Raw genomic sequence first — 72089 nt, 5'->3', positions numbered from 1 at the left:
TAGAATAGAATACAGTATATACATATGAGATGAGTAAAGCAGTATGTAAACATTATTAAAGTGGTTAGTGTTCCATTATTAATGTGGCCAGTGATTCCATGTCTGTGTATATCGGGCGGCAGCCTCTAAGGTGCAGGGTTGAGGAACCGGCTGTAGTGTTCCATTATTAATGTGGCCAGTGATTCCATGTCTGTGTATATCGGGTGGCAGCCTCTAAGGTGCAGGGTTGAGGAACCGGGCTGGTAGTGTTCCATTATTAATGTGGCCAGTGATTCCATGTCTGTGTATATCGGGCGGCAGCCTCTAAGGTGCAGGGTTGAGGAACCGGGTGGTAGTGTTCCATTATTAATGTGGCCAGTGATTCCATGTCTGTGTATATCGGGCGGCAGCCTCTAAGGTGCAGGGTTGAGGAACCGGGTGGTAGTGTTCCATTATTAATGTGGCCAGTGATTCCATGTCTGTGTATATCGGGCGGCAGCCTCTAAGGTGCAGGGTTGAGGAACCGGGTGGTAGTGTTCCATTATTAATGTGGCCAGTGATTCCATGTCTGTGTATATCGGGCGGCAGCCTCTAAGGTGCAGGGGTTGAGGAACCGGCTGGTAGTGTTCCATTATTAATGTGGCCAGTGATTCCATGTCTGTGTATATCGGGCGGCAGCCTCTAAGGTGCAGGGTTGAGGAACCGGCTGGTAGTGTTCCATTATTAATGTGGCCAGTGATTCCATGTCTGTGTATATCGGGCGGCAGCCTCTAAGGTGCAGGGTTGAGGAACCGGGTGGTAGTGTTCCATTATTAATGTGGCCAGTGATTCCATGTCTGTGTATATCGGGCGGCAGCCTCTAAGGTGCAGGGTTGAGGAACCGGGTGGTAGTGTTCCATTATTAATGTGGCCAGTGATTCCATGTCTGTGTATATCGGGCGGCAGCCTCTAAGGTGCAGGGTTGAGGAACCGGGTGGTAGTGTTCCATTATTAATGTGGCCAGTGATTCCATGTCTGTGTATATCGGGCGGCAGCCTCTAAGGTGCAGGGTTGAGGAACCGGGTGGTAGTGTTCCATTATTAATGTGGCCAGTGATTCCATGTCTGTGTATATCGGGCGGCAGCCTCTAAGGTGCAGGGTTGAGGAACCGGGTGGTAGTGTTCCATTATTAATGTGGCCAGTGATTCCATGTCTGTGTATATCGGGCGGCAGCCTCTAAGGTGCAGGGTTGAGGAACCGGCTGGTAGTGTTCCATTATTAATGTGGCCAGTGATTCCATGTCTGTGTATATCGGGCGGCAGCCTCTAAGGTGCAGGGTTGAGGAACCGGCTGGTAGTGTTCCATTATTAATGTGGCCAGTGATTCCATGTCTGTGTATATCGGGCGGCAGCCTCTAAGGTGCAGGGTTGAGGAACCGGGTGGTAGTGTTCCATTATTAATGTGGCCAGTGATTCCATGTCTGTGTATATCGGGCGGCAGCCTCTAAGGTGCAGGGTTGAGGAACCGGCTGGTAGTGTTCCATTATTAATGTGGCCAGTGATTCCATGTCTGTGTATATCGGGCGGCAGCCTCTAAGGTGCAGGGTTGAGGAACCGGCTGGTAGTGTTCCATTATTAATGTGGCCAGTGATTCCATGTCTGTGTATATCGGGCGGCAGCCTCTAAGGTGCAGGGTTGAGGAACCGGCTGGTAGTGTTCCATTATTAATGTGGCCAGTGATTCCATGTCTGTGTATATCGGGCGGCAGCCTCTAAGGTGCAGGGTTGAGGAACCGGCTGGTAGTGTTCCATTATTAATGTGGCCAGTGATTCCATGTCTGTGTATATCGGGCGGCAGCCTCTAAGGTGCAGGGTTGAGGAACCGGCTGGTAGTGTTCCATTATTAATGTGGCCAGTGATTCCATGTCTGTGTATATCGGGCGGCAGCCTCTAAGGTGCAGGGTTGAGGAACCGGCTGGTAGTGTTCCATTATTAATGTGGCCAGTGATTCCATGTCTGTGTATATCGGGCAGCAGCCTCTAAGGTGCAGGGTTGAGGAACCGGGTGGTAGTGTTCCATTATTAATGTGGCCAGTGATTCCATGTCTGTGTATATCGGGCGGCAGCCTCTAAGGTGCAGGGTTGAGGAACCGGGCTGGTAGTGTTCCATTATTAATGTGGCCAGTGATTCCATGTCTGTGTATATCGGGCGGCAGCCTCTAAGGTGCAGGGTTGAGGAACCGGGTGGTAGTGTTCCATTATTAATGTGGCCAGTGATTCCATGTCTGTGTATATCGGGCGGCAGCCTCTAAGGTGCAGGGTTGAGGAACCGGCTGGTAGTGTTCCATTATTAATGTGGCCAGTGATTCCATGTCTGTGTATATCGGGCGGCAGCCTCTAAGGTGCAGGGTTGAGGAACCGGCTGGTAGTGTTCCATTATTAATGTGGCCAGTGATTCCATGTCTGTGTATATCGGGCGGCAGCCTCTAAGGTGCAGGGGTTGAGGAACCGGCTGGTAGTGTTCCATTATTAATGTGGCCAGTGATTCCATGTCTGTGTATATCGGGCGGCAGCCTCTAAGGTGCAGGGTTGAGGAACCGGCTGGTAGTGTTCCATTATTAATGTGGCCAGTGATTCCATGTCTGTGTATATCGGGCGGCAGCCTCTAAGGTGCAGGGTTGAGGAACCGGCTGGTAGTGTTCCATTATTAATGTGGCCAGTGATTCCATGTCTGTGTATATCGGGCGGCAGCCTCTAAGGTGCAGGGTTGAGGAACCGGCTGGTAGTGTTCCATTATTAATGTGGCCAGTGATTCCATGTCTGTGTATATCGGGCGGCAGCCTCTAAGGTGCAGGGTTGAGGAACCGGCTGGTAGTGTTCCATTATTAATGTGGCCAGTGATTCCATGTCTGTGTATATCGGGCGGCAGCCTCTAAGGTGCAGGGTTGAGGAACCGGCTGGTAGTGTTCCATTATTAATGTGGCCAGTGATTCCATGTCTGTGTATATCGGGCGGCAGCCTCTAAGGTGCAGGGTTGAGGAACCGGCTGGTAGTGTTCCATTATTAATGTGGCCAGTGATTCCATGTCTGTGTATATCGGGCGGCAGCCTCTAAGGTGCAGGGTTGAGGAACCGGCTGGTAGTGTTCCATTATTAATGTGGCCAGTGATTCCATGTCTGTGTATATCGGGCGGCAGCCTCTAAGGTGCAGGGTTGAGGAACCGGGTGGTAGTGTTCCATTATTAATGTGGCCAGTGATTCCATGTCTGTGTATATCGGGCGGCAGCCTCTAAGGTGCAGGGTTGAGGAACCGGCTGGTAGTGTTCCATTATTAATGTGGCCAGTGATTCCATGTCTGTGTATATCGGGCGGCAGCCTCTAAGGTGCAGGGTTGAGGAACCGGCTGGTAGTGTTCCATTATTAATGTGGCCAGTGATTCCATGTCTGTGTATATCGGGCGGCAGCCTCTAAGGTGCAGGGTTGAGGAACCGGGTGGTAGTGTTCCATTATTAATGTGGCCAGTGATTCCATGTCTGTGTATATCGGGCGGCAGCCTCTAAGGTGCAGGGTTGAGGAACCGGCTGGTAGTGTTCCATTATTAATGTGGCCAGTGATTCCATGTCTGTGTATATCGGGCGGCAGCCTCTAAGGTGCAGGGTTGAGGAACCGGTGGTAGTGTTCCATTATTAATGTGGCCAGTGATTCCATGTCTGTGTATATCGGGCGGCAGCCTCTAAGGTGCAGGGTTGAGGAACCGGCTGGTAGTGTTCCATTATTAATGTGGCCAGTGATTCCATGTCTGTGTATATCGGGCGGCAGCCTCTAAGGTGCAGGGTTGAGGAACCGGTGGTAGTGTTCCATTATTAATGTGGCCAGTGATTCCATGTCTGTGTATATCGGGCGGCAGCCTCTAAGGTGCAGGGTTGAGGAACCGGCTGGTAGTGTTCCATTATTAATGTGGCCAGTGATTCCATGTCTGTGTATATCGGGCGGCAGCCTCTAAGGTGCAGGGTTGAGGAACCGGCTGGTAGTGTTCCATTATTAATGTGGCCAGTGATTCCATGTCTGTGTATATCGGGCGGCAGCCTCTAAGGTGCAGGGTTGAGGAACCGGCTGGTAGTGTTCCATTATTAATGTGGCCAGTGATTCCATGTCTGTGTATATCGGGCGGCAGCCTCTAAGGTGCAGGGTTGAGGAACCGGCTGGTAGCCTCCTAGTCATGGCATGTAGCATTGGTCACATGCTGCATGCTGGCAGGAGCATTCAGCATTTCAACAACACATGAACAACAGCACTTCAACAACATGCCTATAAATTGAGCATTTAGGCTGTATAAAATGTATGCCTTATTAAGCTATACAGTGCCTTTGAATTTACTTTTAGAAACACGAGTTTGGCCAGTCTTTGGTTTGAGGATCATGTGGTGAGTTATAAATGCCTGGTTTGTTAATTTAGCCTAGCAGAGGCTAGTGTATTCCCATGCCCTAATCACAGTCAACACAAATCTATTTTGTAACAACAATATCATGGAATGAAATAGAATACATTAGAAAATGATAGTTTCCCCCAAAATAATTTACAAGTGCACATTTGCCCACCTGATGATTTGCGGCTGCTCTGTTGAAAAATGAATAACTTTTTCTCGAATTCATTGATGATCAGATACTTCAGTTGTAACTGGTTCTGTTTACATTTTAGTCATTTAGCAGACGCTCTTATCCAGAGCGACTTACAGTTAGTGAATGCATACATGTTTTTTGTGGGGGTTTTTCATACTGGCCCCCGGTGGGAAACATCCCACATCCCTGCCGGCCAAACCCTCCCCTACCTTGGATGACGCTGGGCCAATTGTGCGCCGCCCATGGGTCTCCCGGTCGCGGCCGGCTGCGACAGAGCCTGGACTCGAACCAGGATCTCTAGTGGCACAGCTAGCACTGCGATGCAGTGCCTTAGACCACTGCGCCACTGTTGCGCTCCATGTTTACAGTTGATGGACAGCTTTAGCACTGTTCCAAACTTAGAATATCCTCTTTTTTAACCACAGCCTGTATAGATATCAAGATGTATCAGGTGCTGCAGCATGAGCTCATTCGTTGTCATGCTCTGCTGTGGTATCAAAAAAGATTCTGCTTGTCACCAGTCATGTAAAATGACGTAGAATTGCATGAATTGCCTTAAAAGGCACATTTTTTCTCGGACCTCAAATAAGATGATAGACTCATGCAGTGTTTTTATTATAATGGAGATCTTTTCACCCCTACCCTTGTCCACGGTGGCCTGCGAATCCACAACCTTCTGGCTACTTTGCCATGTAATGCTTACAAAACGAACAACAGTTTGTAAAACTGCATATCTAAGGCTCTGGTCTGTCCTAGGAGTGGAGGGTAAATGCAGGGTTCGATACTGTGATCGTTTGACTTGGCAGTGCGACACACATTTTAAATTGATCACAAGTTAGCCAGTGAAAATGTTTTACCTGTTCACATTAGTTTTTTGGTTCACAATGAGCTTTTAATGTTTTATCATCCTGATTTATTCAAATAGTAATGTGCAATTGACCGAAAATAAGCCTACTTCCTGAAGAGGAAACAATGTCACGGAATGCCCCTGTCTGTGTGTGTGTGTGTGCAGTGTGTGTTGGGCCTATAGCCGAGGTCTACCACGGAATGCCCCTGTCTGTGTGTGTGTGGGTGCAGTGCGTGTAGGGCCTATAGCCTAGGTCTACCACGGAATGCCCCTGTCTGTGTGTGTGTGTGTGTGGGCAGTGTGTGTAGGGCCTATAGCCTAGGTCTACCACGGAATGCCCCTGTCTGTGTGTGTGGGCAGTGTGTGTAGGGCCTATAGCCTAGGTCTACCACGGAATGCCCCTGTCTGTGTGTGTGTGTGTGTGCAGTGCGTGTAGGGCCTATAGCCTAGGTCTACCACTTTGTGTAGGTGTTAGCGATGATGATGACAGCCTAACCGTCTTCGGCAAATGGAAATGCAATTAAAAGGAAACTACAAAGTAGGCTGTGCCTACCTGGCAGAATCATTACATTTTAGTCATTTAGCAGACGCTCTTATCCAGAGCGACTTACAGTTAGTGAATACATCTTTTTTTTTTATACTGGCCCCCCGAGGGAATTGAACCCACAACATTCCCTCCCCTACCCTGGACGACGCTGGGCCAATAGTGCGCCGCCCATGAGTCTCCCGGTCGCGGCCAGCTGCGACAGAGCCTGGATTCGAACTAGGATCTCTAGTGGCACAGTTAGCACTGCGATGCAGTGACTTAGACCACTGCGCCACTCAGGAGTCATGACTATTTGTATCAATCCAGGGGCCATTTGTTTTGAAAACTCCATCACAAGTGCTCTACAGACATAGGAGGCACGTCCATAAGCTAGCTTTCCCCTAAAGTCAATGCAATTAAATAGCCAAAATGTCCGTAGCTTTCCCCAGTATGCAATTAAATAGCCAAAATGATATCGCCTAATTAGCCTGCTCTTATCTATATGGAAATAAATACAATCATTCAAAATAGGCTACTACACAAGAAAGCATGATTTGGCCACAGAGGATCATTGGTTTCTTTAAAAAATAAATAAGCTGTGGATTGCCTACAGTCGAAAGAGCCCGCAGTTTGGGCAGCGCTCGCGGCAAATACCCTGGTTTTTAATGTCTATGCAAATACCACATAGATTGTTGAGTTGTGACTGTCAGCGACAAGCAGAGAGGCCCAGCCAGGCATATGGCAATATTTCATCATAGTTTGGAAAGCTAATGACTATTGCTGTAAAGCCTAATCTATACATCTGTCGTTTATAGTTATCAAAATTATCAACTGAATTGATTAGTATAGCCTATCTTATTGGCACCAGCAGAGAGCATCGCCATATTACATTTACATTTTAGTCATTTAACAGACGCTCTTATCCAGAGCGACTTACAGTTAGTGCATACATTTTTTTTTCTTCATACTGGTCCCCCGTGGGAATCGAACCCACAACCCTGGCGTTGCAAGCGCCATACTCTACCAACTGAGTTACACGGGACTAGTGTAGTAATAAAGGCCTAGTTCACGAAAATGTATCTCCCCCCAAAAATGTGGGGTTTATCAGGCAGCACCTTCAGCACCCCTACTTTCAGCGCCTCATGTGTCTCTAAATCTCTTAAGCTCAGTGTCTGTCTAGTTCAGTGCCAGCTCCTCACAGGCATGCCTGGTGCTAAAATACGTTGAAAATATGTCTTTTCCAGATGTTGAAATCAGGGTTGGGCTCAATTCCAATTCAATTCTTGAATTTGAATTTAATTTCAATGAAAGGAAATATAATTTAATACAGTGAAATTCAATTAATTTTAAAATGCCTCTTCAATTCCATTTTAGGTGTAGTCTATATAAACATGCATCTTGTAAATAAAACATCAAACATGTTGTTATAGACAGTACCAGTCAAAAGTTTGGCCACACCTACTCATTCAAGGGTTTTTCTTAATTTTTACTATTTTCTACATTGTACATTGTAGAATAATGGTGAAGACATCAAAACTATGAAATAACACATGGAATCATGTAGTAACCAAAAACATATTCAACAAATCAAAATATATTTCATATTTTAGCCACCCTTTGCCTTGATGACAGCTTTACACACTCTTGGCATTCTCTCAACCAGCTTCACCTGGAATGCTTTTCCAACAGTCTTGAAGCAGTTCTCACATATGCTGAGCACTTGTTGGCTGCTTTTCCTTCACTCTGCGGTCCAACTCATCCCAAACCATCTCAAATGGGTTGAGGTCGGGTGATTGTGGAGGCCAGGTCATCTGATGCAGCACTCAATCACTCTCCTTCTTGGTCAAATAGCCCTTACACAGCCTGGAGGTGTGTTGGGTCATTGTCCTGTTGAAAAACAAATGATAGTCCCACTAAGCCCAAACCAGATGGGAAGGCGTATCGCTGCAGAATGCTGTGGTAGCCATGCTGGTTAAGTGTGCCTTGAATTCTAAATAAATCACAGACAGTGTCATTAGCAAAGCACCCCCACACCATCAAACCTCCTCCTCCATGCTTCACGGTGGGAACCACACATGCGGAGATCATCTGTTCACCTACCCTGCATCTCACAAAGACACGGCGGTTGGAACCAATCCAACGAAAGGATAGGCGGGAGCTTTGTGGACAACAACATCCATTGTGAGGGCAGAGAGACGGATCTTGTCAATGTATCCATAATCTTTGATTGCACTGAATTAAATTTGACTTTCTGTTACTCAAATTCAAATTCCTGTGGGATGTGGCCAATTAGCAACGTTCTCTCCAACTTGATAGTTTTCCCGATTAGTTAAAACTATTAACATTTGCCTCTACTGTGGGAATTCTGATGGAATCAACACAATATTAGCCACTTTCAGTCCAACATACTGAAATAAAGCAAACCATGCAAGACTTAGTATACAAAACTAACTATGCAGTAGATTTAGTAGGCAGAGCGCATCAGAGAAGGATTCTGTAGCATTGCCAGGCACGACTCAGGCCTGTACTCTGAGCCATAGTACTCATGAATAAGAAAACAACAAAGGAAAGAAAAGTATTGCAAGTTTGAATTTTGCAAAGTTAGTGTGGGAGAGGTAGAATTGTTTTTGTTATCGATCAATAACGAAAAACCTCCTGGCATTGACAACTTAGATGGGAAGCTACTGAGGATGGTAGCTGACTCTATGGCCACTCCTATCTGTCATATCTTTAATCTGAGCCTAGAGGAAAGTCTTTGTCCTCAGGCCTGGAGGGAAGCCAAAGTCATTCCGCTATCCAAGAGTGGTAAAGCGACCTTTACTGGTTCTAACAGCAGACCTAGCAGCTTGCTGCCAGCTCTTAGCAAACTGTTGTGTTTGACCCAATACAATGCTATTTCTCTGTAAACAAATTAACAACAGACTTTCAGCATGCTTCTAGAGAAATGAATATACTTGGCCACTGTTAAAACTGTAACTTCCAGCTGGTACAGCCTCAGTGTTCACAGTAAACGGGTGCCGAAAGTTGTACAGAATTTTCACAACATTCAAGTTTGCGCTCAGCAGACCTGAAATTTGCTCAATGCCGATTAATCTTCCTCATGAGTTGAATGGGAGTCAATTCCAACATTCTGAATTGAGCCCAACCCTGATTGCTACAGATATTATGACCTGTGTCTTTATCTAAACCAAAGCAGTTTGACTTCTTAGCAATGAAGTTGCAACTGTGAGCTGCTGTAAACCTATGTGATTGGGTACAAAGGTTGAGTCTCTAGATTCCCTTGCTGCACTGGGGAAATAATGAAATGGTTGTCATGGTGATTTAAACTGGGCCTGGTTATCTCCCAACTCGGAGGCCATGTCATTTGTTACATTTCAGCCAATTGATAAAAGCAGCTACAAGGCTGAACCTAAAAGACAACTCTAAATAGATACTTATTTATATTATCCTAAAATCCTTTATCTCATTCTATTGAGTCTCTTTGTTCAACAGGTAGTCTATGATATTAATATTGTAGCAAACAGCGGGGCAGGGAAGTGAACCCGGGTCACTGGCGAGAAAGGCAAAACCCTACACATGGCAATAGGGTTAACCCACATGGTGGGAATTGTAATGTGGCTCACTACACAGCCCCCTCCAAAACAGGAAGGTATTGGGGATTTTTCAGTAGACTATAGTTCAATCCTTTTAGACTCAGTAGACTATAAGTTAAACAGTTAATCACAACATGACAAGCACGGAGCCAGGGTTAAACATAGTTACATCTCTGTTGCTAGGCAGGAACTTCATGGACGCTCCCCATCCAACTTGACAGATCTTAAGAGGATCTGCAGAGAAGAATGGGAGAAACTCCCTAAATACAGTGCCAAGCTTGTAGCGTCATACCCAAGAAGAACCGAGGCTGTAAACACTGCCAAAGGTGCTTCAACACTCACTTCTGTCATTATGAAGTCCTTTGAGAGGCTAGTCAAGGATCATATCACCTCTACCTTACCTGACACCCTAGACCCACTTCAATTTGCTTACCGCCCCAATAGGTCCACAGACGATGCAGTCTCCATCACACTGCACACTGCCCTATCCCATCTGGACAAGAGGAATACCTATGTAAGAATGCTGTTCATTGACTATAGCTCAGCATTCAACACCATAGTACCCTCCAAGCTCATCATTAAGCTTGAGGCCCTGGGTCTGAACCCCGTCCTGTGCAACTGGGTCCTGGACTTCCTGACGGGACGCCCGCAGGTTGTGAAGGTAGGAAACAACACCCTCCACTTCGCTGATCCCCACAAGGGAGCGTGCTCAACCCCCTCCTGTACTCCCTGTTCACCCATGACTGCGTGGCCAAACACGCCTCCAACACAATCATCAAGTTTGCAGACGACACAACAGTAGTAGGCTTGATTACCAACAATGACGAGACCGCCTACAGGGAGGAGGTGAGGGCCCTGGCGGAGTAGTACCAGGAAATTAACCTCTCCCTCAACGTCAAAAAAACGAAGGAGCTGATCATGGACTTCAGGAAACAGCAGAGGGAGCACCCCCCTATCCACATCAATGGGACCGCAGTGGAGAAGGTGGAAAGCTTCAAGTTCCTCAGCGTACGCATCACTGACGATCTGAAATTGTCCACCCACACAGACAGTGTGGTGAAGAAGGCGCAACAGCGAGGCTGAAGACATTTGTCTTGGCACCTAAAACCCTCACAAACTTTTACAGATGCACAATTGAGAGCATCCTGTTGGACTGTATCACCGCCTGGTACGGCAACTGCACCACCCACAACCGCAGGGCTCTCCAGAGGGTGGTGCGGTCTGCCCAACGCATTACCGGGGGCAAACTACCCGCCCTCCAAGACACATACAACACCCGATGTCGCAGGAAGGCCAAAAAGATCATCAAGGACATCAACCACCTGAGACACAGCCTGTTGACCCTGCTAGGTCAGTACAGGTGCATCAAAGCTGGGACCGAGAGACTGAAAAACAGCTTCTATCTCAAGGCCATCAGACTGATAAATAGCCATCACTAGCTGGCTACCACCCGGTTACTCAACCCTGCACCTTAGAGGCTGCTGCCCTATGTACATAGACATGGAATCACTGGTCACTTTAATAATGTAACACTAGTCACTTTAATAATGTGTACATACGCCGTTACTCATTTCATATGTATATACTGTATTCTATTCTACTGTATTTTAATCAATGCCACTCCGACATTTAGATGTATGTGTATTGTTGTGAAATGTTAGATATTACTGCACTGTTGGAGCATTTCGCTACACCCGCAATAACATCTGCTAAATATGTGTATGTGACCAATCAGATTTTTAATTTTAATTTTTAATTTTTATTCAGGCTGCAAGGTAAGGATCCTACCAGGGATTATTTATGTATGATGTTGGTAGAATGTTGAAATGGGGATAGTAGTAAGGATCCTACCAGGGATTATTTATGTATGATGTTGGTAGAATGTATACATTGGGATAGTAGTAAGGATCCTACCAGGGATTATTTATGTATGATGTTGGTAGAATGTATACATTGGGATAGTAGTAAGGATCCTACCAGGGATTATTTATGTATGATGTTGGTAGAATGTATACATTTGGGATAGTAGTAAGGATCCTACCAGGGATTATTTATGTATGATGTTGGTAGAATGTATACATTGGGATAGTAGTAAGGATCCTACCAGGGATTATTTATGTATGATGTTGGTAGAATGTATACATTGGGATAGTAGTAAGGATCCTACCAGGGATTATTGATGTATGATGTTGGTAGAATGTATACATTGGGATAGTAGTAAGGATCCTACCAGGGATTATTTATGTATGATGTTGGTAGAGTGTATAAATTGGGATAGTAGTAAGGATCCTACCAGGGATTATTCATGTATGATGTTGGTAGAATGTATACATTGGGATAGTAGTAAGGATCCTACCAGGGATTATTGATGTATGATGTTGGTAGAATGTATACATTGGGACAGTAGTAAGGATCCTACCAGGGATTATTTATGTATGATGTTGGTAGAATGTAAACATTGGGATAGTAGTAAGGATCCTACCAGGGATTATTTATGTACGATGTTGGTAGAATGTATACATTGGGATAGTAGTAAGGATCCTACCAGGGATTATTTATGTATGATGTTGGTAGAATGTACACATTGGGATAGTAGTAAGGATCCTACCAGGGATTATTTATGTATGATGTTGGTAGAATGTATACATTGGGATAGTAGTAAGGATCCTACCAGGGATTATGTATGTATGATGTTGGTAGAATGTATACATTGGGATAGTAGTAAGGATCCTACCAGGGATTATTTATGTATGATGTTGGTAGAATGTATACATTAGGATAGTAGTAAGGATCCTACCATGGTTTATTTATGTATGATGTTGGTAGAATGTATACATTGGGATAGTAGTAAGGATCCTACCAGGGATTATTTATGTATGATGTTGGTAGAATGTATACATTGGGATAGTAGTAAGGATCCTACCAGGGATTATTTATGTATGATGTTGGTAGAATGTATACATTGGGATAGTAGTAAGGATCCTACCAGGGATTATTTATGTATGATGTTGGTAGAATGTATACATTGGGATAGTAGTAAGGATCCTACCAGGGATTATTTATGTATGATGTTGGTAGAATGTATACATTGGGATAGTAGTAAGGATCCTACCAGGGATTATTTATGTATGATGTTGGTAGAATGTATACATTGGGATAGTAGTAAGAGGCCGGTGGGTAAATGACTAAGATTCAAGCCTCCCGTCAGTTAGGGAGATTTGTTTCTTTATTGTGTGTTTAGTTGTACCTTTACCTTCCTGTAGTTGGTCATTTGGAAGGATTCTGTATGGAGGAATGGTCTAAGATCACTCCAACTCAGAAAACATTTTAGAAAAAGGCTCAGTGCCGTTATCCTCGCAAGGGAGGTATTGAAAGGGAGAGCCAATTTTGACCCCTACCTTTTAGAGAAAAAAAGTATTACTTGTTAAACAAAATCTCTTTCTCTGAGCAATTGTATTAGTATAAAATCATCATTTAATTTAATAATTTGGGACCCCACTGTATACTTCAAAGTTAGAGATATGTTGAACCTCATAATGATTCTACATTTTATAGTATGCCATGGCCTTTACTGGCCAAAGGTTAAACTACTGTTATGGTAATGCTATACTATGGTGTTGAGTCAATAGACTTTGACTAGATATTATTGCATCCAAAGATCAACTGTACCTACAACATAGATACAGAGCCACTTGTCATCAGGAAGGTGCTCTCTCAGCACAACGGAAAATATCTCAATGACTTGACATGATCTGGTCGTGAATACAGGCTACAAGGTAAGAATCTTCCAAGGGATTATTGTAAAGTGTGTAGGGAAATTAAATATATGGTGTTATTATAGTATAGAGAATGACAGTAAAACACTCAGATCTAACAGTCCATTTCACCTGGGACAGGTACGTGACAGTTCAATCATACAAAATGGCGCTAACTGGGCGTAGGCAAGTCAGATTCAAAAACATATTGTTGTTCATATCTCGTATTATAGGATTCGTATATCGTGGTTATTTTACAATTTGTAAAAATGTTAATGTATCATAGTTCTAAATCATCTTTCAGAATATCAGAACTTTTGTTGTTTTCAAAATTACAATGAGCTCCTGCTTCCTGTGTAATTTGGTATGAAACCTGAACGTACTTTTCTTAACATTGATATTAAGAATTGAATTAAATAATATCATAATCATATCAGACCTGTTGAACAAAGCAACACACTAGAATGAGTGGAATTATTACAAGAGAAAGTGAGACATTATTATCATTTTTATTTTAGTTTATTTTAGTTTTAGTTTTAGATCAGCTTTAATATTTCATATTGTAACTTCCATCAATCCCCCATTATTATTACTATTATTATTATTAGTTCCACTACATGGAGAAAAGGTGAAAAATATCAGTCATGACTACATGTTGATGTGATTGCATTAAATCTCCTGAACGTTTGGACGTATCTGTTGGTAAATATTTTATTTCTAAGAGATAATGAATAAAATAGAACAATTGACCTTCAAGAATTAGTTGTCACTGTGTTCACCACAACCAACATGCTGCATCTCTGTTTAGGGGTCAGTGGTCTAAAATGAGTCTCTCTGGGGAGAGAGAGGAGGGGGTCCCTGCCTCTAAAATGAATCTCTCTGGGGAGAGAGAGGAGGGGGGCCCTGCCTCTAAAATGAGTCTCTCTGGGGAGAGAGAGGAGGGGGTCCCTGCCTCTAAAATGAGTCTGTCTGGGGAGAGAGAGGAGGGGGTCCCTCGCTCTAAAATGAATCTCTCTTGGGAACATGACACCAAAGCTAAGAGGTGAGATGACAATGTTGTTTAAGAATTTATAAGGAGTTTATTTCTAAAACGTTATATCTATATTTTCATGTTTGTTCTTTTCCATCAGAAATGATTGCTTATGGGTACCTTCATGTGTCTGTCAGATATTGTTGTTCTGAGATTTTAATTAATAGATTTCTGTGTATGAATTTTTGTTTTGCAAAACGCTATATAGCTGGAATGAAATGTTTGTATCCTGTATATTTGACTGTGATATGTGGTTGTCTCACCAGCACACACACACACACACACACACACACACACACACACACACACAAACAAACATCTTTACCAGCATACACACACATCTTTACCAGCATACACACACACATCTATAGAAGTTGTTCGTTGTTACAAGCGGAATTCTGACAATACTACCGTCAAATCAACACACTCTTCACTGCTGTTTAAACCAAAAAGGGTTCTATCACCTGCTTTATATATGGAACCACTAAAAGTTCTATATAGAAACCTTTTATAGGGTTCTTTGATCAGAACTCTAGAGGTTCTTCTTCCCTGAACCAAAATGGTTCCATATAGAACCCTGCATGGTGCCATTTATGAATTATGGCTACTACTATTAAATAGGAATATTTTTTGCTAAGAATATATAGGACAATATATGACAATAGGAATGGTTAAAAAAATCCCAATATTCATTTAAAATTATCCTTAGAAATAGCAGTGCTGGGGATTTGGAAAGCCATAGCCAGTCAATCAACAACAGAATAATACTCTTATGAAAAATATTGACCTTTAATTTAGTCTGTGGATACAATGTGACTAGAAAGGTTTAAAATGCATGTATGACATCACAGCACAGTTGAAAAAAATATGGCAGGTGGAAATCAAAAGAGGATGTTCTAAGGAGATAGGTGGGCGGGGCTGAGAGTAGCAGAGGGGTGGGATTAAAAAAGATCATGATCGGTAATAGTCATTACTGTAAACACTATAGATGTCTGAGTACTATCTATCCAAAATGTAATGTGTATAAGTAATTATTATTATTATTATTATTATTATTATTATTATTATTATATATAAAAAAAGTAATTACTGTGTATAAAAGTATTGTATGGGGGTAGAATTGATCTTGGTTATATGCAAACACACTGGTGGCCAGGGAGGCATCTCTTTGTTTGAACGATGGCCCACGTCAACTCTGGCTGACTTCTTTACAATACAATACATTACAATACAGTACAACTTTGTCCATTAGTTACAGCAAACAACAAAAACATGTATTCTGCTCCGTTCTTAACCCCCCAAACAGCAGACCTCACACATACAGTTGAGACCAGCACAGGTTCAAGCTGCAGTGCAGCGCCCCTGGATGGAGAGCATGTTGTGGGGTTAAGGGCCTTGCTCAAGGGCCCAACGAAAGGTGAATGTTTTGAGGATGTGAACCCATTAGCTCTCCAGGGGTCAGATCAATTCCGCCCGTTCTTTCCAGCACCCGGCCCGGGATTCAAACTGGACACTTTTCGGCCACAGGTCCAACGCCTGCCACAGCTCCAACTAATTTGCCGCTGGGCGAAAACCTGAGTTAATATTCAGAAATAAGCATGAGTTAATCTGCCAAAATGAAGACAAAATGTTATGCAGACATCATTATTATGATAACATACATGCAGTTGTCATCAGCAGCAGCCACAAGAGAGAGCCTCTGATAGTTCTGGGTAACTGCCAGACTGAGCAAAACATAGATAGTGTGTTAAAAGTCATGTAATGATTAACTAGGATATTGAATCACCAACACTTATTATACATTATTATTATACAGAAATCATTGTCAAATGCTGAAGAGAAACTGTTCCATGTAGGTCTATATTATTTATGGATTGATCATATAGAAAAATCTAAACATTATTTTAACAACTCCAAAGCAATTACATGTGGCGCAGGAACCACTGACTCACTGCATTATTCTATAGTATTATCAAGACACCTGCTGTTAATTCTTAACGGGTTAGTACAGCTCATGAGGTGTCCTAAATATCTGCCGACTAGAGACTTCATGCATAGCTTTAATTTATACCCATAAGAGTAGAATGGCTGATACAACACTTATACGACCAATTTTCTACTCTGAGACGCTTTTTTGGATATGGGCCCAGATCTCAAAATATTGTTATAAAAAAACTTTGAATGTTTGTTTTACATATAAAAAAATTAATAAATGGTTTTGTAAGACACTGTAAAGGCTGGGTTTAGTTTATTGTGTGGCTCTGCTCATGTCCGCGTTCTGGAACTGTCCGCGTCCCCGTACAGAACTGTCCGCGTCCACGTACGGTTTGGCGCCAAGCATATTGTCCAGTTACGCGCAGAGTGGTCTGAGGTGATCTTGGGGAACAACGACAGAGTTCGATACAGTGTTGAGATGCCGAAGTTTATTGTTCAATTTGCTTTTTGCTTTACGGTCAGGGACAGTATGAGTGTTAGAGCCGATTTGGGCATATTTTGTATAAAAGACCGAACATACTGAGCTCCATGTACATTTGTGTAAATATATTAAATATTAATGTATATGATGAAATATTAGGTACGTACCTTTATGATTTATTTACCGGATTGAGATATATTCATTTGTTATTAGTGTAACTCAGTTTTTGGCCCCCCTCTTGCCCATTCATTGTACTGTGTTAATTGTGTTAGTATAAAGGTAGGAAGTTGGGCCTTCGGGGGAGGAGTCCTTGCTAGATGCGGGAGCGGTATAGTTTTTGACCATATAGACATACAGAAATACAGACAGACAGGTCATATTATATTATGTATTTGCATTTCAAGTAATCTCTGCTTTAAGTTGATTGGAGAATACCTTTTTGTTAGATAAGAAGAATAAACATTTTTGTTGCACTATATCCCTGGATCTCATTGAATGTTTGGCCGTTTGGAAACGTTGAGTGTGGACTGTATGCGTCCGAAACAACCCCGCTTCAGGCTAGGGCAGTGGCTATGGTAAAGAGGAAAGGAAGCCACTACACTCAAGTCAAAAAACTCCGTGAAGGATTACTACCGGAAGGAAATCTCCGGTTCGGACACACGCTGGATTTTGTTCTATTTGTAATTGCATTCGGACCATAAGGACAGCTCGCTTGGAAGGATTTGAACTCCTAGATTTCGCCAGCCGTGAGTAACCACTGCGAATGAATGAGCTGCCCTGTTCAAGGCGATCGTTTGATCATGCATATTATGGAAGCGCAAATGTGCTTATAATTGGAATGTTTGATAAACTTGGGAATGGAATTCAAAATACAGCGCTGTGGAAACAATTAAGAAGTTTAAGTTTGGGAAACACAGATCCTATGCACAATGTAGCCTAATCATATATCTAATATTTGGCCTAACGTTGGAAATGCAATCCATCAACGCATACGAATGCAACTTAAGGATCTAAAGATACTGCGTGTTAAAACTTCATTAAAGGGACAAAACCTCAACGGGATGAAATGTTTAAAACGCATCTAAAATGCCAAACTTGCACATGTGCAATTCAAAATGGGTCAATATGCTGAAATGGATGACTGTGTTTTTAAAGATTAAAGGAGGTCTAAAGGGGCATTACGTTTAACAACCAAACCAACAACCGTGTCATTGTAAATTGAGTGAACTAAAAGTGAATGATGGAGGAGGAAATCCCAAATAAGACTCCACTGGAGAGGGCAGAGGAGCATCTAAATTCACTCTATGCAGCCCGGAGAGGCAAACTTGGAGTGTGTACACCAAAATGAATGAAATAAAAGTCCTTCTTGTTGATGGAGGAAACATTGCAACTGTGAATGAGAGTCTTGAAGCATTTGATGCTGTGCTCAATGACTTTAAGAAGGCTCATGAATCTGTGCTAGAGCTGGTCACAGAGGAGGAACAGGAACAGGAGAGCATTAACTATTATCAACCAAGAATGAGAACTTATGAACATTTCCTGAAAGAGGTGGAAATATGGAAAAAGGCTGAAGTTGAGCCACAAACGCTCATTGAACCACATGACAGCATTTCCAATGTGTCAAAAATATCAAGTAAAACTAAGTATTCTAAGACTGCTTCCTCAGTGTCCTCTGAACGCCTTAAAGCCGAGGCAGAACGAGCAGCTCTACTAGCTCGCCAAGCATCATTACAAGACAAGCATGCATTGGAACTGGAGAAAGCTCAACTGAATGTTAGGATGGAAAAAATGGCACTGGAAACGGACATAGCAGCATATAATGCCAAACTGAAGGTCCTGGAGAGTACCGAGTCAACTTCTCAATCCCATTCTGTGGCAGCCCATTTACTAAGCCAAGAAGATGGAATGAACTCTTATTTTGAGAAACAGGAACCAGAGGTCTATGTGGAACCTGAACCATCACCTGTTGAGTTTGCTGCATTAGGTGCAGTTCCAAAGACCCCACTACAAAGAGTTTTACAACAACCGACCACAAAGCCATCAAACCCTATTCCGAAAACAGTCGTAAACCACACTCTTCAGCAGCCAACAGCAAGGTCTAGCAATCGACACAGAATCAACACTGCGGGTATCAGCCATAATACCAGCCATGATAACCTCTCTACTGTCATGCAAAGGCAGAATGAAATTGCTGACCTCCTTGTACTACAGCACAAACAAGCCACACTCCCCTGTTAGGGAGATACCTATGTTTGACGGTGATCCTCTAAACTTTAGGCCATTCATGCGTGCATTTGAGCATGGTATAGAAGATAAGACAAGCAGTCACCAGGATAGGCTCTATTACCTGGAACAATACACCTCTGGTCAGCCCAAGGATCTGGTCCGTAGTTGTCTGCATATGGAAGCCAGAAGAGGCTATGCAGTAGCTAAGAGGTTGTTAAAGGAACACTTTGGCAATGAAATCAAAGTCACCACTGCTTACATGGAAAAGGCTTGGAACTGGACAAACATCAAACCCGATGATGGAAAGGGACTGGGTGGTTATGCACTCTATCTAAGAGGTTGCTGTAACGCTATGCAAGACCTACAGAACATGGAAGAGCTTAATCTTCCCTCCAACATAAAGCTGATCATGTCAAAACTTCCCCTACAAACTAAGGGAAAAATGGAGGTCTATGGCATGTGATATTTTAGAGAGAAGTCACCTGAGGGCCCAGTTCAGTGACCTGGTAACGTTCATGGAAAAACAGGCCAAAATACTGCAGGATCCGTTGTATGGAGATATTCAAGATCCCCCTGTACAACAAAAGGTTTTTAAAACCCAAAACAGAAGCTGACTTTAAACAGCAGTTCAAGTCCAAGAGTAGGGGAAGCAGCTTTGCCACTACAGTAGCTGTAGTGGCAGATTGTGACTCTGAAAAACCTTTAAAAGAACAAACATTCAAAGTAAAGAGACCAGGCACCTACCCTTCTGATGCTCCCAGTATCTCATGTATATTTTGTGCTGGTGCGCATTTATTGGTCGACTGCCAACAGGTGAAGGCACAGCCACATGAATTCAAGGTTGAGTTTCTGAGATCAAAAGGCCTTTGTTTTGGCTGTTTGATGAGAGGACACTTAAGCAGAGAATGTAAAAGAAGGATGACCTGTCAGAGCTGTCAAAGAAAGCACCCCACTATCCTGCACATTGAAGGAAGAGAGATTTAGATCTCAAAAGGCAGATATGAGTGGTGTAGCAGTAAAGCGGGAGGAGACTGTCAGCAGTGCTCTTGTTTCACTGGAAGCTGGTGAAGATACCGGGGCCGGTACAGATTGTGCACTTGCAATTGTGCCAGTTCAAGTAAAGGTGGCAAATGGAAGCAAGTCTGTGTTAACCTATGCGTTTCTCGATTCTGGTAGCTCAGCAACATTTTGTACGGAGAGACTCATGAGGCAGTTGCAAGCTAAAGGCAGTGCGACTGAAATTCTGCTACGCACAATGGGGCAGGAGAGTCCTACCAAGAGCTTTGAGATATCTGGATTAGAGATTGGCAATGTGGAAGGCGACACATTTCTTGCATTACCAAAGGTCTACACCCAACATAAGATCCCAGTGACAAGAGAGAACATTCCCACTCAGAAAGAGCTCAAAAGGTGGCCATACCTGAAAGAGGTTCAGTTGAAGGAGATTGATGCTGACGTCGAACTTCTGATTGGCGTAATGCTCCAAAGGCAATGGAACCCTGGCAAATCATAAATAGCCAAGGCAACGGACCGTATGCAGTGAAAACCCTCTTTGGATGGGTGATGAATGGTCCTCTCAACAGTTGTACCATGGCAGAAGAATCCGGGCGTCCCTACGGTGATGGCTAATCGTATCTCAATGGCCGACCTGGGGGTTCTTCTTGTAAATCAGTACAACCATGACTTCCCCTGAGAGAGAGTATGAAGAGAAAAGTGAGATGTCAGCTGAGGATCGTAGGTTTATGGAGATAGTATCAAGCTCCATAACCCTCAAAGACCATCACTACTACTTACCGTTGCCCTTTCGCAACAAAGATGTAGTCCTGCCAAACAACCGTGACATGGCAAAGCAGCGGGCTCTAAATATTATCAGGAAGTTCAAGAAGGACAAAGGTTACGCTGCAGAGTACAAAGGCTTCATGGAAGAGATGATAACAAAAGGTTACGCCGAGAAGGTACCACAAGAACAGCTCCTCAGAGAGAAAGGCAAGGTATGGTACATACCACACCATGGCGTTCACCATAAGCGCAAAGGAACGATCACGTGGTGTTTGACTGTTCATCATCCTATAAAGGTACATCTCTTAACAGTGAACTCCTTCAAGGCCCTGACCTGGCAAACACGCTTATAGGAGTCTTGCTAAGATTTCGGCAAGAGCACATTGCCATGATGGCAGACATCGAAGGAATGTTCCATCAAGTACGTGTCCATGAAGATGACTTAGACTTCCTGCGATTCCTATGGTGGCCGGATGGTGATACTAACAAAAGATTGGAGGAGTACAGAATGACAGTACATCTTTTCGGTGCTATATCCTCTCCAAGTTGTGCAAACTTTGCACTGCGAAAGACTGCAGAAGACAACTGTGAGGGGTACGATGAAGAGGTGATTCAAACAGTCAAGTCCAACTTCTATGTTGACGACTGCCTCAAGTCAGTGGCCACAGAAGACCAAGCCATAGCTCTCACAAGAAACCTCAGGGATGTGTGCTCTCAAGGTGGGTTCAAATTGACCAAGTGGGTCAGCAACAGCCGCACTGTACTAGCTTCTATCCCTGATGAACACAAAGCCAAGCAGATAAAAGAACTGAACCTGGACAGAGAAAAGCTGCCTGTTGAAAGAGCACTTGGAATCCGATGGAACATTGAAAGGGATGTGTTTACCTTCCAGGTCACTGTCAAGAACAGACCCCTTACAAGAAGAGGTATTCTCTCAACTGTCAGCTCTATTTATGATCCATTAGGTTTCCTCGCCCCATTCGTATTAAAGGCAAAGCAAATTCTTCAAGTGCTCTGCAAGCTAAAGTGTGGATGGGACGAAGTCATCCCTGAAGAACACTCTATTTCATGGAAGAGATGGCTCTCAGAGCTGGACCAGCTCTCCAGATTCCAGATCAACAGGTGTATGATGCCGGAGAACTTTGGTCAAATCAAGACCGCACAGCTGCATCACTTCGGTGATGCAAGTGAACAAGGTTATGGCACGGCAAGCTACCTTAGGTTCACAACGTTATGGAAAAGGTCCACATCGCATTCATACTGGGGAAATCAAGGGTGACTCCACTCAAGCAGATGACGATCCCCAGACTGGAACTTGCTGCAGCAACATTGGCAGTGCGAGTGGACAGGATGTTAAGGTTGGAGCTCCAGATTGAACTTGAGGAGTCAACTTTCTGGACAGACAGCCAGTCGGTGCTAAAATACATCCGCAACGATACCAAGAGATTCCATACTTTTGTGGCTAATAGGGTTGCTATGATCCGTGACCTATCGAAAGCAAAACAGTGGAGGTATTTGAACTCCAAACACAACCCAGCCGATGATGCCTCAAGAGGATTACATGTTGAAACTTTCCTGAACTCAAAGAGATGGCGCAAAGGACCAGAATTCCTGGAGAAAACAGAAACACAATGGCCAAAAGTCCCCGAGGAGCTTGGCTCCATCCCTCCAGATGATCCAGAGGTGAGAAAAGACGTCATCGTAAACAGTACATGTGTGGAAGAAAAGAGTCCGACCAGCAAACTGATTGAGTACTATTCAACATGGAACAGCTTGAAGAAAGCAGTTGCCTGGATGCTGAAACTGAAGAGACTTCTACTACAGTTAAGCCAGAAAAGGAAAGTTCTCACCCAAACTGATCCAGGATCAGATCAGAGTCTGACAAACTCACTGAAGGAACAAATTGACAAGTTCAAACTGACGTTTGGAAAAGAAAGTCTGTCTGTAGATGACCTAGATGAAGCAGAAAAGGTCATCATTCGATTTGAGCAACGACAGCACTTTAAACAAGAAATTGCACTAGTTGTAAAAGGAAAACAATGTGCCAAGAGAAGCGGCTCAATCTGTAAGCTTGATCCAATAGTTGACAATGGCATTCTGAGAGTAGGAGGAAGGTTAAGCAAAGCTGCTATGCCTACGGAACTAAAGAATCCTATGATCCTGCCCAAAGACTCCTACATCTCCAGACTGATCTTACTCCACATCCATGAGCAGGTTGGCCACTCTGGGAGAGGTCACATGCTTTCTAGACTTCGCCAGCGATATTGGATACCCTGTGCCAACTCCTTAGCAAGGAAGATCCTTAAGAGCTGTGTCTTCTGCAGGCGGATGCAAGCTAGAGCTGGGGAACAGAAGATGGCTGACCTTCCACAAGATCGGGTAGCACCTGATTTGCCGCCTTTCACCCATGTGGGCATAGATTACTTTGGCCCCATAGAGGTGAAGCGAGGCCGCGTTCATGTGAAGCGGTATGGTGTGATCTTTACTTGCCTTGTGAGTCGAGCTGTCCATCTAGAAGTTGCTAGTTATCTGGATACTGATTCCTGCATCAATGCCCTGCGCAGGTTCATCTGTCGAAGGGGCCCAGTAACAAGTATCAGAACAGACAATGGCACCAACTTTGTCGGAACACACAGAGAGCTAGGAGAAGCTCTGAAAGAGCTGGATCACAACAAGATTCAAAATAAATTACTGAAGGAAGGAGTGACATGGTCATTCAACCCTCCCTCTGGAGCCCACCATGGGGGGGTATGGGAGAGGTTGATCCGACTGGTGAAAAATATCCTCTATTCAGTCCTTAAAGAGCAAGTACTGGATGATGAGGCTTTGCAGACAGCCTTGTGTGAAGTTGAGGCGATTATGAACGACAGACCAATCACTACTGTAACAAATGACCCTAACGATCTAGAACCCCTGACTCCGAACCATCTGCTTCATCTGAAAGCAAAGCCAGTCCTGCCACCAGGACTATTCCAGAGAAGTGACCTATACTCAAGAAGGAGATGGAAGCAAGTACAATATATCACTGACCTCTTCTGGAAGAGATGGATCAGGGAGTATCTTCCACTTATGCAGGAGCGGAACAAGTGGAACAAAACTAAGAGAAACTTCAGTCCTGGTGACCTTGTGGTCATCGTCGATGACACCGCCCCAAGGAACTCTTGGCTAATGGGGCGTGTGGTGAAGGCTTTGCCAGGGGCCAAAGGTCTTGTCCGGAGCGTCATGGTTAAGACTAAGACCAATATCCTACAGAGACCTATCAATAAACTCTGTCTGCTCCTTGAGGCGACGAAGTGAGACACACACACACACACACAGTGCTCCATCTTTGAATCACGTGCACCTCTGATTCGTTGATGTCGTACTCTTACATTCTTTGATGTCATACATTTTGTGGACGTCAAACTCTTGACATTTTTGGAAGTTGAACACCTTTACACTTCAACTCAGACTGAGATCTATGGACTATTTTCCTATATGGCACCTTGTATATTTGTATATAGCTATGAACTGTAATGGTGCTCTGGTATAGAATGTTTTTGTATTGGCTCTACGTTTGAATATTAAGTAATTGTTGTGCATTCAGTGCAGTCAACAATTAGGGGCCGGTATGTTAGAGCCGATTTGGGCATATTTTGTATAAAAGACCGAACATACTGAGCTCCATGTACATTTGTGTAAATATATTAAATATTAATGTATATGATGAAATATTAGGTACGTACCTTTATGATTTATTTACCGGATTGAGATATATTCATTTGTTATTAGTGTAACTCAGTTTTTGGCCCCCTCTTGCCCATTCATTGTACTGTGTTAATTGTGTTAGTATAAAGGCAGGAAGTTGGGCCTTCGGGGGAGGAGTCCTTGCTAGATGCGGGAGCGGTATAGTTTTTTGACCATATAGACATACAGAAATACAGACAGACAGGTCATATTATATTATGTATTTGCATTTCAAGTAATCTCTGCTTTAAGTTGATTGGAGAATACCTTTTTGTTAGATAAGAAGAATAAACATTTTTGTTGCACTATATCCCTGGATCTCATTGAATGTTTGGCCGTTTGGAAACGTTGAGTGTGGACTGTATGCGTCCGAAACAACCCCGCTTCAGGCTAGGGCAGTGGCTATGGTAAAGAGGAAAGGAAGCCACTACAATGAGTGTAGCCAGATCCTTTTCACTCGCTGTTCTTGTTTAATTGTGTGGTTCACCGGATTCGTCATCATCCTCGAGACGAGGGACAGACGGACGACCTGCTAGTTAGCCAAGCTAGTCGGTACAGCTAGCTAAGCTATCTACTCTACCAGCAGCATCCTAGTTATCCTAGCTACCACTACATCATCACCGGCTGCCTGCATTTCTTGTGGACCGATGGAGCTCCCGGGTTGTTTCTTCCACCTGTTAAATACCGTGGAGGGCTTCTCCCTCTCTCGTTGACGGATGCTGGCTTCCTACCCTCCCTCTGTCCGGTTCTCCTCTCTTCACTAGATGGACGGTAACTTTAGTGTTTAACCCCTCTGTGTCCAAGGACCAAACTTTGGAATATTATTTTCGGGGCGCCTCAAGTAGGCAGGACACACGTCATTTTTAACATGGCTTTTTTTCTGATAAAAACGAGTTAATTGCATCCGCCATGGAGCCCAGTTTAATAATATTACCTTCTGTCTCTAGTTATAAAGTAATCGCGAAACAGCAGGCATTTTAGGTCATTTTTCACCCTACCAGCTCCTATTAGTTCTTTTGAGCTCCGTGACACCGACTCGCCTTCAGAACGTTCTATTCCCAGCCCATTGTTCTGCGTCACAATGCCAGCTTCACTATTGTTATTAATGAGACCTGCCTGCGTTAACCCTGTAGGTTTACCTCAGGTAACTTATTATTAACAAGGTTACTGCTACTTGGTGAGCGTTAACCCTGTAGGTTTACCTCAGGTAACTTATTATTACCAAGGTTACGGCTACTTGGTGAGCGTTAACCCTGTAGGTTTACCTCAGGTAACTTATTATTAACAAGGTTACGGCTACTTGGTGAGCGCGCACACTGTTCACCTGAGTAGATGTTGTGGTCACCAATAGTGAGGTGAGACACAGTTTAAGAGGCGATGGCTGGCGGATAGCCATCAAACATTAAACATTTTCTGGTCATGGTTAACCATATTTGTTTTAAGAAAAAAGTGTACAATCTAAACAAAACGCATGTCCCTGTCCTCTTTTTCAAGATGTGGCCGATTTTAAACAGCCAGAAGACATTTTTTAATTAAGAAATAACAATTTTTTTGACGACTTGTTGTTTCTAAATGGCTGCTGGGTAATTTGATATGCATCGAAATCTTCGTTAGTAGGCATCAAATTGAGCGAATGCTGCGCAGGTTCACTGAGTTGCAAACCAAATGGATATAATGGGGTGATTGTTGTTTAATCGGGTGGTCTAGCTCATTGATTTGTAGATTTGACGCAGTTGCTACCTCAGATTATGAGCCTAGCAAGTGTCATGAGTGAGTTATGTAGTACCCACATACGGCCACAAGGAGGAGCAAGAGTGCCATAAACCCATGCTGTTTTTTGCCATATAAACCCTAAACCTAACAATCAATCAAATGTATTTATAAAGCCCTTTTTACACCAGCAGATGTCACAAAGTGCTATACAGAAACTCTTACCCTACTTATAACCTAATTTATCCGTAACCCTAACCCCTAATTCTAGGGTAGGGTAGCCTAGAACACTTTTATAAACTATTTTAGTAATAATATTATCTTAGTAAATACAATTATAGTATTAAATTGCGTTTTGATTATTTTGTTGTTATTTTATTATATGTATAATAGCAAGACAGAACACTTGATAAATAAGACACATTTGTTTTATTTTTCAAATGTGGTTTGAATTGGGTGACCTAGTAACCTCTGTGTGAAAGTCCAGCAATTGGCGTGGGGCAGGTTTGAGACTGATCTAATACACTTTATTTCTCAGCTGCCTCACCAATGTCTGTATGTGAATTAATAACTTTTAATTGCTAAATATTTCCAATAGATGGCAGCATAAGACAACGAAGCATCAGTTATAGGCTACAAGCAGCAATATGATTGACATAAAATATTATGCAACCAAATACTATCTGTCCCATGATTTTCTAAGATGGTCACTCATTACTTTAGTTAGCTATATATCTCATATTAGGCCTGTGATGCTTTTGGAAGAGCAACAAAATAGTGACTATAGCAGGTGTTGAACCCCGGGTAAATAATCACTAGTCAGATGCACTAACCTCAACCCTAGTATACATGCATTATAGAAAATAATCGTAATATCTGATATTGGGAGTAAATAACCTCGGAATAGAAAAGACAAGAGTGCATCTTCCAGCCCGCCAATAAATTACATCAAATTAAATCAAAGTGTATTTGTCACATACACGTGTTTAGCAGATGTTATAGCGGGTTTAGCGAAATGCTTGTGCTTCTAGCTCCGACAGTGCAGTAATATCTAACAAGTAATATCTAACAATTTCACAACATATACCCAATACACACAAAACTAGTAAGGAATGAAATTTAAGAATATATACATATATGGACAAGCAATGACAGAGCGGCATGGACTAAGATACAGTAGTATATTATAGAATACAGTATATACATATGAGATGAGTAGTGCAAGATATGTAAACATTATTAAAGTGAACAGTGATTTCAATAGGCAGCAGCAGCCTCTAATGTGCTAGTGATGGCTATTTAACAGTCTGATGGCCTTGAGATAGAAGCTGTTTTTCATTCTCTCAGTCCCAGCTTTGATGCACCTGTACTGACCTCGCTATTGGATGATAGCGGGGTGAACAGGCAGTGGCTCGGGTGGTTGATGAATCTGACAATGAATGTACTAGGAAAATACGTTTTTCTCGACCAGAGGTGACTAAAGTAATGTCCAGGCTTATTGCGTTAGCAGTGTGGAAAGGGACAGTAAAAAGTGTGTGCAGGAGTTTTCCTGTGAGGGGGAGTGGTGGTGTATCAAGGGAGAAAACTAAACTAACCTTCTGAAATGTAATTCATGGTCTTATGCTGCCATCTATTGGAATTATTTAGCAACTGCAGTAGTACTGAATAACGTGTATATCCTTACTAAAGTAGTAATTACTCAGAATTGCAAAATATGACATTTTCTAGTTCATTTTACCACTTACAACAATACAATAACAATTTATAGCACAGCACAATGAAAATGACATGAACCAAAAACAACATACATTTAGTTAATTATAAAAAATAAATAAAAAACGATGTATTTAGATGGGTGACATTATCTGCCAAAGTAACACCTCAATCGAGCGTTCTTTTTGATTATTATTACTGTGTAAAACCTAGCAGTACTACTTATTTCTCAGAGAGTGAGACAGATATATATTATTACTGTGTAAAACCTAGCAGTACTACTTATTTCTCTGAGAGTGAGGCAGGTATATATTATTACTGTGTAAAACCTAGTAGTACTACTTATTTCTCTGAGAGTGAGGCAGATATATTATGACTGTGTAAAACTTAGCAGTACTACTTATTTCTCTGAGAGTGAGGCAGATATATATATTATTACTGTGTAAAACCTAGCAGTACTACTTATTTCTCAGAGAGTGAGGCAGATATATATTATTACTGTGTAAAACCTAGCAGTACTACTTATTTCTCAGAGAGTGAGACAGATATATATTATTACTGTGTAAAAACTAGCAGTACTACTTATTTCGCTGAGAGTGAGGCAGATATATTATTACTGTGTAAAACCTAGCAGTACTACTTATTTCTCAGAGAGTGAGGCAGATATATATTATTACTGTGTAAAACCTAGTAGTACTACTTATTTCTCTGAGAGTGAGGCAGAAATATATATTATTACTGTGTAAAACCTAGCAGTACTACTTATTTCTCTGAGAGTGAGGTAGATATATATTATTACTGTGTAAAACCTAGCAGTACTACTTATTTCTCAGAGAGTGAGGCAGATATATATTATTACTGTGTAAAACCTAGCAGTACTACTTATTTCTCTGAGAGTGAGGCAGATATATATTATTACTGTGTAAAACCTAGCAGTACTACTTATTTCTCTGAGAGTGAGGCAGATATATATTATTACTGTGTAAAACCTAGCAGTACTACTTATTTCTCAGAGAGTGAGGCAGATATATATATTATTAATGTGTAAAACCTAGCAGTACTACTTAATTCTCAGAGAGTGAGACAGATATATATATTATTACTGTGTAAAACCTAGCAGTACTACTTATTTCTCTGAGAGTGAGGCAGATATATATTATTACTGTGTAAAACCTAGCAGTACTACTTATTTCTCAGAGAGTGAGGCAGATATATATTATTATTACTGTGTAAAACCTAGTAGTACTACTTATTTCTCTGAGAGTGAGGCAGAAATATATATTATTACTGTGTAAAACCTAGCAGTACTACTTATTTCTCTGAGAGTGAGGTAGATATATATTATTACTGTGTAAAACCTAGCAGTACTACTTATTTCTCAGAGAGTGAGGCAGATATATATTATTACTGTGTAAAACCTAGTAGTACTACTTATTTCTCTGAGAGTGAGGCAGAAATATATATTATTACTGTGTAAAACCTAGCAGTACTACTTATTTCTCTGAGAGTGAGGCAGATATATATTATTACTGTGTAAAACCTAGCAGTACTACTTATTTCTCAGAGAGTGAGGCAGATATATATTATTACTGTGTAAAACCTAGTAGTACTACTTATTTATCTGAGAGTGAGGCAGAAATATATATTATTACTGTGTAAAACCTAGCAGTACTACTTATTTCTCTGAGAGTGAGGTAGATATATATTATTACTGTGTAAAACCTAGCAGTACTACTTATTTCTCAGAGAGTGAGGCAGATATATATTATTACTGTGTAAAACCTAGTAGTACTACTTATTTCTCTGAGAGTGAGGCAGAAATATATATTATTACTGTGTAAAACCTAGCAGTACTACTTATTTCTCTGAGAGTGAGGCAGATATATATTATTACTGTGTAAAACCTAGCAGTACTACTTTATTCTCTGAGAGTGAGGCAGATATATATTATTACTGTGTAAAACCTAGCAGTACTACTTATTTCTCTGAGAGTGAGGCAGATATATAGCATTTAGCAAAAAACATGATTAGAGTAGATGAGAGATGTAATGTTTGTCTCTGTTGTGTTGAAGCCCAATCAAGCAGGAGAGACCAGCCTCCCCTGTACCCAGCTGTGTGTCCATGAAGAGTGACCAGTCTATGCATCCACCTATATTCTTTAGAGAGGGAGACTTTTCTAGTGAACAAAGGTAAGAAGAACTCATGGGTCATGGTCAGTGAGTTAAACAACACTGTCTCTAGTCATTTCTCCTCTCCCATTTTCCCATTTATTTTTGTTGTTTTCATAATCCATAGGCTAATCCTTTTTTCCATTTTCATAGTCCTGAAACAAAATTAAACAAACACTACATTCCCTCCCTCCCTGTGTGTGTGTGTGTGTGTGTGTGTGTGTGTGTGTACTCCCTGGATGAGGAGATGTAATCTCATGTTTTGTCCATAGAAACCAACAGGAGAGATCAGAGTCAGAGATTGTCAGTGGTCAGTCTTCCCAGAGTAATCAAACAGACCTGGCCTCCATATTCAGTGTATGTGGTCCTGTTATGTACATATGTTTTTGTTTACCTCAAGTAAAGTTGATCTGTCAATCATTCATTCATGTGTTAATGAGAAAGTATTTAGTCTCTTGCTTAACTTATTTATTTGATTTATTTCAGTTGCTTGAAGAGAATATTATGACATTTGTGAAGAAGGAGCTGAAGATGTTCAAGAGGATTCTTAGTCCAGAACTCCCAGAAGGCTTTGAGAGTCAGAAGCAGGATACGGAAGTGATGGATGCTGAAGATGAGAAGCAGGAGAGCAGTGCCAGAGAAGGGGCTCTGAAGATCACACTGCACGTCCTGAGGAAAATGAACCAGAAGGAGCTTGCTGACACACTGGAGAAAAGTAAGAGCTGTCTGCCTCATGTTGAATGCTGTTTTAGAACATTTAAAAGCTGTAGCTAAAGTACAGCTAAAGTAGCTGTGTAACTCAATGATATTGTAGCAGCCTTAACACAACATCTAGTGACCTCATCAAGTAGCAGCAGGGATGTGTTGTGTTGTGTTGTGTTGTGTTGAGAGAGAGAGAGATAGATAGAGAGAGAGAGAGAGAGAGAGAGAGAGAGAGAGAGAATTCCAATAATACTATAATCAGTCATACCAGTCTGTAATGCATTATGAAAACATTTACACATTTATACAGTCAGTTAAGCGAATAAATTATTATAATGTAACATTTTATAACAGTCCCACAATACTGTAGGCATTAAAACAGACGGAATATTAATATCCTCTGTGTTATTTCTTCATTCAGATGAGCTTGCTGTGATTTGCCAACGTGAACTCAAATCTAATCTAAAGAAGAAGTTTCGGTGTGTATTTGAGGGGATTGCTAAACAAGGAAACCCAACACTTCTCAATAAGATCTACACAGAGCTCTACATCACAGAGGGTGGAACAGGAGAGGTCAATAATGAACATGAGCTGAGACAGATTGAGACAACAACCAGGAAACAAGCAAGACCAGAGACTGCAATCAAATGTAACGACATCTTCAAACCCTTAACTGGACAAGACAAACATATCAGAACTGTGCTGACAAAGGGAGTCGCTGGCATTGGAAAAACAGTCTCTGTGCAGAAGTTCATTCTGGACTGGGCTGAAGGAAAAGCAAATCAGGATGTCCAATTTGTATTTTCATTCCCTTTTCGGGAGCTACATTCGATGAAAAAGAAAAAACAGACTTTCATTGAACTTCTCAATCACTTCTCAATGGAAACCAAAGAATCAAGAATCTCCAACTACGACAAGTACAAAGTTCTGTTCATCTTTGATGGTCTGGATGAGTGCCGACTGCCCCTAGACTTCAAGAAGAACAAGATATGCTGTGACGTCACAAAGTCAACCTCAGTGGATGTTCTGCTGACAAATCTCATCAAGGGAAATCTGCTTCCCTCTGCTCTCCTCTGGATAACTACCCGACCTGCAGCAGCCAATAAGATCCCTTCAGTGTGTGTTGACCAGGTGACAGAGGTACGAGGGTTCAATGACCCACAGAAGGAGGAGTACTTCAGGAAGAGATTCAGTGATTCAGAGGACCTGGCCAGCAGAATCATCTCACACATAAAGACATCAAGGAGCCTCCACATCATGTGCCACATTCCAGTCTTCTGTTGGATTTCTGCAACAGTCCTTGAACACATGTTGAAACATAAGAGAGAAGAGATGCCCAAGACTCTGACTGAGATGTACTCACACCTTGTGGAGTTTCATACCAAACAGAAGAATGAAAAGTATCTTGGGAAAGAAGAGACAGGTCCACACTGGAATAAAGAGAGCATTCTGTCACTGGGAAAACTGGCTTTTCAACAGCTTGTGAAGGGCAATCTGATTTTCTATGAAGAAGACCTGAAAGAGGCTGGCATTGATGTCAATGAAGCATCAGTGTACTCAGGATTGTGCACACAGCTCTTTAAAGAGGAATGTGTGCTGTACCAGGACAAGGTGTACTGCTTCGTGCATCTGAGCATTCAGGAGTTTCTGGCTGCTGTATATGTGTTCCTCTCATTCATCAGCAACAATGAGAATCTAATGGCCGAACCGCAAGTTACTGAAGTTACTGTCTACAAGAGTGCTGTGGATAAAGCCTTACAAAGTGAGACAGGAAACCTGGACCTGTTCCTCCGCTTCCTTCTGGGCCTCTCACTGGAGTCCAATCAGAAGCACTTACGAGGTCTACTGACAAAGACAAGAAGCAGCTCACAGAGCCATGAAGAAACAGTCAAGTACATCAAGGAGAAGATCAGGGAGAATCCCTCTCCAGAGAGGTGCATCAATCTGTTCCACTGTCTGAATGAACTGAATGACCATTCTCTAGTGGAGGAGATCCAAAGCTACCTGAGATCAGGAAGTCTCTCAGAAGCCGAACTGTCACCTGCACAGTGGTCAGCTCTGGTCTTTGTGTTGCTGACTTCAGAAAAGGAGCTGGATGTGTTTGACCTGAAGAAATACTCCAGATCAGAGGAAGGTCTTCTGAGGCTGCTGCCAGTGGTCAAAGCCTCCAGAGCTGCTCTGTGAGTACATAACATGACATTTAAGTACTAATCATCAGGAAGAAATATTCAGTTTAGAGAAATATATGTATTATAATATGTATATAATATATACTGAAAAACATTGCATCAATGCATTGATGTTCACATTTGTATAACATTATGACCATACCATTCTAGGAGACGGAAGATGAATCTATATGTTGTTTAAGAGAATAAACCAAATGCATCTGCCATTGTCCTTCTACACTACTGGTGTTAAATTAACAGTGTGTTTGTGAAATCATGATGATCTCTTTGCAGGCTGTCAGGCTGTGGAGTCACAGAGGAAGGCTGTGCTTCTCTGGTCTCAGCTCTGAAGTCAAACCCCTCACACCTGAGAGAGCTGGATCTGAGTAACAATGACCTGAAGGATTCAGGAGTGAAGCTGCTCTCTGCTGTACTGGGGAATCCCCACTGTAAACTGGAGACTCTGAGGTCAGTATTCCTGTAGTTGGTCAACAAGTGATAACTGTTCACCAGATCCACATGTGTTTACCAGGTACACATAGTCCAAACCATATCTATTTTGACTGTGAAGCTTACAGTTTTAAATGTGGTGCTATGCTCCAGCATTTTGGATTTGAGATAGAATGTTTCATATTAGGTGACAGTATATAATGTCACCTTTTATTTGAGGGTATTTTCATACATATCTGTGTTACTGTTTAGAAATGAAAGCACTTTATGTATCTAGTTCTCCCATTTGAAAAAGTTAATACTTTGGACATATTCACTTATATTGAATTAAAGTAGTCATAAGTTTAGTATTTGGTCCCATATTCCTTGCCTGTAGTGATTACATCAAGCTTGTGATTCTACAATCTTGTTGAATGCATTTGCAGTTTGACTTGGTTGTGTTTTGGATGATGTTTTTCCCAATAGAAACTGAATGGTGAATAATGTCCTGTAATTTTGGAGTCACTTCACTTGTATTGTCAGTAAAAATAGAAGATGTTTCTGAACACTTCTACATTCATGTGGATGCTACCATGATTATAAATAATCATGAATGAATCGTGAATGATGATGAATGAGAAAGTTACAGAGGAACAAGGATCATACCCCCATCTGTTATTGGTAATGGTGAGAGGTTAGCATGTTTTGTTGTAGCCTCTGTAACTTTCTCACTCATTATTATTCATGATTCATTCATGATTTTTCTTCATCATAGCATCATCAGGATTAATTTAGTAGTGTTTAGAAACATGTTATCTACTCACTTAGACAGAAAATTACTCCAGTCATCATCCACCATTCAGTTACTATCGGGCAAAACATAACCCAAAACACAACCAAAACAAACTGCAAATGCAACCAACGAGTTTGAGTCACAAGCTTGATGTAGTCATTGTGTTCAAGGAATATCAGAACAAATACTAAACTTTTGACTACTTTAATACACTATGAGTGAATTTATCAAAATACATATGACTTCTTCAAAAGTGGGGGACTAGATACATAAAGTGCTTTCATTTCTAAACGGTGAAACAGATATGTATGAAAATACCCTCAAATAAAAGGTGACATTATACACTGTCACCTCATATGAAACATTTGATCTCAAATCCAAAATGCTGGAGTATAGAGCCACATTTAAAATGTTATCTTTGTCAAAATAGATATGGTGTGGACTGTATACTCAATACAATCTAAATCTGATACCTCACTGTCCGTCTTTTGACTGATACTGCTTTTTAAACTGGTCTGGTCAGTCTACTCAAATATTTGTACTATACATGTTTCTCTCTACAATCAATATATGATCATTTCTAATAATGAAACATTCATTAATGTATTAATAGATATGGCAGGTTTCAGGACACTGATATATCTGAATATGTTGAAAAAATATATTGCCACTCTATTTTCACCACCAAAGAATAGCAGTGTGGTTTTAATATGATTTTTCTCTTTCCAGGCTGTCAGGCTGTCTAGTCACAGAGGAAGGCTGTGCTTCTCTGGTCTCAGCTCTGAAGTCAAACCCCTCACACCTGAGAGAGCTGGATCTGAGTAACAATGACCTGAAGGATTCAGGAGTGAAGCTGCTCTCTGCTGTACTGGGGAATCCCCACTGTAAACTGGAGACTCTGAGGTCAGTATTCCTGTAGTTGGTCAACAAGTGATAACTGTTCACCAGATCCACATGTGTTTACCAGGTGCACATAGTCCACACCATATGTGTTTGGACAGTGAAGCTTACAGTTTTAAATTTGGTGCTATGCTCCAGCAATTTGGATTTGAAATAGTTTCATATTAGGCAACAGTACAGAATGTCACCTTTTATTTGAGGCTATTTTCATACATATCTGTTTTACTGTTTAGAAATGAAAGCACTTTATGTATCTAGTTCTCCCATTTGAAAAAGTCTTAATAATTTGGACATATTCACTTATATTGTATTAAAGTAGTCATAAGTTTAGTATTTGGTCCCATATTCCTTATCCACAGTGATTACATCAAGCTTGTGATTCTACAAACTTGTTGAATACATTTGCAGTTTGTCTTGGTTGTGTTTTGGATTATGTTTTTCCCAGTAGAAACTGAATGGTGAATTAAGTCCTGTCATTTTGGAGTCACTTCACTTGTATTGTCAGTAAGAATAGAAGATGTTTCTGAACACTTCTACATTCATGTGGATGCTACCATAATTATGAATAATCATGAATGAATCGTGAATGTTGATGAATGAGAAAGTTACAGAGGAACAAGGATCATACCCCCTCTGTTATTGGTAATGGTGAGAGGTTAGCATGTTTTGTTGTAGCCTCTGTCATTTTCTCAATCATTATTATTCATGATTCATTCATGATTTTTCTTAATCATAGCATCATCACGATTAATTTAGTAGTGTTTAGAAACATGTTATCTACTCAATTAGACAGAAAATTACTCCAGTCATCATCCACCATTCAGTTACTATTGGACAAAACATAACCCAAAACACAACCAAAACATACTGCAAATGCAAACAACGAGTTTGGGACCAAATACTCAACTTTTGACTACTTTAATACATTATAAGTGAATTGGTCAGAATACTTGTGACTTCTTCAAATAGGGGGACTAGATACATAAAGTGCTTCATTTCTAAACGGTGAAACGGATATGTATTAAAATACCCTCAAATAAAAGGTGACATTATATACTGTCACCTCCTATGAAACATTTGATCTCAAATCCAAAATGCTGGAGTATAGAGCCACATTTAAATGTTAGCTTCACTGTCAAAATAGATTTGGTGTGGACTGTATACTCAATACAATCTAAATCTGATACCTCACTGTCTGTCTTTTGACTGATACTGCTTTTTAAACTGCTCTGGTCAGTCTACTCAAATATTTGTAATATGCATTTTTCTATCTATAAGCAATACTTTGATAATTTGTCATTTATAATCATGATACATTAATTTATGAATAGACATGACAGGTTTCAGGACGCTGATATATCTGAAAATGTTGAAAAAATATATTGCCACTATTTTCACCACCAAAGAATAGCAGTGTGGTTTTAATATGATTTTTCTCTTTACAGGCTGTCAGGCTGTCTAGTCACAGAGGAAGGCTGTGCTTCTCTGGTCTCAGCTCTGAAGTCAAACCCCTCACACCTGAGAGAGCTGGATCTGAGTAACAATGACCTGAAGGATTCAGGAGTGAAGCTGCTCTCTGCTGGACTGGGGAATCCCCACTGTAAACTGGAGACTCTGAGGTCAGTATTCCTGTAGTTGGTCAACAAGTGATAACTGTTCACCAGATCCACATGTGTTTACCAGGCACACATAGTCCACACCATATGTGTTTGGACAGTGAAGCTTACAGTTTTATATTTGGTGCTGTGCTCCAGCATTTTGGATTTGAGATATAATGTTTCATATTAGGCAACAGTACAGAATGTCACCTTTCATTTGAGGATATTTTCATACATATCTGTTTTACTGTTTAAAAATGAAATCACTTTATGTATCTAGTTCTCCCATTTGCATATGTCGGAATAATTTGGACATATTCACTTATATTGTATTAAAGTAGTCATAAGTTTAGTATTTGGTCCCATATTCCTTACCCACAGTGATTACATCAAGCTTGTGATTCTACAAACTTGTTGAATACATTTGCAGTTTGTCTTGGTTGTGTTTTGGATGATGTCTTTCCCCAATAGAAACTGAATGGTGAATAATGTCCTGTCATTTTGGATTTTGGATTTTGTATTGTCAGTAAGAATAGAAGATGTTTCTGAACACTTCTACATTCATATGGATACTACCATGATTATGAATAATCATGAATGAATCGTGAATGTTGATGAATGAGAAAGTTACAGAGGAACAAGGATCATACCCCCTCTGTTATTGGTAATGGTGAGAGGTTAGCATGTTTTGTTGTAGCCTCTGTAACTTTCTCATTTATTATTATTCATGATTCATTCATGATTTTTCTTAATCAAGGCATCATCAGGATTCATTCAGTAATGTTTAGAAACCTGTTATCTACTCACTTAGACAGAAAATTACTCCAGTCATCATCCACCATTCAGTTACTATCGGGCTGTAAGGGATCGGGGGTTGGCTGGGTCTAGACAGAGTCTGACACTTCCCCGATCTACAGAGAGGGGGAGTCATCAGACTCGATCTGGTTCACCTGAGTTCTGAGCACACCTGTCAGTAATTAGTATAGGATTTAAGGTGTGCTCAGAAGCTCAGTCGGCGCGAGGTATTGTTCCTTTGTGACTTGCTAAGCGTTTTGTTCCGAGTGAGAGAGAGAGAGAGAGAGAGAGTTTGTTGTTTTGATTACCCGTGTATCCGACCAGTGCCTTGTCAGTTGACTTCCCGTATTGCTTAATCCTTTACTTGTCTACCCCAGTGATTACCGTTCTCGGATCCTGTGCCTGTGACCTCGACTACGACTAAGCCCGCTCCTTTGGTACCTCTGCCTGTCTATGCCTGGCCCGGTTTTGACCACAGCCCGCCTGACCACGATTAAGCCTTTCCCTTGTCTGTACTTTAATAAAGCATCGCTATTCTGCGATTGGATCTTACCACTCTGTCCGAGTATTCATTACAGAATACCTCGCCTTTACCATGGATCCAGTGGAATTACAGAGGCGATGGGAGATACAGGAGAAACGCATGGTTGAACTCCTACAGCTACTCAACGCTGGTGCAGCGGAAGGCACCACCCCGAGTACGGTCAGTCCTCGTCATGCACCTCCGATTTCTATACCGACAAGGTACGACGGGGAACCTGGCAAATGTCAGGGGTTTCTACTCCAGATGTCCCTGTATACGTCGTATAATCATTCCATGTTTTCCGATGACCGTAGCAGAGTGGATTTCATGATTTCTCTGCTAACGGGAAGAGCACTGGATTGGGCTACTGCGCTTTGGGCAGCTGAGGTCCCCGAGTTGAATGAGGAAGTTCAGTTCAAGAGACTGTTTCAAGAGGTGTTCGACCACCCAGTATCTGGGCGTAGTGTGGGAGATCAGCTATGCGAACTTCAGCAGGGCCGTCGCACAGTAGCCGACTACGCTTTAGAGTTCCGTACTATCGCAGCCGGTAGCGGATGGAGCGAGACTGCTTTGCTCACAGTTTTCCGTAGAGGGCTGCGCAAAGACGTACAGACTGAGTTGGCTTGTCGAGGAGATATCACTACGCTACATGAGTTTATCAAAATTGCCATCTCTATTGATAATCTTATAGTGCAACTCCAGGCATCCACAGTTCGGGAGCCCTCGATCACTGGTCCTATGCAAGCGACAGAGCGGAGGAGAGAATCTGAGGAGGAACCTATGCAACTGGGACGGTCACCTCTACAAGGGTCGGTGAGACAACAACGTCGGCAAGACGGACTATGCCTGTATTGTGGTCAGTCGGGTCATTTCGTGCGTCAATGTCCGGTACGACCTAACCGTACCTCAGGATATCGCCTCGGAACTGCCAAACCGGTGAGTGAGACTCCCGTTTTGAACATTACAGCTAAACAAATGTATGTACCTGTTACCTTATCTGTCGGAGAGAAAGTGCGCAGGTTGGAAGGACTTATTGATTCCGGAGCGGCGGCCAGCTTTCTGGATATGGGTCTTGCTGAGGAGTTGGGAGTTCAACTTATTCCTATTCAACCTCCCCTGCGAGTAAACGCGCTAGACGGTGAGCCCATGGGCACTGGGTTCATTACGCACCGTACCGGGGAGATCAAGTTATAAATAAATAAATTGGTCATTTAGCAGACGCTCTTATCCAGAGCGACTTACAGGAGCAATTAGGGTTAAGTGCCTTGCTCAAGGGCACATCGACAGATTTTTCACCTAGTCGGCTCGGGGATTAGAACTAGCGACCTTTCGGTTACTGGTACAACGCTCTTAACCACTAAGCTACCTGCCGCCCTACAAGTGGGCGCCATACACCAGGAGAACATCTTTTTTTTCGTCATCTCCGCTCCACGGGAGCCACTAGTTCTCGGCCACCCCTGGCTCGTCCTCCATGATCCGGTCATCTCCTGGAAATCTGGCGATATCACAGCTTGGAGTGAGGTATGTAGGGCAGAGTGCCTCAATTTACCGTGCAAAACGTCTACTGTGGAGGATGCGCAGGGTGTGGTGTCTACTGTGGTCCCTACAGAATACCAGGATTACGCGCAGGTGTTCTCCAAGGAGAGGGCTACCGTGTTACCACCTCATCGGGCCTGGGACTGCGGGATTGATCTACTATCCGGAGCTACACCTCCTCGTGGAAGAATCTACCCGTTGTCACAGCCTGAACGAGAAGCGATGAGTCAGTATGTTGATGAGGCGCTACAGCAAGGGGCAATTCGCCCATCGACGTCTCCCGCCGCATCCAGTTTTTTCTTTGTGAAGAAAAAGGATGGCGGACTGCGTCCTTGTATCGACTATCGAGGGTTGAACGATATAACCATAAAAAATCGTTACCCCTTCCTTTGATTCCAGCCGCCCTTGAACAGGTGGGACAGGCCTCCATGTACAGTAAACTGGACCTCAGGAGTGCGTACAATCTGGTGCGTATTAGAGAGGGGGATGAATGGAAGACCGCCTTCATCACACATCGAGGACACTACGAATATTGTGTCATGCCCTATGGACTTACCAACGCGCCCTCAGTATTTCAGGCGTTCATGAATTACATTTTCAGAGACATGATTGATCGATTTGTTATAGTATACATTGATGACATCCTCATATATTCTAACTCGCTGAGTGAACATGTGTCCCATGTACGACAGGTTCTGGATCGGCTCCTACAACATTCTCTGTTTGTGAAGGCAGAAAAAAGAGAATTCCACGTCACTACGATTTCCTTCCTTGGGGCCATACTCACTCCCGACGGGGTTAAACTGGATGAATCTAAGGTGCAAGCGGTACAAGACTGGCCTCAACCCAAGACGGTGAAGGAGCTCCAGGGGTTCTTAGGGTTTGCCAATTACTATAGACGTTTCGTGCGTAATTTCAGCACAACCGCAGCGCCTCTGTCGGCGATGACCAGCTACAAGGGTCGCGGTCTGAACTGGACGGAGGGGGCAGTGCGTGCGTTTGAGACGCTGAAGCAACGTTTTACCACCGCTCCTATTCTATGTTAGCCGGACCCTACCTTACCGTTTATCGTGGAAGTGGACGCTTCGGAGGTTGGAGTTGGAGCCGTGTTATCCCAACGCCAAGGTGAGCCGCCTAAATCACGACCCTGTGCTTTCTTTTCCCGGAAATTGAATGCTGCCGAGCAGAACTATGACGTGGGTAATCGGGAATTACTGGCGGTGAAGTTAGCCCTGGAGGAGTGGAGACATTGGTTGGAGGGAGCAGAGCATCCGTTCCAGGTGCTCACGGACCACCGCAACCTGGAGTATCTTCACAGCGCCAAACGACTGAACTCCCGACAGGCCAGGTGGTCTTTATTCTTCAACCGGTTCCGATTCACTGTGTCTTATATCCCCGGGTCCAAGAATGGTAAGGCGGATGCGCTTTCCAGACGGTTCGAGCGCACGGAAAGACCCGTGGAGCCAGAAACTATTCTCCCCATGAGTTACCGTGCTGGACCGGTGAGGTGGGCTATTGATGACACGATTCAGGAGAGCTTACAAGCGGAACCAGCCCCTCCAGAAACCCCGGAGTCTAAGGTGTTTGTGCCAGCTTCTCTTCGCCCTCAACTGATGGAATGGTGCCACACGTCGCTGGGATCTGGTCATCCTGGAATCACTCGAACTACACGACTCATCAGCCGAAAATACTGGTGGGATTCCCTCGCAGATGACGTCAGAGACTATGTCTTATCCTGTCCAGTATGTGCCCAGTCCAAGGTACCTCGTGCACTACCGGAGGGTAAGCTGATGCCATTGCCAACTCCTCAACGACCATGGTCGCACATTGCTATGGACTTTATTACCGACCTACCTGAATCAGAGGGCCATACTGTAATTCTCATGGTCATCGATCGTTTCTCCAAGATGTGTCGGTTAGTACCTATGACCCGTTTGCCTAACGCCACTCAGATGGCTGAGACTATGTTTACCCAGGTGTTCCGGCAGTTTGGTGTCCCGGAGGATATTGTTTCCGACCGGGGACCCCAGTTTGTATCCCGGGTATGGAAGGCGTTCTGCGAACGCTTGGGCATTTCGGTTAGCCTAACCTCCAGATATCATCCCCAGGCCAATGGGCAGACAGAATGGCTCAACCAGGAAATTGGGAAATATCTACGGCAACAATGTTCGAGGCAACCGCAAGAGTGGAGTCGATTCCTTCCTTGGGTAGAGCATGCTCAGAACTCACTCATTCACACCTCCCTACGTTTAACGCCCTTCCAGTGTGTTCTAGGGTATCAACCTCCCCTGTTCCTGTGGGATACCGCACCAGGGATGGTACCGGCGGTGGACGAGTGGTTCCGTCGGAGTGCGCAGGTCTGGGAGACGGCCCATCAACATCTCAGCCAAGCCTCACAACAACAAAAGACCTACGCCGACCGACGCCGGAGACCTACACCCATTTATCAACCCGGGCAACGAGTGTGGCTGTCTACCCGAGACCTGCGGTTCCGACGGAGCTGCAAGAAGCTCCAACCCAGGTACATTGGTCCCTTCAAAGTACAGAGGCGTATTAACCCTGTCACCTACCGTCTGTTACTCCCTCGACACTACAGGATAAACCCTACGTTCCACGTCTCCCTGCTGAAACCTGTCCATTATAGCCCGATGTATCCACCAATCACTCAACAACCTACTACACTACCTTTGGAGGATGAACAGGACACCATCTATACAGTCCACGAGATACTGGAGTCAAGACGGAGACGAGGGGGCATCGAATATCTCGTGGACTGGGAGGGATATGGACCTGAGGAACGGTCCTGGGTTCCGGCTAAGGATATACTGGATCCCACTCTCAAGGCCACTTTCCACGCTGAGCACCCAGATCATCCAGGACCCCGACCCAGAGGAAGACCACCCGGTAGAGGTAGAAGGCCGTCAGGAGCCGGCCCTGGGGAGGGGGATACTGTAAGGGATCAGGGGTTGGCAGGATCTAGACAGAGTCTGACACTTCCCCGATCTACAGAGAGGGGGAGTCATCAGACTCGATCTGGTTCACCTGAGTTCTGAGCACACCTGTCAGTAATTAGTGTAGGATTTAAGGTGTGCTCAGAAGCTCAGTCGGCGCGAGGTATTGTTCCATTGTGACTTGCTAAGCGTTTTGTTCCGAGAGAGAGAGAGAGAGTTTGTTGTTTTGATTACCCGTGTATCCGACCAGTGCCTTGTTAGTTGATTTCCCGTATTGCTTAATCCTCTACTTGTCTACCCCAGTGATTACCGTTCTCGGATCCTGTGCCTGTGACCTCGACTACGACTAAGCCCGCTCCTTTGGTACCCCTGCCTGTCTATGCCTGGCCCGGTTTTGACCACAGCCCGCCCGACCACGATTAAGCCTTTCCCTTGTCTGTACTTTAATAAAGCATCGCTATTCTGCGATTGGATCTTACCACTCTGTCCGAGTATTCATTACACGGGCAACACATAACCCAAAACACAACCAAAACATACTGCAAATGCAACCAATGAGTTTACAACCAAATACTCAACTTTTGACTACTTTAATACACTGTAAGCAGTGGCGGCTCCTGAAAAAATTCTCAGGAGGGGCAATTTTTCTGATGATTTAGGTGACCTACACACATTTTAAAAAAGATATGTCCAGCAACAACATGAAGACAGGGGCAGCATATAAGTCAATACCAGAAGCATTTATTGACTGATCTGGGGAGATGGATTCCAGTTTCTGTGACAGATTATAAATAATCTCTGATGCCTTTGTTATATTAGCTTTTGGTTGAATGTACTGTCGTAGTAAATATATAATGTTATAGCTTGGTCTGACTAAAATCTTTGCATGACCCATTTTGTGTTGGGCGTTTGTTTTCAATCAATGCTGTTCCTATCCTATAACAATGGACAAAAGAGTCCTATCTTGTCAGCCTTGTCAGCAGGTGGCCAAGGACAACACCCACGCCATAGGTCTCTCAGTTTTTCCAACTCACGAGTTCTTGCTCTGAGGACACACACACACACACACACACACACACACATCACTGATAACACACACACACACACACACATCATCACTGTTAAACACACACACACACACACACACACAAAAATCCCCTCTCTTTAGGCTGAACATTTGAAGACAGAGAACCCGACTCAGAGCCAATGCAACAGTGGAGGGGTCTCGCCCAACTCATCAGGACCAATCAGAAGATCAGAACTACTAGATTCAACCTACATCATTTATTGTATAAAATGTCTGCACACAATGTTTTCGGGGCTCTCTTCTCCCTAAGAGTTTGACGAACGAGTCCGTGCACGCGATTCCAGATATCTTTACCTCTGAATAAACTGCCTTTATTATACCATATCCACCCTGTCCAAAGTCTCTACTTGGTCTCAGTTCTCCAGTAAACTTGTGATTATCAACAGTACACAACGGTAACAAACAATTGGGGGAACTCACGGGGCAGATAGTAAGGTTCAATGACACAGAAAGCAGTTCAATGTCGGGGTACAGAGTCGCTCTCTTACCAGGATCGCGGTCCGCTCTGACCAGGGTGAAGCCGGCCGGCTCCACTTCTCTGTCCGGGACTCTGTCATCCAGCCAAGTCTCCCAGCTGTATTGGGATTCCGCTGCCAGCAGCGTTTTCATTATTTAGTCCGTTCGTAGCGGGTATGTACACGATCAACAAGATCAGTCCAAAACCAACCACTGGAAATCCATGGTTGGCAGAATGTTTGTAAACTAAGTCTACAAATTAAAAACATAAAATAACGCCGCACTGCAGGTCGCAACAGAGACGCTGCTAGCCGCCATTGTCTTAGTTACGTTCAACGTTACGTCACGTATGACGAAAGCGCGTAAGTGCAAGCCCACAGACACCCATAGAGAATGTATTGAAAGCTTTGAAATGTGAAAAAAATAGATTTTACATGACAGGCTATGAGAGACTTCTGGGCGATTTTCAACTTGACTGAAATCGCCCCCAAAAAAGCGGGCGGGCCATTTGAAGCACGACTTTAGCCTGATTTGACATTTAGTGGCTGGCAGATCAGACGTGAACACTGATAACTGCTGTTGCCGTGATATAATTGATTAGAAAAAAAATCCCTTCCTTTTCCCGTTTGGCAGTGCGTCGCCCATATCGCCCTATTGAACAAGCCGTCCCTGACTGTAAGTGAATTGGTCAAAATACTTACGACTTCTTCAAATGGGGGACTAGATACATAAAGTGCTTTCATTTCTAAACGGTGAAACAGATATGTATTAAAATACCCTCAAATAAAAGGTGACATTATATACTGTCATATCATATAAAACATTATTTCTCAAATCCAAAATGCTGGAGTACAGAGACAAATTTAAAACGTTAGCTTCACTGTCAAAATAGATTTGGTGTGGACTGTATACTCAATACAATCTAAATCTGATACCTCACTGTCTGTCTTTTGCCTGATACTGCTTTTTAAACTGCTCTGGTCAGTCTACTCAAATATTTGTAATATACATTTTTCTATCTACAAGCAATACTTTGATAATTTGTCATTTCTAATACTGATACATTAATTTATGAATAGATATGGCAGGTTTCAGGACACTGGTGTATCTGAACATTTTGAAAAAAGATACTGCCACTATTTTCACCACCAAATAATAGCAGTGTGGTTTTAATATGATTTGACTCTTTGCAGGCTGTCAGGCTGTCTAGTCACAGAGGAAGGCTGTGCTTCTCTGATCTCAGCTCTGAAGTCAAACCCCTCACACCTGAGAGAGCTGGACCTGAGTAACAATGTCCTGAAGGATTCAGGAGTGAAGCTGCTCTCTGCTGGACTGGGGAATCCCCACTGTAAACTGGAGACTCTGAGGTCAGTATTCCTGTAGTTGGTCAACAAGTGATAACTGTTCACCAGATCCACATGTGTTTACCAGGCACACATAGTCCACACCATATGTGTTTGGACAGTGAAGCTTACAGTTTTACATTTGGTTCTATGCTCCAGCATTTTAGATTTGAGATATAATGTTTCATATTAGGCAACAGTACAGAATGTCACCTTTTATTTGAGGATATTTTCATACATATCTGTTTTACTGTTTAGAAATGAAATCACTTTATGTATCTAGTTCTCCCATTTGTATATGTTGGAATAATTTGGACATATTCACTTATATTGTATTAAAGTAGTCATAAGTTTAGTATTTGGTCCCATATTCCTTACCTGCAGTGATTACATCAAGCTTGTGATTCTACAAACTTGTTGAATGCATTTGTAGTTTGTCTTGGTTGTGTTTTGGATGATGTTTTTCCCAATAGAAACTGAATGGTGAATAATGTCCTGTCATTTTGGAGTCACTTCACTTGTATTGTCAGTAAGAATAGAAGATGTTTCTGAACACTTCTACATTCATGTGGATGCTACCATGATTATGAATAATCATGAATGAATCGTGAATGATGATGAATGAGAAAGTTACAGAGGAACAAGGATCATACCCCCTCTGTTATTGGTAATGGTGAGAGGTTAGCATGTTTTGTTGTAGCCTCTGTAACTTTCTCATTCATTATTATTCATGATTCATTCATGATTTTTCTTAATCATGGCATGACCAGGATTAATTTAGTAGTGTTTAGAAACATGTTATCTACTCACTTAGACAGAAAATTACTCCAGTCATCATCCACCATTCAGTTACTATTGGACAAAACATATCCCAAAACACAACCAAAACAAACTGCAAATGCAACCAACGAGTTTACAACCAAATACTCAACTTTTGACTACTTTAATACACTGTAAGTGAATTGGTCAAAATACTTATGACTTCTTCAAATGGGGGACTAGATACATAAAGTGCTTTCATTTCTAAACGGTGAAACAGATATGTATTAAAATACCCTCAAATAAAAGGTGACATTATATACTGTCATATCATATAAAACATTATTTCTCAAATCCAAAATGCTGGAGTACAGAGACAAATTTAAAACGTTAGCTTCACTGTCAAAATAGATTTGGTGTGGACTGTATACTCAATACAATCTAAATCTGATACCTCACTGTCTGTCTTTTGACTGATACTGCTTTTTAAACTGCTCTGGTCAGTCAACTCAAATATTTGTAATATACATTTTTCTATCTACAAGCAATACTTTGATAATTTGTCATTTCTAATAATGAAACATCAATTTATGAATAGATAGGGCAGGTTTCAGGACACTGATTTAACTGAAAATGTTGAAAAATATACGGCCAATATCTTCACCACCTAAGAATAGCAGTGTGGTTTTAATATGATTTGACTCTTTGCAGGCTGTCAGGCTGTCTAGTCACAGAGGAAGGCTGTGATTCTCTGGTCTCAGCTCTGAAGTCAAACCCCTCACACCTGAGAGAGCTGGACCTGAGCTACAATCACCCAGGAGACTCAGGAGTCAGACTGCTCTCTGCTGGACTGGAGGATCCACACTGGAGACTGGAGAAACTCAAGTATGTAGAGGGTTTATGTCAATGTTCATATCAGACATGTTGGAGTTATCAGGCTAGTTAAGACTAACATTCTGACCACCACTTGGACTAAGTTATATAAAGACTGTGTGTGTGTGTGTGTGTGTGTGTGTGTGTGTGTGTGTGTGTGTGTGTGTGTGTGTGTGTGTGTGTGTGTGTGTGTGTCCAGTGTGTGTGTGTGTGTGTCCAATGTGTGTGTGTGTGTGTGTGGGTCCAATGTGTGTTTTTGTGTGTGTGTTCAGTGTGTATGTGTGTGTGTGTGTGTGTGTGTGAGTGAGTGTGTGTCCACTGTTTGTGTGTTTGTCTGTCTAGTGTGTGTGTGTGTCCAGTGTGTGTGTGTCGTGTGTGTTTCTGTGTTCAGTGTGTGTGTGTGTGTGTGTGTGTGTGTGTGTGTGTGTGTGTGTGTGTGTGTGTGTGTGTGTGTGTGTGTGTGTGTGTGTGTGTGTGAGTTCAGGTGTATCCCTCAATGACTGTCTGTTCTTCTGCTTACCGCTACAGTGTGGAACATGGTGGAGAGAACACAATGAAACCTGGACTTAGAAAATGTGAGTGTTGACTGCTGTGAAGAATATGACTAAGAATAAGTCTTAATTCAAGTGAAGTCAAAGTCAAAGACCACCATCATTACTTACTTGGTCATATTAAATATCAGCTGTAGTTCTACAGAAGCACAAATCAGGGACACCAAAGTTTACAAAGACTTGCTTTGACAATGTGTGTGTCTGTGTGTGTGTGTGTGAATTGATCAAGTTACAAATGTGTGTGTGTGTTCATGCATGCATGAAGGTGTGTGTGTGTTCAGGGTGTGTGTGTGTTCATGCATGCATGAGTGTGTATCCAGTGTGTTTGTGTGTGTGTGTGTGTGTGTGTGTGTTCAGGATGTGTGTGTTTATAATAATAATAATATGCCATTTAGCAGACGCTTTTATCCAAAGCGACTTACAGTCGTGCGTGCATACATTTTTGTGTATGGGTGGTCCCGGGGATCGAACCCACTACCTTGGCATTACAAGCGCCGTGCTCTACCAGCTGAGCTATAGAGTGTGTGTGTGTGTGTGTGTGTGTGTTCAGGATGTGTGTGTTTGTGTGTGTGTGTGTTCAGGGTGTGTGTGTTCAGTGTGTGTGTGTGTATTCAGGATGATGATGATTTCTAATATTGTGTCTGGTTTCATCCATCAGATGTCTGTGATCTCACACTGGACCCAAACACAGTAAACAGATTCCTCTCTCTGTCTGAGGAGAACAGAAAGGTGACACGTAGGAGAGAGAAGCAGCCGTATCCTGATCACCCAGAGAGATTTGAGGTCTGGGAACAGGTGCTGTGTAGAGAGGGTCTGACTGGGCGCTGTTACTGGGAGGTAGAGTGGAGTGGGAGATGTGCTGGTATAGGAGTGGCATATAAAGGAATCAGCAGGAGAGGAGGGGGTAATGACTGTCTGATTGGAGACAATGACAAGTCCTGGAGTCTGTTCTGCTTTGACAACAGTTACTCTGTCAGGCACAATAATAAGTCCACTATCATAGACGTCCCCTCCTCCAGCTCCCACAGAGTAGGAGTGTATCTGGACTGGCCAGCCGGCACTCTGTCCTTCTACAGAGTCTCATCTGACACACTGACCCACCTGAACACATTCCACTCCACATTCACTGAGCCCCTTTATCCAGTGTTTAGGGTTTATGGTGTTGACTCCTCAGTGTCCCTGTAAATAATAACCGTGGTAACACTGACACACACACATACTGGACACACACACACACACACTGACACACTGGACACACACACACACTTGACACACACACACACTGGACACACACACACACTGGACACACACACACACACACACTGGACACACACACACACATACTGAACACACACACACACTGGACACACACACTGACACACACTGGACACACAAACACACTTGATACACACACACTGAACACACACACACACACACACACACACACACACACACACACACACACACACACACACACACACACACACACACACACACACACACACACTGAACAAACACACTGAACACACACACACCGGACAAACACACACTGGAGACACACACACACACACACACACACACAGGACACACATACATTGATCACAAACACACACTGGACACACACACTCACACACACTGGACACACACACACACACACAGGAAACACACACAGGACACACACACACACTGGACACACACACACACACCTGACACACACACACAGGACACACACACACACTGGACACACACACACACACTCACACACACTGGACACACACACACACAGGACACACACACACTGGACACACATACACACACACACACACACACACACACACACACACACACACACACACACTGGACACACACAAACACACACACACACACTGGACACACACACTGGACACACACACATACGCTGGACACACACACTCACACTGGACCTACACACATACACACTGGACACACACACACTGGACACACACAAACACACACACACACTGGACACACACACTGGACACACACACATACACTGGACCCACACACATGCACACTGGACACACACACACTGGACACACACACACCTGACACACACACACACAGGAAACACACACACACGCACACACACACACACACACACACACTGGACACACACACACACCTGACACACACACACACAGGACACACACACACACACACACTCACACACACTGGACACACACACACACTGGACACACACACTCACACACACTGGACACACACACAGACACTGGACACACACACATACACACTTACACACACACTCACACACACTGGACACACACACACACACACTGGACACACACAAACACACACACACACTGGACACACACACTGGACACACACACATACACTGGACCCACACACATGCACACTGGACACACACACACTGGACACACACACACCTGACACACACACACACAGGAAACACACACACACGCACACACACACACACACACACACTGGACACACACACACACCTGACACACACACACACAGGACACACACACACACACACACTCACACACACTGGACACACACACACACTGGACACACACACTCACACACACTGGACACACACACAGACAGTGGACACACACACATACACACTTACACACACACTCACACACACTGGACACACACACACACACACTGGACACACACAAACACACACACACAGTGGACGCACACACTGGACACACACACACACACGCTGGACACACACTGGACACACACACACTCACACTGGACACACACACACACATACACACTGGACACACACACCTGACACACACACACACACACAGGACACACACACTGGACACACACACACACACACAGGACACACACACACACACACACACTGGACACACACACACTGGACACACACACACTGAACACACACACACACTAGACACACACACTGGATACACAAACACAATGGACACACACACACACTGATCACACACACACACTGAGCACACACACGCTGAACACACACACACTAAACATACACGCTGGATACACACACACACTGAACACACACACGCTGAACACACACACACTGAACACACACACACACACACTGAACACACACACACACACTGGACACACACAAACTGGACACACCCACACACTGGACACACACACACTGGACACACACACACACTGGACACGCATCCACACACACACACTGGACACACACACACATACACACACACACTGGATTCACACACACCCATACACATTGGACACACACACACTGAACACACACTGGACACACACACACACACTGGACAAACACACACAGGACTCACACACACACACACAAACAAACACACACACACACACTGGACAGACACACACTGGACACACACACACTGGAAACACACACACTCACACACTGGAAACACACACACTCACACACTGAACACACACACACACACTGACACTGAACACACACACATACTGGACACACACACACAGGACACACACACACACACACACTGGACAAACACACACTGGACACACACACACACACACACACACACACACACTGGACACACATACATACACTGGACACACACACACACACACTGGACACACACACTGAACACAACCAGCCCTGCCATTTCTACCTGTCCTGATCTAGTGTTTCACCCCTGACCTCCTCACACCGTCTCACTGTCCATGTCTGCTTTTAGCTCCCACCTCTACTTCACTGTGTTATAATGGACCTTATGCTTGTTATGTCACCTCTGGAACCAGTTATCAAACATACTGACCTTTCTGACCCTATCCCATGGCCCTACTTTCTACAACTGAACATTTCAATTCCTCTATGAGTTTTGTTTAGTGTCCATTTACTTATTTATGTATTTGTTGTATATTGGGGTTGTGCTGCAGAGCATCATGGGGGTTTGTATGTATTGAGATGATCACGTTCCAGATAAATGGTTGAACTGATTCCTGTCTCCTGTCTCATCAATATTGAATTGTTATACAGACGTGGTTATAAAACCCACGAGACATAACAAAAGATTGGTGATGAGTAAGTCTGAATCTACAGGAACTATTCTGTCTGGAAGAAGTGGGTTTTTACAACTGTTTAAAACTGTTATTTTCTGTGGTACAGTCTAGGCTAATGTTAGCACAGTGTATTGCTAGCAGAGGCAAGTGCATAGTCGAGCTAGCTAAGAAAGAGAGTTAACCAGTGGTGTAAAGTACTTCAGTAAAAATACCTTAAAGTACTACTTAAGTAGTTTTTTTTGGGTATATGTACTTGACTTGACTATTTATATTTTTGACTACTTTTACTTTTACTTCACTACATTCCTAAAGAAAATAATGTACTTTTTACTCCATACATTTTCCCTGACACCCAAAAGTACTCGTTACATTTTGAATGCTTAGCAGGACAGAAAATGGTCCAATTCACATACTTATCAAGAGAACATCCCTACTGCCTCAGATCTGGGGGACTCACTAAACACAAATGCTTTGTTTGTAAATTGTTTGAGTTTTGGAGTTTTCCTCTGGCTGAACGTACATTTAAAAAACAAGAAAATGGTCTGGTTTGCTTTATGTAAGGAATTTGAAATGATTTATACTTGTACTTTTACTTTTGATACTTTAGTATATTTTAGCAATTACATTTACTTTTGATACTTAAGTATATTTAAAACCAAATACTTTTAGACTTTTACTCAAGTAGTATTTTACTGGGAGACTTTCACTTTTAGTTGAGTCATTTTCTGTGTGTTCTTGAACGTAGCCCTGTTTCTTTGTGTTCTTGAACGTAGCCCTGTTTCTTTGTGTTCTTGAACGTAGCCCTATTTCTTTGTGTTCTTGTAAATAGCTCTGTTTCTTTGTGTTCTTGAACGTAGCCCTGTTTCTTTGTGTTCTTGAACATAGCCCTGTTTCTTTGTGTTCTTGAACATAGCCCTGTTTCTTTGTGTTCTTGAACGTAGCCCTGTTTCTTTGTGTTCTTGAACATAGCCCTGTTTCTTTGTGTTCTTGAACGTAGCCCTGTTTCTTTGTGTTCTTGAACGTAGCCCTGTCTTCCATGTTTGTTCATTGATTCCACCTGTGTTAGTTACTCCCCTGGTCTCATCAGCTCCTTATTTAGTTCAGTTCTTTCTGTTTGTGCATTTTGAGGTATTGTTAGTTTTGACTCTACTAAGACTTTTCCTAGCTCGTTTGTGAGAACCAGTTATAGCCTTCAGTCCTAGTTTGTTTCACCTGCCTGTTTGCCTACCTGTGTATGACCATTGCCTGCCTGTGACCACGATTCCTGTCTTCTGTAAAGGCGTAATAAACACCTGCTGCGCTCTGCGCGTGAATCTACACCTTTTTCTCCCTGATTATTCATTACAGTACCCTAATGTTAAGTGTCATAAATGTATAGTTATTAGGAGCAGACGTCTTTAAAGATAATAAGAAAGAGGGAAAAATATAGAAACTAAATGAAATGATGAAAGTATAAAATAGTAACCATCTGGTGAGCTAATACCCTGACCCTACCCCAAACCCACCAACCCCCTCCCCAACTGAGGGTTAATAAACCATACCCTTAGACGCTAGTCTTTAAGCTAGATGTACCTGCTATGCATAGCATCGCCCCAAAGAGGTTCATTCTAAATTATATGGATATGGCATTAGAAGTGCATTGACTGTTCCCTGTAACATGAATATATTGTTAGTCGAGTCACAAAATACAATATGAATCAAAGCGACAAACATCGGCAACAATAATGACTGGACTATTTATCCCCACGTGAGCATGTCTCAACAACAACAACAACAACAACAACAACAACAACAACAGAGGATGCGTTCATAGTCACCAACAGCGCCTACCCGCACACACAAACGTCAACCAATCAGCATTTATATTTATTTTATTTATATTTCCCCTTTATTTAACCAGGTAAGAAGCCAGTTGAGAACAAGTTCTCATTTACAACTGTGACCTGGCCAAGATAAAGCACCAAGGCGCCCTGAAACCTGCGCTGTGAAACAATGCACCCAAGCAGCACAGGAAAAAAGACATCAAGCTATGATGAATAAATGGAAACCTTTACCAGACGATAACTATTATCCCTCAAATATAAAATAGAGACAATTAGTTAAACAATCACCATCATCCTGAGTTCACCCTCCCAACCCCCCATTATATATATTTATATACACATGTACACACACACACACACACAACTGTCCAGCTATCAGCTAGCTGGCAATTAGGTGTCCAGCCAGTGAGTAGCTTCTCCCTGCCTCGGTATCACTAACGCTAGCATACATCTCTAACAAGAAACAAGCCAGCAAACGTAATAGTAGCTAAAAATTCCCTGAAGTAATATAAACAATGCAGTTAGGCTTGAAACCCAGTCAAAAGCCACATCACTATTTAACCAAACCCCACTGGACCTCTATGGGTAAAATAAAAGTATCCAGAAAGAAAATGTAACTACCTGGCATAGTGTGGCTGTAGCTATAGTAACACCCTGGTAAACTTAGCGAGCTGGCTAAATAGCGCAGGCAACATTAGCTATGATCCAACTTTACCTGGCCTGTCATTATGGTGCTAGCCATCTAGCCAGCCAGCCAGTCAACATTAGCTATGATCCAACTTTACCTGGCCTGTCATTATGGTGCTAGCCATCTAGCCAGCCAGCCAGTCAACATTAGCTATGATCCAACTTTACCTGGCCTGTCATTATGTCGCTAGCCATCTAGCCAGCCAGCCAGCCGATCCTATGAGTCATTTGGTTGTATCCTCATGTTCTAACAGTTCACTATCCACTGTATCCAAGTTCAAAAGACAGTTCCTCCTGATGTAGTAGACGGGAACAAGTCAGGAGTTCTTTCCTCATGTATGTTTCAGCCGTCTTCACAGAGTCAAATGTGCGCTCACCATTCTTGGTTTCCGTCCACAAAGTCGTCGGGTAGCAGCAGGCCGTATGCCGAGCCAGCCTGCCGCAGAAGCCTCTTCAGTGGGGGAGAAAGCCATCCTCCTCTTGTGTAGTATGGGTGAAAGATCCGGAAAGATCATGATTCTGGCATCTCCGTACTTGAGCTCTCCCTTTGCTCGGGCAGCAGAGAGGATGCGGACAGTGTCCTGGTACCGTAGAAATGTAACGACAAATGCCCTGTGTGCAACCTGGCCAGGCAGCCGCCTCCGTAGGGTGCGATGGACCCTCTCCATTTCCAGTGGGTGCGCGGAAGGGGGTAGATCCAGAATTTTGGGACTCCATTCCTGTAGAAAGGAGATGGCGTCTCTTCCCTCCACGGCCTCCGGGAAACCTTGAAATCTCAAATTCAAGCACTTTTGGAAATGTTTGTAAGAATCTAATTTCTCGAGTTCAGAGATGGCGTCTTCCAACTCCTAGTGCTTTTGATCCCCTTCAAGGCGGACGTCCAGGATGGCAACCTGTTTGTCAGCATGATCTTTTTGTAACTTTGTCACTCGTTCCCTTTGTGACTTTCTGGTCTTTGTGGAGTTTATCGACCAGCACATCAATTTTGCTGAGGCGTTCAGAAAGTGTCTCTTGGATTGTTGTTATACCCTTGTCCATCACCATTCTGAACCAAGCTGGTGCTTCTTCTGAGCTAGCATCCACCGAGGCCGAAGAAGGGCTGTGAGACACTAGCGGTTCTGGGGGGGGGGGCAGTGCCCCTGTGACAACAAGCTTGGACCCCCTTGTGGCCCCTCTAAATGCGGAGTCTGAAATAATTATCACATAATTAATTTTTGCGATCATGTTTTATTTTATTTATTATGCATTATTGATTTTTTTACATCCGTTATTAGACAGTGGCAAAGCGGAACACTAAAGTAACCCAACACATTTTCTAGTGGGACTCCTTTAGGCGGAACACAACAGTATCGTTACACATGGATCTGCAAGTTTTTTTCTATTCAGAAGTTGAAAGAAATTTGCCGCGAATAATATCGTTCAAGCAAGAAGAAGGAAATAAAGAGAGGTGAGCAACATGTTGAATATGTTGTATTTGTAACATCGTTAACTATTAAATGCATTACAGAAGTGTAACGTTAGATCAGCTAATGTTAACCTGTCCGTTTGTTACTTTCTTTGTGAATTAATGAAGGAATGGACTTGAATCCTGGGCTATGTATTCGTTTGCATTGTTTTTGGTATAATTTTGTAGCTAATTCTAACAGTCAGGCATCGGAAATGTATGGCAATATGAAAAAGGGTATAATATTTGATCAAAAACGCATGTTGCTGAGTGCTTTTACTTAAACCACACTCAGTAAACGCATTGTAACGTTAAAAGGTTAGACATGAAAGCTAGCTACCTAGCGAGTCAGTTATTTTCAGTAAATGAATGAATAAGCTTGGTCCCAATTGCTTTTGCTCTAGAGTTGTCACCAACATGAAGAGAAAAAAGGACTTCATGTTTCTTCCAAAGAAAAGACAAGGCAGAAAGTCAAAAAAACTAAACTAAACTGAGCTTCTGAAATGTCATTCGTGGTCTTATTTACATTTACATTTACATTTTAGTCATTTAGCAGACGCTCTTATCCAGAGCGACTTACAGTTAGTGAATACATATATTATATATATTCTTTTTTTTATACTGCCCCCCCGTGGGAATCGAACCCACAACCCTGGCGTTGCAAACACCATGCTCTATCAACTGAGCTACATCCCTGCCGGCCATTCCCTCCCCTACCCTGGACGACGCTGGGCCAATTGTGCGCCGCCCATGAGTCTCCCAGTCACGGCCGGCTGCGACAGAGCCTGGATTCGAACCAGGATCTAGTGGCACAGTTAGCACTGCGATGCAGTGCATTAGACCACTGCGCCACTCAGGAGACTATATCTTATGCTGCCATCTATTGGAATTATTTAGTAACTGCAGTAGTACTGAATAAAGTATATCCTTACTAAAGTAGTAATTACTCAGAATTGCAAAATATGACTTTCTAGTTCATTTTACCACTTACAACCATATAATAACCATTTATAGCATTTACAAACAATGAAACTGACATAAACCAAAAACACCATACATTTAGTTAACTATATATATATATATACTATTTATTTAGATGGGTGACATTATCTGCCAAAGTAACACCACTGTAGATAAAGAAGAGCTCTCCAGTAGGTGAACCAAAACATTCAAATGCCATTTTCTCAAAAGTGAGGTTACAAGTTTATCATCTTTCAAAGCAGAATAAATTTCCCATTGTTCCTCAACTGTAGTGTATGATATACCTTTTTCTAGCTGACTCTCTACTTTTATCCAATGTAAAAAAAAAAACACCATTTCAAATTTTGCTACATAAGACCGAATCGAGCCGGTCGGTCACATTTGACTGTGTAAAACCTAGCAGTACTAGTTATTTCTCTGAGAGTGAGGCAGATATATTATTACTGTGTAAAACCTATCAGTACTAGTTATTTCTCTGAGAGTGAGGCAGATATATATTATTACTATGTAAAACCTAGCAGTACTACTTATTTCTCTGAGAGTGAGGCAGATATATATTATTACTATGTAAAACCTAGCAGTACTAGTTATTTCTCTGAGAGTGAGGCAGATATATATTATTACTGTGTAAAACCTACCAGTACTACTTATTTCTCTGAGAGTGAGGCAGATATATCATTACTATGTAAAACCTAGCAGTACTAGTTATTTCTCTGAGAGTGAGGCAGATATATATTATTACTGTGTAAAACCTAGCAGTACTACTTATTTCTCTGAGAGTGAGGCAGATATGTAGCATTAGGCAAAAAACATGATTATTTGTCTCTCTGAAATGAAACCGTTAAGTGATAGATTTTAAACAAATACATGTCTCCAATCTCTTTCATAATTTCTTTAAACAACAAAAGCTACTTTACGAACATTTCTGAAAATGGATATATAGCGTTTTGGAATGAAACTCTTCTCATGATTCCCCATCTGAGCTCAGAGTAGATGAGCGATGTAATGTTTGTCTCTGTTGTGTTGAAGCCCAATCTAGCAGGAGAGACCAGCCTCCCCTGTACCCAGCTGTGTGTCCATGAAGAGTGACCAGTCTATGGTTCTACCTATAGAGTTTAGAGAGGGAGACTTTTCTACTGAACAAAGGTAAGAAGAACTCATGGGTCATGGTCAGTGAGTTAAACAACACTGTCTCTAGTCATTTCTCCTCTCCCATTTTCACATTTATTTTTGTTGTTTTCATAATCCATAGGCTAAACCTTTTTTCCATTTTCATAGTCCTAAAACAATATTACATTAACACAACATTCCCTGTGTGTGTGTGTGTGTGTGTGTGTGTGTGTGTGTGTGTGTGTGTGTGTGTACTCCCTGGATGAGGAGATGTAATCTCATGTTTTGTCCACAGAAACCAACAGGAGAGATCAGAGTCAGAGATTCTCAGTGGTCAGTTTTCCCAGAGTCATCAAACAGACCTGGCCTCCATATTCAGTGTATGTGGTCCTGTTATGTACATTTGTTTTTGTTTACCTCAAGTAAAGGTGATCTGTCAATCATTATTTAATGTGTTAATGAGAAAGCATTTAGTCTCTTGCTTAACTTATATACTTGATTTATTTCAGTTGCTTGAAGAGAATATTATGACATTTGTGAAGAAGGAGCTGAAGATGTTCAAGAGGATTCTTAGTCCAGAACTCCCAGAAGGCTTTGAGAGTCAGAAGCAGGATAAGGAAGTGGTGGATGCTGAAGATGAGAAGCAGGAGAGCAGTGCCAGAGAGGGGGCTCTGAAGATCACACTGCACGTCCTGAGGAAAATGAACCAGAAGGAGCTTGCTGACACACTGGAGAAAAGTGAGAGCTGTCTGCCTCATGTTGAATGCTGTTTTAGAACATTTAAAAGCTGTAGCTAAAGTAGAGCTAATGTAGCTGTGTAACTAAATGAAATTGTAGCAGCCTTAACACAACACCTAGTGACCTCATCAAGTAGCAGCAGGGATGTGTTGGAGAAAGAGAGAGAGAGAAAGAGAGAGCAAGAGAGAGAGAGAGATAGGGAGAGAGAGAGAGAGAGAGAGAGAGAGAGAGAGAGAGAGAGAGAGAGAGAGAGAGAATACCAATAATAATATAATCAGTCACACTAGCCTGTAATGCATTATGAAAACATTTACACATTTATACAGTCAGTTAAGTGAAGAAATGATTATAATTTAAAATTGTATAACAGTCCTAGAATACTGTAGGCATTAAAACAGACGTAATATTAATATCCTCTGTGTTATTTCTAGATTCAGATGAGCTTGCTGTGATTCTTCAACTTGAACTCAAATCTAATCTAAAGAAGAAGTTTCAATGTGTATTTGAGGGGATCGCTAAACAAGGAAACCCAACACTTCTCAATAAGATCTACACAGAGCTCTACATCACAGAGGGTGGAACAGGAGAGGTCAATAATGAACATGAGCTGAGACAGATTGAGAAAACAACCAGGAAACAAGCAAGACCAGAGACTGCAGTCAAATGTAACGACATCTTCAGACCCTTAACTGGACAAGACAAACTTATCAGAACTGTGCTGACAAAGGGAGTCGCTGGCATAGGAAAAACAGTCTCTGTGCAGAAGTTCATTCTGGACTGGGCTGAAGGTAAAGCAAATCAGGATGTCCAATTTGTATTTTCATTCCCTTTTCGGGAGCTGAATTTGATGAAAGGGGAAAAAAACACTTTGATTGAACTTCTCAAGCACTTCTCAGTGGAAACCAAAGAATCAAGAATCTCCAACTACGACAAGTACAAAGTTCTGTTCATCTTTGATGGTCTGGATGAGTGCCGACTGCCCCTAGACTTCCAGAAGAACAAGATCTGCTGTGACGTCACAGAGTCAACGTCAGTGGATGTTCTGCTGACAAATCTCATCAAGGGAAATCTGCTTCCCTCTGCTCTCCTCTGGGTAACTACCCGACCTGCAGCAGCCAATAAGATCCCTTCAGGGTGTGTTGACCAGGTGACAGAGGTACGAGGGTTCAATGACCCACAGAAGGAGGAGTACTTCAGGAAGAGATTCAGTGATCAGGACCTGGCCAGCAGAATCATCAAACACATAAAGACATCAAGGAGCCTCCACATCATGTGCCACATTCCAGTCTTCTGTTGGATTTCTGCAACAGTCCTTGAACACATGTTGAGTACAGACCAGAGAGAAGAGATGCCCAAGACTCTGACTGAGATGTTCATACACCTTGTGGAGTTTCATACCAAACAGAAGAATGAAAAGTATGTTGGGAAAGAAGAGACAGTTCCACACTGGAATAAAGAGAGCATTCTGTCACTGGGAAAACTGGCTTTTCAACAGCTTGTGAAGGGCAATCTGATTTTCTATGAAGAAGACCTGAAGGAGGCTGGCATTGATGTCAATGAAGCCACAGTGTACTCAGGATTGTGCACACAGATATTTAAAGAGGAATGTGGGCTGTACCAGGACAAGGTGTACTGCTTCGTGCATCTGAGCATTCAGGAGTTTCTGGCTGCTGTATATGTGTTCCTCTCATTCATCAACAACAATGATAATCTAATGGCCGAACCGCAAGTTACTGAAGTTACTGTCTACAAGAGTGCTGTGGATAAAGCCTTACAAAGTGAGACAGGAAACCTGGACCTGTTCCTCCGCTTCCTTCTGGGCCTCTCACTGGAGTCCAATCAGAAGCACTTACGAGGTCTACTGACAAAGACAAGAAGCAGCTCACAGAGCCATGAAGAAACAGTCAAGTACATCAAGGAGAAGATCAGGGAGAATCCCTCTCCAGAGAGGTGCATCAATCTGTTCCACTGTCTGAATGAACTGAATGACCATTCTCTAGTGGAGGAGATCCAAAGATACCTGAGATCAGGAAGTCTCTCAGAAGAACTGTCACCTGCACAGTGGTCAGCTCTGGTCTTTGTGTTGCTGACTTCAGAAAAGGAGCTAGATGTGTTTGACCCGAAGAAATACTCCAGATCAGAGGAAGGTCTTCTGAGGCTGCTGCCAGTGGTCAAAGCCTCCAGAGCTGCTCTGTGAGTATATAAAATGACATTTAAGTACTAATCATCAGGAAGAAATATTCAGTTTAGAGAAATATATGTATTATAATATGTATATAATGTATAATATTAAATTGAAAAACTTACTGAATCAGTGCATTGGTGTTCACATTAGTATAACAATATGACCATGCAATTCTAGGAGACAGAAGATTAATATATATATATGTTGTTTAAGAGAATAAACCAAATGCATCTGCCATTGTCCTTCTACACTACTGGTGTTAAATTAACAGTGTGTTTGTGAAATCATGATGATGTCTTTGCAGGCTCTCATTCTGTGGACTCACAGAGAAAGGCTGTGCTTCTCTGGTCTCAGCTCTGAAGTCAAACCCCTCACACCTGAGAGAGCTGGATCTGAGCTACAATGTCATGAAGGATTCAGGAGTGAAGCTGCTCTCTGCTGGACTGGGGAATCCCCACTGTAAACTGGAGACTCTGAGGTCAGTATTCCTGTAGTTGGTCAACAAGTGATAACTGTTCACCAGATCCACATGTGTTTACCAGGCACACATAGTCCACACCATATGTGTTTGGACAGTGAAGCTTACAGTTTTACATTTGGTTCTATGATTTGAGATAACATGTTTCATATTAGGTGACAGTACAGAATGTCACCTTTTATTTGAAGGTAAAGGTGAGAGGTTAGCATATTTTGTTGTAGCCTCTGTAACTTTCTCACTCATTATTATTCATGATTCATTCATGATCTTTCTCAATCATGGCATCATCAGGATTACTTTAGTAGTGTTTAGAAACATGTTATCTACTCACTTAGACAGAAAATTACTCCAGTCATCATCCACCATTCAGTTACTATCGGGCAAAACATAACCCAAAACACAACCAAAACAAACTGCAAATGCAACCAATGAGTTTGGGACCAAATACTCAACTTTTGACTACTTTAATACACTGTAACTGAAATGGTCAGAATACTTTTGACTTCTTCAAATGGGGGACTAGATACATAAAGTGCTTTTATTTTTCTGAACAGTAAAACAGATATATATGAAAATACCCTCAAATAAAAGGTGACATTATATACTGTCACCTCATATGAAACATTTAATCTCAAATCCAAAATGCTGAAGTATAGAGCCACATTTAATATGTTAGCTTCACTGTCAAAATAGATATGGTGTGGACTGTATACTCAATACAATCTAAATCTGATACCTCACTGTCTGTCTTTTGACTGATACTGCTTTTTAAACTGCTCTGGTCAGTCTACTCAAATATTTGTAATATACATTTTTCTCTCTACAAGCAATACTTCGATCATTTGTCATTGTTAATAATGATACATTCATTTATGAATAGATATGGCAGGTTTCAGGACACTGATATATCTTAATATGTTGTAAAAATATACTGCCACTATCTTCCCCACCAAAGAATAGCAGTGTGGTTTTAATATGATTTGACTCTTTGCAGGTTGTCAGGCTGTCTAGTCACAGAGAAAGGCTGTGCTTCTCTGGTCTCAGCTCTGAAGTCAAACCCCTCACACCTGAGAGAGCTGGACCTGAGCTACAATCACCCAGGAGACTCAGGAGTCAGACTGCTCTCTGCTGGACTGGAGGATCCACACTGCAGACTGGAGAAACTCAAGTATGTAGAGGGTTTATGTCAATGTTCATATCAGACATGTTGGAGTTATCAGGCTAGTTAAGACAAACATTCTGACCACTACTTGGATTAAGTTATATAAAGACTGTGTGTGTGTGTGTGTGTGTGTGTGTGTGTGTGTCTGTGTGTGTGTCCAGTGTGTGTGTGTGTGTCCAGTCTGTGTGTGTTTGTCCTGTTTGTGTTTGTCCTGTGTGTGTCTGTGTGTGTCCAGTATGTGTGTGTGTGTGTGTGTGTGTTTGTCCAGTGTGTGTGTTTGTGTGTACACACACTGTAAACACACACACTGGACACATACACACAAAGGACGCGCACACACACACATACACTGGACAAACACACACACTGGACACACACACACTCACACTGGACACACACGCACACTAGACACACACACACACACACACACACACACACTAGACATACACACACACACAATGGACACACACACACACTGGACACACACACACACACTGGACACACATGCACACACACACACTGGACACACACGCACACACACACACTGGACGCACACACACACACTGGACACACACACACACACACACACACACACACACTGGACACACAAAGACAAAAACACACTGGACACACACACAAACACACACACACTGGACACACACACACACACACTGGACACACACACACTTGGACAAATGTATATACTTACTGTTTGTGTGTGTGTGTGTGTGTGTGTGTGTGTGTGTGTGTGTGAGAGTTCAGGTGTATCCCTCAATGACTGTGTGTGTGTGTGTGTGTGTGTGTGTGTGTGTGTGTGTGTGTGTGTCTGTGTGTGTGTCCAGTGTGTGTGTGTGTGTCCAGTCTGTGTGTGTTTGTCCTGTTTGTGTTTGTCCTGTGTGTGTCTGTGTGTGTCCAGTATGTGTGTGTGTGTGTGTGTGTTTGTCCAGTGTGTGTGTGTGTGTACACACACTGTAAACACACACACTGGACACATACACACAAAGGACGCGCACACACACACACACACTGGACACACACACACTCACACTGGACACACACGCACACTAGACACACACACACACACACACACACACACTAGACATACACACACACACAATGGACACACACACACACTGGACACACACACACACACTGGACACACACGCACACACACACACTGGACACACACGCACACACACACACTGGACGCACACACACACACTGGACACACACACACACACACACACACTGGACACACAAAGACAAAAACACACTGGACACACACACAAACACACACACACTGGACACACACACACACACACTGGACACACACACACTTGGACAAATGTATATACTTACTGTTTGTGTGTGTGTGTGTGTGTGTGTGTGTGAGTGTGTGTGTGTGTGTGAGTTCAGGTGTATCCCTCAATGACTGTCTGTTCTTCTGCTTACCGCTACAGTGTGGAACATGGTGGAGAGAACAGAATGAAACCTGGACTTAGAAAATGTGAGTGTTGACTGCTGTGAAGAATGTGACTAAGAATAAGTCTTAATTCAAGTGAAGTCAAAGTCAAAGACCACCATCATTACTTACTTGGTCATATTAAATATCAGCTGTAGTTCTACAGAAGCACAAATCAGGGACACCAAAGTTTACAAAGAGTTGCTTTGACAATGTGTGTGTCTGTGTGTGTGGCGTGTTTGTGTTACTTTAGAAATGTGTGTGTGTGTGTGTGTGTGTGTTCAGGATGTTTGTGTGTTTGTTCAGGTTGTGTGTGTGTGTGTGTGTGTGTGTGTGTGTGTGTGTGTGTTCAGGATGTGTGTGTGTGTTCAGGATGTGTATGTGTGTCCAGTGTGTGTGTGTGTGTGTGTGTGTGTGTGTGTGTGTGTGTGTTGTAATTAATGGGAATAAGTGTGTTTTATATTACCATACAGTATAACATATGATCATTCAACAAGTCTAAAGTTACCTTAACTTCTCCTTTTGATAACTAGAAACATCTACATTAAATGAATTAGTGAAAAGTGAGTTAACATTCTAATGTGAATGATGATGATTTCTAATATTGTGTCTGGTTTCATTCATCAGATGTCTGTGATCTCACACTGGACCTAAACACAGTAAACAGATTCCTCTCTCTGTCTGAGGAGAACAGAAAGGTGACATGGAGGAGAGAGAAGCAGCCGTATCCTGATCACCCAGAGAGATTTGAGTTCTGGGAACAGGTGCTGAATAGAGAGGGTCTGACTGGGCGCTGTTACTGGGAGGTAGAGTGGAGTGGGAGAAGGGCTGATATAGGAGTGGCATATAAAGGAATCAGCAGGAGAGGAGGGGGTGCTGACTGTGTGATTGGATGTAATGACAAGTCCTGGAGTCTGATCTGCTCTGACAACAGTTACTCTGCCTGTCACAATAATAAGTCCACTATCATAGACGTCCCCTCCTCCAGCTCCCACAGAGTAGGAGTGTATCTGGACTGGCCAGCCGGCACTCTGTCCTTCTACAGAGTCTCCTCTGACACACTGACCCACCTGAACACATTCCACTCCACATTCACTGAGCCCCTCTATCCAGGGTTTAGGGTTGATGTTGTTGACTCCTCAGTGTCCCTGTAAATAATAACCATGGTAACACTGACACACACACACACACACACACACACACACACTGGACACACACACACACACACACTGACACACACACTGGACACACAAACACACTTGATACACACACACTGTACACACACACACACACACACACACACACACACTGACACACTGGACACACACACACGCTGGACACACACACACACTGGACACACACACACACTGGACACACACACACACTGGACACACACACACACTGGACACACAAACACACTTGATATACACACACTGGACACACACACTGAACACACACACACCGGACAAACACACACTGGACACACACACACACACTGACACACACACACACACTGGACACACACACACACACACATACATTGATCACACACACACTGGACACACACTGGACAAACACACCCACACACTGGACACTGGACACACACACACACTCTGGACACACACACACACACACACACTGAACACACACACACTGAACACACACACACTGGACACACACACACTGGACACACACACACACACACAGAGGACACACACACACACTGGACACACACACACTTAACACATTCCACTCCACATTCACTGAGCCCCTCTATCCAGGGTTTAGGGTTTGAAACTCACACACACACACACAAACACACACACACTGGTGTCCCTATGTTAAATACACACTGGACACACACACACACACACACACTGACACACTGGGGACACACACTGGACACACACACACACTGGACACACACACACACTGGACACACAAACACACTTGATACACACACACTGTACACACACACACACTGAACAAACACACTGAACACATACACACCGGACAAACACACACTGGACACACACACACAAACACACACACACACACACACACACACTGGACACACACACTGACACACACACACACTGGACACACACACACACACACACTGAACACACACACACACACACACATACATTGATCACACACACACTGGACACACACTGGACAAACACACCCACACACTGGACACTGGACACACACACACACTCTGGACACACACACACACACACACTGAACACACACACACACACTGAACACACACACACAGAAGACACACACACACTGGACACACACACACACACACACACACACACAGGACACACACACACTGGACACACACACACACTCACACTAACTGGACACACACACTCACACACACTGGAAACACACACACACACACACAGGAAACACACACAGGACACACACACCCACACCTGACACACACACACACATAAACAGGACACACACACACACTGGACACACACACACACACACACACACACACACTGAAAACACACACACACACACTGGACACACACAAACACACACACACACTGGACACACACTGGACACACACACATACGCTGGACACACACACACACACACACACTCACACTGGACCCACACACGTACACACTGGACACACACACACTGGACACACACACACCTGACACACACACACACACTGGACACACACACCTGACACACACACACAGGACACACACACACACACACACACACACTGGACACACACACTCACACACACTGGACACACACACACTGGACACACACACACACACACACTGGACACACACACACACTGGACAAACACAAACAGGACTCACACACACACACACAAACACACACACACACACTGGACAGACACACACTGGACACACACAAATACACACACACACACACACTGGAAACACACACACTAACACACTGAACACACACACACACACACTGACACTGAACACACACACATACTTGACACACATACACACAGGACACACACACTGGACACACACACACACACTGGACACACTGGACACACATACATACACTGGACACACACACACACTGGACACACACACACACACACACACTGAACACACACACACTGAACACACACACACTGGACACACACACACTGGACACACACACACACACACAGAGGACACACACACACACTGGACACACACACACTTAACACATTCCACTCCACATTCACTGAGCCCCTCTATCCAGGGTTTAGGGTTTGGGACTCGGTGTCCCTATGTTAAATACACACTGGACACACACACACACACACACTGACACACTGGACACACACACTGGACACACACACACACTGGACACACACACACACTGGACACACAAACACACTTGATACACACACACTGTACACACACACACACTGAACAAACACACTGAACACATACACACCGGACAAACACACACTGGACACACACACACAAACACACACACACACACACACACACTGGACACACACACACACACACACTGACACACACACACACTGGACACACACACACACACACACTGAACACACACACACACACACACATACATTGATCACACACACACTGGACACACACTGGACAAACACACCCACACACTGGACACTGGACACACACACACACTCTGGACACACACACACACTGGACACACACACACACACACTGAACACACACACACTGAACACACACACACAGAAGACACACACACACTGGACACACACACACACACACACAGGACACACACACACTGGACACACACACACACTCACACTAACTGGACACACACACTCACACACACTGGAAACACACACACACACACACAGGAAACACACACAGGACACACACACCCACACCTGACACACACACACACATAAACAGGACACACTCACACTAACTGGACACACACACACACACACACTGAAAACACACACACACACACACACTGGACACACACAAACACACACACACTGGACACACACTGGACACACACACATACGCTGGACACACACACACACACACACACTCACACTGGACCCACACACGTACACACTGGACACACACACACTGGACACACACACACCTGACACACACACACACACTGGACACACACACCTGACACACACACACAGGACACACACACACACACACACACACACTGGACACACACACTCACACACACTGGACACACACACACTGGACACACACACACACACACACACTGGACACACACACACACTGGACAAACACAAACAGGACTCACACACACACACACAAACACACACACACACACTGGACAGACACACACTGGACACACACAAATACACACACACACACACTGGAAACACACACACTAACACACTGAACACACACACACACACACTGACACTGAACACACACACATACTTGACACACATACACACAGGACACACACACTGGACACACACACACACACTGGACACACTGGACACACATACATACACTGGACACACACACACACTGGACACACACACTGAACACAACCAGCCCTGCCATTTCTACCTGTCCTGATCTAGTGTTTCACCCCTGACCTCCTCACACCGTCTCACTGTCCATGTCTGCTTTTAGCTCCCACCTCTACTTCACTGTGTTATAATGGACCTTATGCTTGTTATGTCACCTCTGTAACCAGTTATCAAACATACTGACCTTTCTGACCCTATCCCATGGCCCTACTTTCTACAACTGAACATTTAAATTCCTCTATGAGTTTTGTTTCGTGTCCATTTACTTATTTACTTATCTATGTATTTGTTGTATATTGGGGTTGTGCTGCAGTGCATCATGGGGGTTTGTATGTGTTGAGATGATCACGTTCCAGATAAATGGTTGAACTGATTCCTGTCTCCTGTCTCATCATTATTGAATTGTTATACAGACGTGGTTATAAAACCCACCAGACATAACAAAAGATTGGTGATGAGTAAGTCTGAATCTACAGGAACTAATCTGTCTGGAAGAAGTGGGTTTTTACAACTGTTTAAAACTGTTATTTTCTGTGGTACAGAATAGGCTAATGTTAGCACAGTGTATTGATAGCAGAGGCAAGTGCATAGTCTAGCAAGCTAAGAAAGAGAGTTAACCAGTGGTGTAAAGTACTTAAGTTAAAGTACTACTTAAGTAGTTTTTGGGGGTATCTGTACTTGACTTTACTATTTATATTTTTGACTACTTTTAATTTTACTTCACTACATTCATAAAGAAAATGATGTACTTTTTACTCCATACATTTTCCCTGACACCCAAAAGTACTTGTTACATTTTGAATGCTTAGCAGGACAGAAAATGGTCCAATTCACACACTTATCAAGAGAACCTCCCTACTGCCTCTGAATTGTCTGGCTGAACGTACATTTTAAAAACAAGAAAATCGTCTGGTTTGCTTTATGTAAGGAATTTGAAATGATTTATACTTGTACTTTTTACTTTTGATACTTTTGTATATTTTAGCAATTACATTTACTTTTGATACTTAAGTATATTTAAAACCAAATACTTTTAGACTTTTACTCAAGTAGTATTTTACTGGGTGACTTTCACTTTTAGTTGAGTCATTTTCTATTAAGGGATCTTTACTTTTACTCAAGTATGACAATTGGGTACTTTTTCCACCACTGGAGTTAACATCGTCATGGACAGCAGAAAAGGACTCGAGACGGACATCGGAGCGGGAAAACAACGTGATTAAAAAGGGAGGAATATACAGTGATTAAAGGAAAGGACATTTATTCAACTGTGAAGACAAACCTTTTAATTAAATCTGCTAAATGAGCGAATTTAGGAGGAAATGTCAGTGAGTGAAGTGAATGAAGATCACATGACTGAGGAAAATATTGCTTTGGTTGAGGACAATACTGAAGTGAGTGACAATCAGGAGCTTATTGAGAAATGAACAATTATTGGAATTGATGGAAACATTGGACAGTTTGATAAAAGTATTGAACAGTGGAGCTCATATACAGAACGGTTTGAATATTTTGTTCTTGTACATGACATGGATGAGGACAACATTGTGCATCCATGTTTTAGTGTAATGGGGCCAAAGACATTTAATTTAATAGGCAGCCTGCTACAGCCAGACAGAACAGGTAATAAGACGTATGGTGATATTGTGGAGATACTTAAAGGACATTTTTCACCAGAACCACTAGTTAATGCTGAAAGGTTCAGGTTCCACAGGAGACATCAGGAAGACGGAGAATCAGTAACAATGTTTGCTGCTGCATTAAAGAAACTACCAGAACACTGAGTTTAATGCTGTTCTAAATGACATAATTAGAGACAGACTAGTATGTGGGCTACGGAGTGAAGCTACACAAAAGAGACTGTTGACTGAAAGTCATCTGACCTTGGCAAAGGACATTGGAATCAGTGTGTCCATGGAACTAGCTGCTAAAGAGGCTCACCAGTTGAGTTCATCAGGAACTTAGTGGGTTCATCTAACAATCCTAATCACCAGCTGATACATTTTCATCTCATACACAGGGTAAACCTTCCACCTAGAAAACATCATTTAATAGAAATCACAACCGCTCCTCTGTGTGATCTATGTAATCAAGGTGCCTTGGGCTCCTTTAATCATATGTACTAGGAGTGACCAGGGGACATGTTTTGGAAAGAGGTATCCTCATACCTTGTTCCCCCAAACTGTTATTACTGAATGATAATTCACCACTGTCATTACAGCAAAGATGTATAATGTTGTCAGGTTGGACAGTAGCTAAAAAGATGTTGGAACTAAGATGGCAACCACCACACCTCATTGGATCAGCACTTTTATAGATATCATTTATTTACAACTATCCACTGCTAGGATCCATGGGGCTAGCCAAACAACAATTGCAGCTGAAACCATAAAATAACTCCTGTAGTGGGTTTTACCCAACAGATTGACCGTTAATTATAATATTTGTGCAAACGTGTACCTTGATTTAGTATTTAATTTAATGGAGATCAGGTTGGGTGTGTTGGGGTGGTCCCAGGAGGGGTTGGAGGGTGGGTTGGGGTGATCCCAGGAGGGGTTGGAGGGTGTGTTGGGGTGGTCCCAGGAGGGGTTGGAGGGTGGGTTGGAGGGGTCCCAGGAGGGGTTGGAGGGTGGGTTGGGGTGGTCCCAGGAGGGGTTGGAGGGTGTGTTGGGGTGGTCCCAGGAGGGGTTGGAGGGTGGGTTGGGGTGGTCCCAGGAGGGGTTGGAGGGTGGGTTGGGGTGGTCCCAGGAGGGGTTGGAGGGGGGTTGGGGTGGTCCCAGGAGGGGTTGGAGGGTGGGTTGGGGTGGTCCCAGGAAGGGTCGGAGGGTGGGTTGGGGTGGTCCCAGGAGGGGGTTGGAGGGTGGGTTGGGGGTGGTCCCAGGAGGGGGTTGGAGGGTGGGCTGGGGTGGTCCCAGGAGGAGTTGGAGGGTGGGTTGGGGTGGTCCCAGGAGGAGTTGGAGGGTGGGTTGGGGTGGTCCCAGGCGGGGTTGGAGGGTGGGTTGGGTTGGTCCCAGGAGGGTTGGAGGGTGGGTTGGGGTGGTCCCAGGAGGGGGTTGGAGGGTGGGTTGGGGTGGTCCCAGGAGGGGTTGGAGGGTGGGTTGGGGTGGTCCCAGGAGGGTTGGAGGGTGGGTTGGGGGTGGTCCCAGGAGGGGTTGGAGGGTGTGTTGTATTTATCTGCAATAACTAGTTTCCATAATATACTGATATATATATTTTAACAGTATTGTGTCTCTAGCTGTATAACCATTCCTGCTGCTATTTGTTCTTGTCTGTGTTCCTTTCAAATCAATAAAAAAGTTGATCACAGTGTTTCAATTTAAAATCTGAGATCGGGAAATCAAGTCACATGCTTCCACTGTGGCAAGGTGGGACATCAGATGTCTACATGCTGGTGGAAGGACATGGATTGTCCAGTCTGTGGTAAAAAGTGCAACATCGGACAAGCTTCCAGAAACAAAAAGAGAACAGAGAAATTGCAAAAAATCGGGAAACAAGAAACAGGCATTCCAACGAAAGACACATAGACATGTTCACACTGTTGAGTAAGAGAACACTGAGGTGAGTGACTCATCAGACGAGGAAGTCACACTGAAAATCCTGACTTTTTCCTGGCGGGCCGCACGGCTACTATGTCTCCCCCTTGCTAGAGGGACAGCTGGTTAGTATGGAGATTAAAACAGGGACAGCTGGTTAGTATGGAGATTAACACAGGGACAGCTGGTTAGTATGGAGATTAACACAGGGACAGCTGGTTAGTATGGAGATTAACACAGGGACAGCTGGTGTGTATGGAGGTTAACACAGGGACAGCTGGTCAGTATGGAGGTTAACACAGGGACAGCTGGTTAGTATGGAGGTTAACACAGG

General features: G+C 43.1%; 1 long non-coding RNA gene across 1 annotated transcript; it reads left to right on the top strand.

Moving 5' to 3' along the window:
- The first annotated feature begins 14217 nt into the window (after nt 1-14217).
- On the top strand, nt 14218-30366 carry LOC123483124. Its single transcript, XR_006658080.1, has 3 exons — nt 14218-14336; nt 29967-30083; nt 30335-30366. It is a non-coding gene; the product is annotated as an uncharacterized LOC123483124 (long non-coding RNA).
- Nucleotides 30367-72089: the final 41723 nt, after the last annotated feature.

This window comes from Coregonus clupeaformis, unplaced genomic scaffold (assembly GCF_020615455.1).
Source record: "Coregonus clupeaformis isolate EN_2021a unplaced genomic scaffold, ASM2061545v1 scaf0031, whole genome shotgun sequence".
Classification (NCBI taxonomy): Eukaryota; Metazoa; Chordata; class Actinopteri; order Salmoniformes; family Salmonidae; genus Coregonus; species Coregonus clupeaformis.
Note: the sequence above shows the minus strand (reverse complement) of the source record. Positions and strands in the feature narration are given on the sequence as shown.